Source organism: Lacerta agilis, chromosome 3, assembly GCF_009819535.1.
Source record: "Lacerta agilis isolate rLacAgi1 chromosome 3, rLacAgi1.pri, whole genome shotgun sequence".
NCBI lineage: Eukaryota > Metazoa > Chordata > Lepidosauria > Squamata > Lacertidae > Lacerta > Lacerta agilis.
Window position 1 is genome coordinate 17,173,401 of NC_046314.1, and position 68,258 is coordinate 17,241,658.

The 68,258-nt window shown below is 44.6% G+C and overlaps 1 protein-coding gene across 1 annotated transcript; it reads right to left on the bottom strand.

Annotated features, from left to right (window-relative positions):
• Positions 1 to 24,981: 24,981 nt before the first annotated feature.
• On the bottom strand, positions 24,982 to 60,543 carry SDC1 (syndecan 1). The gene is made up of 5 exons (XM_033142922.1): positions 60,352 to 60,543; positions 31,337 to 31,418; positions 29,520 to 30,058; positions 29,131 to 29,278; positions 24,982 to 27,167 (listed from the first exon to the last, which is right to left on the bottom strand). Exons 1-5 carry the CDS (start codon positions 60,418 to 60,420, stop codon positions 27,001 to 27,003), a joined length of 1,005 nt encoding a protein of 334 aa, XP_032998813.1. The 5' UTR covers positions 60,421 to 60,543; the 3' UTR covers positions 24,982 to 27,000.
• Positions 60,544 to 68,258: the final 7,715 nt, after the last annotated feature.

Sequence of the window (68,258 nt, forward strand, 5' to 3'; positions counted from 1 at the left end):
CTATTACACCATAAACACCTAGTATGGAATCATTCTTGGTTAGTACTGTGGTATTATAGAGGTTAGTTTATAGTTTCCTCTTGGTACTTTAAGCAGATTACTTCATCCTGGTGAATTTAGGGCTGGCCTAACCAATTTGATCCACCGGGAAATGCCAGCTCTTATTTTTTTGTTGTAGGATTATTCTGAGCGCCTCGCCATTTTTAGCAGAAACACTTAAACTCTATAATCTGCTTCCATATTCCTAAAATGATTTACAGGGCAGGATTGAAAGGAATGGTTTCACAAAGTATCTTGTCAACTGAAATATGTTACTTTGGCTGAATGGGAAATGTTTCTGGTTGACAATGAAGAGCTGGTCTGGAAAGGCAACAGTGATAGGGCCAATAAAAGTTATGAAGTGGTTTGGATCACATCACGCTCCCTTGGTAGATCATTCTCATTCTCCTTGGAATATGAGACACTTGAAGAAGTTGCTCATAAAACTGCAATGGCTCTGGGGCATGAGTGAGCTGGGGTTCATTTCTTTCCTTACTGACCATGATGTAAATCTGAGCATACATAAGTTAGTTTCAGCACAGACCTCAAAGCTGTTCCTATTAAGGGTTGGCGGGGGCAGCAAGGAAGGAGAACAAGCCAGGATAGAGAGAGAAAATGCTGGCGGAGTAAAAATCTCCCAGAATTTTTAGCTGCCAAGCTGCATAAAGCATACAATTTCAGTGTACAAGGCCCTAGGTTCAATCACATTGAAAGTACAGTTGTACCTTGGAAGTTGAATGGAATCCGTTCTGGAAATCCGTTTGACTTTTAAAACGTTTGGAAACCAAAGCACGGCTTCTGATTGGCTGCAGGAAGGTCCTGCAGCCAATCGGAAACTGCATCGGACGTTCAGGTTCCAAAGAACGTTTGCAAACCAGAACACTCAAACCTGGCTTTGCAGCATCTGGGAGCCAAAACGTCCGAGTACCAAGGCGTTCGGGAACCAAGGTATGACTGTATACCAGGAATGGTGGAGAACCTCCTTGTGCATTGGGTTACACTCACCTTTTCCACCTCAACTTTGCAACTCACTTTGGAAACCATAAAAGAAAAGCCCACCTCAGTGGACATGGTTGCATATATGCTAACAGAGGTCTTCCTTGGTACCTGCAAGCTCCCATCCCATCCACTATGAAATTTGCATACCGCTCTACGTCTGAAGATCTCAGGGTGGGTTCACGGCATAAAAATGCAAAATAAAACCACAAAGTACATAACAAAAGCAAGAGCAAAACAAAACATTACCCCCCCTACCCTACCCTCCTAAAGGGTAAAAGGTAAAGGGACCCCTGACTGTTAGGTGCAGTCGCAGATGACTCTGGGGTTGTGGCACTCATCTCACTCTATAGGCTGAGGGAGCTGGCATTTGTCTGCAGACAGCTTCCGGGTCATGTGGCCAGCATAACTAAGCCGCTTCTGCGAACCAGAGCAGCGCATGGAAATGCCGTTTACCTTCCCGCCAGAGTGGTACCTATTTATCTACTTGCACTTTGACGTGCTTTCGAACTGCTAGGTTGGCAGGAGCAGGGATACAATACATTTAAAAAGACATAGACTGTTAAAGAGTCTGATAAGATAAGTAATGAAGGTGCCAGGCAAGCCTTCCTGGGGAGAGCACTCCACGAGTAGGGAGCCACTGCGGAAAAGGCTTGTTCGTTTGTTGCCACCCGCCGGACCACTTGTGGAGGAGGCACATGAAGAAGGGCCTCAAATGGTGATCGCAGGGTCCAGGTTGGCTCATATGGGGTGAACCAGTCAGGTATTAGGAAGTTAACATGGCTGCACCTCTAACAGCCATGCTGACAACGGTTTTTCATAAGGTGTAGGCAGGGCCGTCTCAAAGGGATCGTGCGCCCTGGCGCGACGATCCCTCGGCGCCCCCGGTGGGCCGCCTCTCCGCCCACCTCCCTCCCGCGCTGGCCGCCCCTCGGGAGGGGGGGTGGGCGAGCGGGGGATGGGGGCGTGGCGCTGCAAGCCGGCCACCCTCCGGAGCCCCAGTTGGAGCGCTGGGAAGGGCGCGCAAAGCCCCGCGCTGCTCCAGCGCCACGTCCCTCATCCCCCGAGGGGCGGCCAGCGCGGGAGGGAGGCGGGCGAGCGGGGGATGAGGGGCGTGGCGCTGGAGCGGCGCGGAGCTTTGCGCGCCCTTCCCAGCACTCCAGCTGGGGCTCCGGAGGGTGGCCGGCTTGCAGCGCCACGCCCCTCATCCCCCACTCGCCCACCTCCCTCCCGCGCTGGCCGCCCCTCGGGGGATGATGGACGTGGCGCTGGAGCAGCGCGGGGCTTTGCGCGCCCTTCCCAGCGCTCCAGCTGGGGCTCCGGAGGGTGGCTGGCTTGCAGCGCCAGGCCCCTCATCCCCCGCCCCATAGAGGCGGGGGCAGGTTGGGGAGGGGGCGCCCGGTATGCCGGCGGGCTCACGGGGGCGCCCCTGGGGGGCCTGGCGCCCTGGTGCACCGCGCCACCTGCCCCTATGAATGAGACGGCTCTGGGTGTAGGCTTTTTTTTGTTCTTCCGTGAGCAAAAATTAGCTCATTCGTCTTGGACTAGTATTCCTTAGTTTAATGTAGCACCTGGCTCCAACTGAAGATAAAGGCTGCTCCTAAAGACCCCGCCTTCTCCAAGATGCTGCCAATTCATATTGAAACACACCAGCCTAACTGACAGACATGACACACCTGGAGCACTTGTGAGCGTCATCAAGTTAAGAGAGGCAGAAGGAGAGAGGGAGCAGCCAGAGAGCCCAGATGCATTGGGGTTGAGGTTAGCAATTAGTGCCCTGCTAAATTGCAGGATGCTTTAAGGTATGCTCACTTGAGGGCAATGCCCTAGACTTTGCACTGTGTGGTCCTGGCAGAGAGAATTAAACAGTCATTTTCCCTGTGTACCTTGGCTCCAGTCACATAATTATCTCGGCACAGCAACTGCTGTAGCAACGGCCCGAAACACCCACCCACTTGACTAATCATTGCAGCAAGGAAGACTCACTGCTGCTTACCTTTCTCTGCTGAATTACAAAAATCGAGACCATCCTCTTAACCTTATGTGTGACGGTCGTAAGCAGAACGTAATGCCAAATAAACAAATCTCCTGGCCAGCCCTCTAACCGCTTTCCCAGTAAGCCATAGGGTGGATTGATCTATGGGAAGTAGAAGAAGGCACATTTGATAAATCTCATTGCTCCTCATTGCGAGAGCCAGTGTGGTGAAGTGGTTAAGAGCGGTAGACTCGTAATCTGGGGAACCGGGTTCGCGTCTCCGCTCCTCCACATGCAGCTGCTGGGTCACCTTGGGCTAGTCACACTTCTCTGAAGTCTCTCAGCCCCACTCACCTCACAGAGTGTTTGTTGTGGGGGAGGAAGGGAAAGGAGAATGTTAGCCGCTTTGAGACTCCTTTGGGTAGTGAAAAGCGGGATATCAAATCCAAACTCCTCTTCTTCTCCTTTCTAATTCAGGTGAACTTCACCTGGGGCCAAGATCAGATCAATTGAATTCACCAAGGCTTCCACCTTCCACCTGATTTACCAGGAAAGCAGTAGGCGGCAGGTATATCACACCACAGAGGGTCCTATATGTGGATTACATATATCTGAGTTGCATCCTTTACAAAATGCAGGACGCTGCAGTCATTAGCCAGCCTGTGCTAGATAGGAAGAGCGTCTTTCCATGATCAAATGGGCTATCTGCTCATCGGTGTATCTGCTCCCTCTGGTGTATGTCAGCCCTGCAGTGCTGAGCTAATTTGCCTTCCACATGGGAACATGCCAAGCATACCAACTCCTCTCACTCTCAGTAAATCACTGATAACAATCTTCCATTTATTCTCAAGGGAAATCCGCAGCTATCTGAAGCAATCAGATCCCACAATCGTATCTTTCCCCTGAAGAACCCACACATAAAGCAAGTTGGAGTCCCCAGATGACTTTTAAATTGGGGAAAGAAGAGAAAGAAAGAAAGAAAGAGCAGGCATTGAAGCGACACCTCGCCACCAGACATTTCAAGAGAAGACGTCGGCTGCTGCCTTCTACAATTTATCACGAGAGTCTTGAGATTCAGCTGGAAAGTGGTAGAATTTCATTGCAAGAAGAAGAAGTGGCACTTCTAACCGGAATGCACACGGGAGATGAGATTTCAGTTCCAAGTTGGGGGGGGGGGGCTGGGGTGGATTCCCTGCTCCCTGGCACGCTGGAAAATATGCACTGAAAGCCCAAACTGTCCATTAAGGGTGGCAGACGCAGATTTCCAAATACAGGTCTTCCCCACAGATGTAGGAAGCAAGGGGTGGGGCGCGAAGGTCATGTTTTTTAAAAAAGGGAGTTTCAGCAGGTGCAACTGGTCGTGCGAGGTGAAGGAAAGCTGCAGCTACTGAAATGTCCTGCTCGGCATGACTCTCCAAAAGTGCAGGATCCCTGCGTCCTCCTTAGCCTCCAGCCAACCTCATGCTGTGTCAGAAAACACCGGCAAGATGCAACCAGAATGAGTAGGCAGGTGGTGAGGTTTGCTTTGGCAGAAGTAGGAGTGAACTCCGCCACCTGTCCACCCCTCCCCCTTATAAACTGTAGCTCGCCACTTTTACAAGCCCTGACACACACACACATATATATGACTTTTTTTTCCAAAAGAAACAAACCAGGAAGAAAGTGGGGCAAGGATAATTTCCAGCCAACTGTCAAAGGAAAGTAGATGCCAAAAGGCCCTGAAGATCTGGAACAGCGCTATACCAGCCATCAACAGATGTTTTGGACTACAGTTCCCATCAACCCCAGCCAGAATGGCAAATAGGGATCAAGAGAACTGTAGTCCTCAACTACTAGAGGATGCCATGTTGTTGGCTACCCCTGCGCTATACTAAGGATTCACTAGAGTAATAGTCAGCAGGACTATTGAGGGACGTGGGTGGTGCTGTGGGTTAAACCACAGAGCCTTCGGCTTGCTGATCAGAGGGTTGGCGGTTCGAATCCCCACAATGGGGTGAGCTCCTGTTGCTCAGTCCCTGCTCCTGCCCACCCAGCAGTTCGAAAGCACGTCAAAGTGCAAGTAGATAAATAGGTAACGCTCCGGCGGGAAGGTAAACAGCGTTTCTGTGCACTGCTCTGGTTCACCAGAAGCGGCTTAGTCACGCTGGCCACATGACCCAGAAGCTGTACGCTGGCTCCCTCGGCCAGTAAAGCGAGATGAGTGCCGCAACCCCAGAGTCATCTGCGACTGGACCTAATGGTCAGGAGTCCCTTTTCCTTTTCCTTTAATAATCAGCTAGTCAGAACATGAACCACCCAATCAAGCCATTGGTGAAAACTGGTCTTGGCCATTTTTATCCATGCCTATGAAGCCGAATTGCACGGGTGAGTTTTGTGGGTGTGGTTCTGATATTCACTTCCAAGATGTGCATAACACAAACAGCTTCCCATCTCTCCAGGGAGTCTGTATAGGGAGTCCTTCTCTGCTCAAATGACCCAGGAGATTGTAAACACACCCCAAAAAAACTACTTATACCACTCTAAGCTGTCAACAACTGTTTTATGTCCAACTGCCTTCATCGTACAATGATTTGTCAAAAGACTTAAACCTCACCATTCCATTTTGGATAGGTTATACACATGAATGAGGGTGGCTTTTGATGTCATTTAGGTCTTTTTAGATCAGACTTGTTGCATTGTGGGTGAATTCTGCAACATGCTCTTGACATGACAAATGTACAGGGGATGCAGGTGGCGCTGTGGTCTAAACCACTGAGCCTCTTGGGCTTGCTGATTGGAAGATCGGCAGTTCAAATCCCCGCGACGGGGTGAGCTCCCATTGCTCAGTCCCAGCTTCTGCCAACCTAGCAGTTCAAAAGCACGCCAGTGCAAGTAGATAAATAGGTACTACTGCGGCGGGAAGATAAAACGGTGTTTCCGTGCGCTCTGGTTCTGGTTTCCATCGCAGTGTTCTGTTCTGCCAGAAGCTGTTTAGTCATGCTGGCACATGACCCGGAAAGCTTTCTGTGGACAAACGCCGGCTCCCACAGACTGAAAGTGAGATGAGCCCTGCAACCCCATAGTCACTTTTGATAGGACTTAATCCTTTACCTTTTTATCCCTTTTACATTACATTATTCTGCTCTGTGATGCTTCGGCAATACTACCAGATTACTGCTGTCTGGAGGAGCTGTAGTGCAACAAAAGTGGGACAAGGAAAACAAAACAAAAACCCAAAACCAGAATATTTGTAGTATGAAAAGCTACGGGATTTCAGCAGAAGTTACGGGAGATGGACTGGCTGGAAATGAAGCAGTATGGCTACCCCCAAAGCCTTTGCAGTCACAAACTGTATTGAAAGTGAGATCACTTATGACCACCCTGATAACATCAGGAGCACAAATCACTATGAATGGGCGATAAAAAGGACATCTGGACAGACACTAAAGATTAAAACCAGCATTCTGAACCCAAGAGGGAATGGAATTGGCAGCCAGTGGAGATGCAATAATATTGGAGTAACAGGCTCTGTAAATCTTGCTCTGGCTAATACTCAGGTGACCAGATTCCCCCATGTTTTAGCCAAGAGCTGCTCCTTCTTTCCGCATCTGTTCTTTCTTTTTACCATTAAAAACCAATACCAGATTTATTTCATCTACAATTGGGAGTCTGAGTTTGCTGGAAACCCCGGGAGGGGAGAGTGGTTTTGCGCTTGAATCCTGCTAGCAAGTTTCCTAAACATCTTGTTGGTCACTGTGAGAACAGGATACTTGAATTAGGTAGCTTGCTCCAGCAGGCTCTTCTCATGTTCATACATTCTTAGTTTTTTTTTCTATTTTTAGCAGAAATAGCCCACAGCATAGTTGTGTCCCTTTGGTTGCAAACACCAGAAACTGTACTAACAAGCTGCACCCTTTCAAAACATGCTTTGGAAAGCCTTTTGTTTTGATGAAGAAGGTTCCGAAATAACCATTATGACATAAATTTTAACAGTTTCAACACTTTTTAAATGACGGATAATTAGGCATTTGGCAAAAAAAAACCTTATGACACCAGGAGGGACTTCCACATCAGGCATTTACAGTAGTAACTTGGTTTTCGAACAGCTTAGTTCTTGAACATTTTGTCTCCCGAACACCACAAACATCACAGTGACTGTTCCAGTTTGCAAACTAATTTTGGCAGCCGAATATCCGGCAGGGCTTTCGCGGCTTCTGATTGGCTGCAGGAGGTTCCTGCAGCTAATCAGAAGCCGCGCTTTGGTTTTTGAACGTTTTGGAAGTCGAACGGACTTCCGGAATGGATTCTGTTCGGCTTCCAAGGCATGACTGTACTGTGGAATAGCCATGATTTGATCACTCGCTTTTTATGTAGGGTCATCAACAAACCCTTGAGCTGCATTTTTTCCATGGTTCTTCCATCATTTTTTAGGGCACTTTTTAAAAAAAGAAAAAGAAAAAAATAACATGACAGGAACATGATATCTGCAGGTGTGGATCGTCTGAGCTCTAGTCTTTCATCTTCATTGACATGTGCCGTGATGTGCTCTATTTACCGTACTTTTAAGACTATGTTTTTTTACTCTAAAATATATTTTTTTAAATATGGGCTCATCTTAACCACAGATAGTATCTCCCCCCCCCCATTTTCTTAAATTGGAGTCCCCCAAAATAGGGGGCGTCTTATAGACAGAAAAATACGGTATCTATTTATGCTGAGGGTCTTCAACCACTTGGGCACACCTGAAAAGCAGAGAGACTGTTATGGGCACCACACAGGTCCACAGCTGTCCAATCCCCTGCTGTAACAAGGGAATTTTTCAACTTTCAAATTCCCAAACGGAGGGGTGCTTAAAAATTTTAACCTAACTTGGGAATTCAAAACATGTTTTGGCTAAATCAATGTGATTCACTTTTGCTTGGTAAGTAAAAAAATGTATGTAAAATTGCATTGAATTTTTATTTTTTTATTATGTATTTAGGTTTTTTTGTTTTTTTGTGTATTTTTATGTTTAGATTTTTTTTCCTTGTGAAAAACCCTGAGACCCGCGAGTATAGGATGGTATACAAATTTTAACAACAACAACAATGCGAATAAATCATTAAAAAAGATTGCCAAGTACTTGCAGTTATGTGTTAACATTATTTATTTTCATTTACCATTATCTGACATTTTCGGAAAGTAAAAAACTGAAATTCCTTGGCTTTCCAAAGTGCTTCTTCGTCAAATGTACTTGCCAAGCTAAATGTTGTCCAATCACAAAAATAATAGCAGATTTGAATTTCTCACACCCAAAAACATAACTACAATTCTGTGATTCTAAATACAGGGACAGCTAATAAATATAGTAGACTGGGGGGCATGAGCAAAGCCAGAATTTTAGTGGGGGGCAGGACACCCACCAATCAGCATCCTTTGTATGGCTCTATCGCTCAGTCAGGTTGCCAGCTGAGTATTTCTTGTTTTAGTTGAGTATTTTTATTTATTTACTTGATTGGGGAGGAGGCAACTGCCCCCCTGGCTTCGCCCATGCTGCAGGAGGCAAAAGAAGAGCCTCACACTTGAGATGCAATATGTAGATCATTTGCGCCTTCTCAAGTCCCAAGACTCCTTTCAAGACACAAAATTTCCGATGCAATCATTTAGCTGTACCTCGAAACCCAACCAGCGGCAGCCAATTCTTCACATGCACGGCATGCAAAGGGCCTTTGGCTGCCAAGATACACACACACATCCCCGCAGAAGAAGTCAAGCACAGTGATAACGTTTCCATGGCAGCCAAACTTTGAAGCTTTTTTCCGCCCGGCTCTCAGGAGGTGCTTGAGACAGCAGAAATGGATTGCTTGTTGACTCACAACTGATTTGTTCACTCCCAGCCTTGCATGCCACTGACAAATCACCATTGTTTGCTAATTCATTAATAAGCGCTTGAGAGCATGCCCGCATTTCATCCCGGGCTGTGTTGGCACAGATTCATTACTTCAGATTTAGCACAAACGCCTTCCCTCTTCACCACGGCATGCACAATTTCTCAAGATGGAATTTTGCTGTGGGAAATCCCTATGCACACCAGATATGTTCAAATCAGACAGAAAGTAGTTTAACTGCCCAAGGACACAGTGCATTGTAATTTTCTGAGGGTGCTGATATTCCTTTTTTAGAGACTAGCAGCCTCTTTTTTATTTTTTTGTTGTTGTTCATTATTACAGTTCTTTCCCACCTTTCCTTCAAGGTGGCATACAGGACTATCCTCCTCCCCATCTCCATTTCATTCTCACCACAACCCTGTGAGTTTGGTTAGCCTCAGGTAGGCCCAAAGTCATCCAGTGGACTTCATGACTTGAGTGGGGATTTGAACCAGCCAATGCTCAGGGAAGATGGGAGTCCAACATATTGTTATATGCTATATAGAAATTAATAAATGGTAGGATTTTGATTAATTGGGATATGGATGAAAGTACAAGCTGAAGAACCGTGCCAGACAAGGAATCTCTGGCTAACGCAAACCAGCCTGACTGGCCTACTGAAGAACAAATCTGTTAACATTAAAAAAGGGGTTGATGGGCCATCTGAGAGGAATCCTTTGGCCTGGGGAGACAGATGTTGCCAAGCTGATGGGGTGTGTGTTTGAAGTGAGGGTTTTTGAGCAAGGTGTTAAGGGAAGAAGAATGGAGAGAAAAGACTGGGATCCATCTTGGGCAGGCTGGCTGAAGGCTGGCTGGGGGAAATGCCTTGGACTCCAGGGCTGCACTGCTGTGAGGAACAAGCCCCTCTTGAAATGACCATGGTGTAAGATCTGAACTCCCTCCATGCAGACTGATGGTGTAAATAGGTGAATAAACTATACTTCTTAAAGCTACGACAGTCTCCGCCATGTCTCCAAAGGAACACAAATCCTGGGTGAGTGCTTGAAACCTCCCTGGAGTCTTGCTATTGTTCGGCAGGGAGTGGCACCCAATTTTTGTAGCAATATGGATGGTGCTCATCTGTCAGAGACCAGGCTGAGGAGTACAGCTCTGATGATGAATGGTGGGATCCTACCCCTACCCCTGCTCTTGGCCAGGATCCTGAAACTCCACAGGACCAGTGGAGTAGCATTGATTTGGAACAGTGGTTCGCTGAGGGGAACAGTTCGGAAGACAAGAGTTGGGCAGAACTGGGAGGTGAACAGCAAGAAGAAGAACAATGGGAAGAGAGTGAGCTAGCCTCTCAGTCCCAAGGCTGGTGGTATAGTGGTAAGTATCCCCACCTGTCACGCGGGCTTGGAGATTAGATAAGGTGGCTTCACAAAAGGCTCAGTGGTTGAGAGATCAGGTGGCTAGGAAACAAGAGGACGGAAGTGACTTGAGGGAAGTGGGCGGAACCTTAATTGGGAGCACCTGTGCTCTGAGAATGGTGGCTTGTTATTTTGCCACGTTCATTAAACATTTCTGTTACTGGTAAGAGACTGCTTTCTCTTTGTACTGCTTATCTATGGCCAAGCAGGGAGGAAGCCAAGCCCCTGAAGCCTGGCACCATCCCTGTTTTGGGAGGTCTTTCCCAGTCCTACCTGGAAATGTCACACGATAAACATGGCACCTTCTGCATGAACAGCTCTACACACTGAGCTATAGCAAGGTGGGAAGACACATTCCACCCGACTGGCTCAGCCACATGAAGAGACTCGGCGTCTGCCTGGCCCTGAGGCAGGACAATTGAAGAAGCACCTGCCACATCAGAACCCGTGTGCAGGTGGAGCCTCTCACATCATTTCTGGCAGGGATGGCTCCTTGCACATCCAGAATCCTCTGTCGCATCACAGAGAATTGTGTGTGATGCTTAATATGGGTAAGAAACCAGTCCATGTGTTCCTCATTGCTTTTCATGCAGGAATGCCCTTGCCTCAACTTGGGCAACTGAAATTCCTGAGCTAACTCTGCCATTCTCTAATTTCCCACCAGAGGTGGGAAGGCCCATTGGAGGGGGGAAAGACAGATGGGAAGATACATGCCCAAGCTAATGATGCAATAAATAAGGGAAGGTTTAATCTGTTTTCAGCAACTATTTCTATGTAACCCAAAGGGTCCAATGTCTATAGCAGAAGCAGAGGTCACAGGAGGAGGGAGCTGCAGCTGGGCTATGGTTTGGAAGTTTCTCCACCTCTGTATCAAATAAATGTTGGGAATGCAAAAAAGTCCATAAGGTCTTTTTTTTTTCATTTGTGGTGGACTTGTTAAAAAAAAAAAAAAAAAAGCAACAGGCTTTTGGGAAATGATACGCGATGAATTGAAGAAGATGCTTAAAATAGTCATCCTCAAAAAGTCTGAATCATTTCTTTTGGGATTAATAGGGGCAGGGGTCCCCAAAAAGTTGGTTAAATTGTTGGTGTATGCTACCACTGCAGCCAAAATATTGTATGCGCAGAAATGGAAATAAGAAGTTCCAACAAAAGAGGAGTGGACTTTAAAACTATACGGAGAAGGCGAAATCGGAGGCAAAAATAAGAGACCAAAAATATGAAATGTTTGTGAAAGGTTGGAGACCCTTTTTAGATTATCTGAGAAATTATTGTAGCCAGATGAACTGGAAATATAAGCAATGGAATGAGAATGATAAAGGAATGCAATGTAGTATATGTTATAGAAATAAGTATTTAAGGCAGTAGATAAATGGATTTGAACAGAAACATCATGGAAATAAGGGTGGGAAGCCAAAATGTTAAGGAAGATAGTATGGGAACTGAATGGAATTTGTTAATTTGTATGAAAATCAATTTTTAAAAATATGATTAAAAAGGAAGTTTTCCCTGCTCCTTTGGACCTGGAAAAGCCTTCTGAATTAACATGGAAGAATTACAAAGGTAAAAGATGTCCAGGTTGGTTATAATCACATATTGGTCATGTTCCCTCTTATGCCCTCGATGTGCATGGCTTAGGCTCCTCATTCACAGCACTCTACGACTAGACAGAAATCCCCACTAAGTGATGCGTCTGCTGCTGTTGCAGACACCCAATGCTGCTGTTAGCATCTTTGTGGTTGCATCAGACTTATTTTGGCTTTTACCGCAAGTAAGCAAGCACAGGCTCCTCTCTCTCCCCCTAGATATGAAGCACAGCGTAAGACTGCATGAGGTGCCTTTGAATATTCACCATGAAGCAAATGGGAAAGTGCTTTCAAACATGAAAGGTCAAAATCTTGGACCAATTCAGAGAAAGACAGAGAGAGAGAGAGAGAGAGAGAGAGAGAGAGAGAGAGAGAGAGAGAGAGAGATTAACTCCTAGGTCAGAGTCCACAGCTCCCTTGACCAACTACATTCTTTCTGCAGCACCCCTGTGGGGCTCAGGAGCCCAGTTATGTCACCCCTTACGTGCAGAGCTGGCCGCCTCTCACCATTTTTGAACCCCCTCCCTTGTGGAGTGCTCCCTCAGCCTCCTCTTCCCTCTCCTTGGGAGTCCTCTGGGCAGCCGCTGCAGCTGCCCCTGGTCTCTGAGCGCCCACCACCACCACCACCACAAAGAGAGGTGCCTCCTCACACTGCCCCACAGGGGCTTGGGACGCACTCCCTGGCCAGCCCCAGAGGCACCATTTGTAGCCAGGACTGCTGCAACAAACAGCTGTGCAGGCCTTTGGGAGGCAGAGACATGAGATGTCATCAGAGGAGGGAGGGAAGGAAAGAGGGACAGAGTTGCAGTGTTGCCTGCAGCACCCCTGACCATAATTCAAGGCACCCAAGGGTTGAAAACCACTGTCCTAAGTAGACAAGGCAGCTGTCCAGAGTAAAACAATATCACTTGATTTACAGTACAAACACCTCGTGAATTTTCCTTTTCATCCTGGAGTGGATTGTAAGCCAACAAGTGCCCAGAGTTGTGAAATGTCTCTAGAGGTACTTTGACTTCAGGATAGGCCTGGCAGCTTGGCATCATCCTAGGGATGAAGGTGCAGTGAATAAGGACATGAGCAGGGAATCCCCTCAGGTGACCTTAGTTAAAGCACTGGGGATTCTTGAACACTGCTATTGCTTCAATCATTTTGTAATGCAGGCTGCGACGAACCTCCCCTTCACGCTCTCCCCTTGTTACTAAGTGAATTTCTAATCAGGTGTTCTGGGTCAAATTTCAATCCACCCCACCTGTCCCTCTGAGGTCCGTCTGTAATGTCAATCCCCTTTTATTTATAATCTGGGGATCTCTTAGTAACGGGAGTTTTCCTGTCCAGCGGCCGTGGCTGGTTATATCCTCCGCTCTGGGCTTCAGGGGTTAAACTCTTCTTTGCCTACGGTTCAGGTTCTCTCTTTCATTAGATCCCTCACTATATCAGTTAGCTAAGCCCTCTCAGCAACTCTGTGGCAATACCAGGGTTTCCGCCCGCTAGCCCCTCCTGAGGGAACCCCAAGACCCAAACTATCACCCTGCAGGTCAGTTTTGTCCTTTCCCTGAGTTCACCTCCTCATGAGCATACATAACTCGCTGGACCAAATAATCGACAATACTTTCTTAGCTCAACAATAACAAGTCTTTATTTCTTTCAGAACATAACGGTTTCAGTAATGCAATCGTTTATAAGCTTAGTTTCATAACAGTGTAAACTCTTTCTTTCAGCATCATATACACATTTTCAACGTATCCTAACCTACCCACCACTATCCTGGCCCCACGCCCTCCTTCTTCCAGTCACCACTCCTCCCTCTAATGGCTGCTCCCTCCTTTTAAAGAGCAGAATGTCCCACCTCCCATGAGATATCTGCCACTCAAACTGGGGTGCCCATTAACTCATAAAATACCGTGGGTTTCTGAAAATCCCTTAACTTAGGTCCGATTCGTTACACAGGGTTAGGTAGCCCGCCACCCTACAAATGGACTACACCACCCATCATTGCTGATCATTGGCCATGCCCTCTGAGGCTGATGGGAGTTGGAGTCCGGCAACAGCTGGAGGGCCACAAGTTCTCCAACCCTGTTGTAATGCAAATGAAAATCCTATGTCCCTGGAATACACATGAGAGATGCTTCTCAGCAACATTTACAGTAATAGCTGTGCTAGAGAGACAGAGTTAAGCCTTGTGTGTGAAAAGTCTTTTCAGGGCTATTGACTATTTGGCTCCAAAGCGCCCTCTCCGAGCCCGGACAGCCCTGTGGTTTTCCATGGATCTGAGGGCAGTGAAACAATCGCTGAGATGGCTGAGATGCCCAAGTAGTGTAAGAGTGCCTCAAAATGTATGGTGTGAACAGCTCTGAGATCTATGGGTATACTACTACTACTACTACTACTAATAGTAATAATAATGGTGGTTTGGATGGGACCACGGTTTTTCTCCAACTTGCCAGTGCAGTGGCAGAAGGCTAGCCTCAGATGATCTCCAGCTGGTATCAACATCACCATGTGATCATGGAAATGACATCACATCAAGGCAAATGCAGTGACAGAGGAAAAGGAAGAACTTTGAGAGCAAGCAAGGCATGTGATAAATTGTCTGTACTTGGGAAATTTGTCTAAAAATAGTTAATATTTTTCCCCACAAAAACCTCAGTGTGTCATGCAAGCACAGAATCTATTTATCTTCTTCTGCTTCATCTCAGAGGCAGCTGGCGCTGGACCACGAATCACTTGCTTTCTAAACACTGATTGGCTGAAAGCCACTGGGAATTCATTTAATTACTGTTATTATTATTATTTAAAAAAAAATATCTCCCCCAAACCCCTCTATGCATTAAGATTGTGAGTCTATTTCCCCCTTGAAGGCTTAGGGCAGTGGATCAAAAGCAAATATCATCAAACAATTAGGAGCATAGGAATTTGCCTTCTGCTGAGTTGCAACATAGTTCTGTCTGCTTTGGAATTGTCTGCACTGACTTGCAATGGATCTGAATGATTTCAGACAAAAGCATACGCTCCAACATTTCTCCGATGAAAATAGGGCCACCCTATTATTATTATTATTATTTCACTTTCTTGGGTTCCATGATCACTGCAGATGGTGACAGCAGTCACGAAATTAGAAGACGCCTGCTTCTTGGGAGAAAAGCAATGACAAACCTAGACAGCATCTTAAAAAGCAAAGACATCACCTTGCCGACAAAGGTCCGTATAGTTAAAGCTATGGTTTTCCCAGTAGTAATGTATGGAAGTGAGAGCTGGACCATAAAGAAGGCTGATCGCCGAAGAATTGATGCTTTTGAATTATGGTGCTGGAGGAGACTCTTGAGAGTCCCATCGACTGCAAGAAGATCAAACCTATCCATTCTCAAAGAAATCAGCCGAGTGCTCACTAGAAGGACAGATCCTGAAGTTGAGGCTCCAGTACTTTGGCCACCTCATGAGAAGAGAAGACTCCCTCGAAAAGACCCTGATGTTGGGAAAGATGGAGGGCACAAGGAGAAGGGGGCGACAGAGGATGAGATGGTTGGACAGTGTTCTCGAAGCTACTAACATGAGTTTGGCCAAACTACGAGAGGCAGTGAAGGATAGGTGTGCCTGGCATGCTCTGGTCCATGGGGTCACGAAGAGTCGGACATGACTGAACAACAACAAAATTATTATTATTATTATTATTATTATTATTATTATTATTATTATTATTATTATTATTATTATTATTCCCCACCCATCTGGCTGGGTTACCCCAGCCACATATAAAAAGATAATAAAACATCAAACATTAATAGTAACGATCTGATCCAATATAAAAAGTCGCAATAACTTCTAAATAAACAACTTAAACCAAACAAAGCAGCATTCAACCATCCTTCAGAATCTAATAGTAAACAGCAAAATTAAACATCAGCAAACAACAATTAAACAGTTGGTGTTTGACTGTTAACCAGGGAAGAGCCATAGCTTATTAGAACAGCTAAAAATGTGACAAAACGTTTCTTCAATAAAAACAATCCAAGATGGAAAAAATGAATTTACACCAAAACAGAGAGCAGGGCAGGTCACAGCCCCAATGACTTCGTTGCATAAGATGGAACAGATGTTGTACCAATCAAGGACGGTTTTTGAATTTGATGCTCGCTGGAAGGACAGATCCTGAAGTTGAGGCTCCAGTACTTTGGCCACCTCATGAGAAGAGAAGACTCCCTGGAAAAGACCCTGATGTTGGGAAAGATGGGGGGCACAAGGAGAAGGGGGATGACAGAGGATGAGATGGTTGGACAGTGTTCTCGAAGTGACTAGCATGAGTTTGGCCAAACTGCGGGAGGCAGTGGAGGATAGGGGTGCCTGGCGTGCTCTGGTCCATGGGGTCACGAAAAGTTGGACATGACTGAACAACAAACCAGTTCACTGGGTCCAGCGAATGGTTTGTGAGCATGCAGCACGGCAGCATTGGTGTTGTGGCTTGCTAGACCAGCATGGATCTGTCAGTAAACGCTTCTGAGTTTTCAAAAAGAAAAGCCACATGCAAGTGTGTGTTGCCTCTGTGATTGCTTCTTCTCCACAGCTAAGTGGATCCAATCTTAAAATGCAGTTCTTCTTTGGCGATCACGCGTAGCCAAGTAAGATTGTCTTCCATGAACACGGTCTTTAACAGTGTGTCCGTAGGTGACTGTGGAGGCCAATTCTGGATCCACACGTCCTTCCACAGTGGGGACATAGGTTTCCAGGTGGGAGTTGGTAACAGTGATCCTGTGCTAAGTGGATCCTATGATGCTGCAATAACATCTAAAAACCAGGGGCGTAGCAAGGGGGGGCAGGCAGCTCCGGGCAGCACCCTGCTGGGGGTGACACTTTGGGCGGTCCCCCCCCCGGGTTTTCTTTTTTTAGGCTATTTTCGGCACTGCTGGGGTGGAGCCGCAGGGGCGGCCAGCAAGGCGGAGTGTCACCCACCCCTCACTGTCCCGCAGAGACTCCCGAAGCCACCACCTGGCATTCCCGGGGGCAGGGTGTCGTGCTGTGCGCTTGCGTCATGATATCATCACGCACACACACGCCGTGATGCCCCGCCCCCCAGGGGTGCCTCTTGGCTTCCCGCCCCGGGCAGCCAAGGGGCTAGAAACGCCCCTGCTAAAAACCATGGGATTTTTAGAACGCAATACACTACACCAGCCAATTCTCACCACCACCATCATTAAATAGCGTGGCTTGATGGTGCCCGCAAATACATTCAAAGCGTGAAGGGATCAGATGTGCCTGATCTCTCTGAACATGGAGCCGTAAGACCAGGCTCCATAGGACAACCTAAGCTTGTTAGTTCTGCTCAGTGCAATGTGTGAGCAGCAGCAGCAGCCGCAGCCTTTGAGCTTTAAAATTTCAGCAGCATCCTGCGCAGCGCCAAAATTTGGCACCCCCACCTCTCGCCTTCCGTTGCTCATCATTGTTGCGGTGGCCCCTGGGGTGCCCTCTTGGCTCAGCACCTGGTGTGGGCAAAGCAGTCATGCTCCCCGAAATCCGCCTCTGGTGTGAGGCTGTGGCAGAGCCAACGGCACATGTAAATTCTGCCTTTCCATGAGATCATTCATTGCCCTGAACCATCCGCTGCCACACTGGATACATAATCTTCAATTACTTGAGATGGGAGACTGATAACTGAGCAAACAGGGAAACAAAGGCAGCCAGACTCCACACCCTCGCAAGGCAGACATGCTTCCCTGATGTACAGATTTTAACTCGGGGGCTCTAGAGCCTCAAGACTTTCTCCGCAAGGGAGGTGGGAAGCCAGCAAAATGGTGTCAGGTGACTGTGGTTTATATGAGTTTTAAACTTTAAATCTCAACCTTCGAACTTCAGATCTCAAAGACGCACACTTTGGTTTTCTGGCCCCAAGCCTACCTATTGAAGGAGCTGGATGGATCATTGATTCGCAAGTCCAAAAAGGGAAAGGGGGGGGGGAAGAAAGCCTTGCTAATAAACATCCTGACAAGTGAAACAAAGCCCTCTTTTCATGGAGGAATCCAGCTGAGACATGCTACTACTTCCTCTTGAAAGGAGTATCAAAGAAAAAAATACATGGTAGATTAAAGGCAAGTACCTGCCTGCTTATGACAAACAGAGACTGAATGCTAATAAGCAGTTTCAGGAAAGGCAAAATTGAAGAACCGTTTAGGGAACACACACACAAACACCTTTTTTCTCCAGGCCTCATGTGCAGTTCTGTCTCTCTGCACCCAGATGCTGTGCACCTATTCCTGCATTTCACAGGCATCCTGGAAAGATCTTTGGAAATCTCGGTCCACTTCAACCCTCACTTCCAAATAGTTTAGCATGCTTGGTGTGTGTGTGTGTGGAGGAGAAACCTCTCTAGTGACATGATAATGCTTCAGCTCCCTATTGCATTTGGACAGGTGTTGAGGTCAATGCAACCTATTAACCAGAGAAAGCATCAATAGTTCTGGATTTCATCTGGCAACATTGTTATGGCTGCTTGCTTTGGTTGCGATATCTGTTGGGAACACTACAGGGCAGGCATGTCCAACAGGTAGATTGTGATCTACCAGTAGATCACTGGACATCTGTGGTAGATCACTGGTAGATCATTGGCTCCCCCCAAAGAAGCTGAACAACTGTGGCTCCCCTTAAAAAAGCTCAATATGTTACCTCCTCCCTGAAAAAACTCAACAACTTTGACCTGAACCCCCAAAAAGGTGGTCGATCACTGCCAGTTTTTAACTCTGTGAGTAGATCGCAGTCTCTTGGGAGTTGGCTACCCCTGCTATAGGGAAATAGCTCTATAGCAGGGACTGACTTTAAAAAAAAATGATTAGGGAAAACTGTACAAAGGTGACGTCGTTTAATTGTATTTTACATGTGTTGGCTTTCTTTCCAAAGTAGTTTTTGGAATTCTGGCTTTTCTCCCCATCTCTGAGGTATGACATTTCTCCCCACACACTCCATTCTTCATAGGGTTGCCATATGTCCTCTTTTTCCAGGACACATCCTCTTTTTCATGATGGGAGTCGTCATAGAGATCCATAGTTAATAATAGAAGTTGGCCAATGTGTTCTCTTTTTACCTCTTCAAAATATGACATCCCTACCAGGGGGACCAACAACGAAACAGAAAAAGCAGTACATTTTTGGGGTTAATGTTTTGTTTTCCTCACATAAGAACAAAACTCAGCAAATGAAAATCTTATCAACAGGGTGCTTTGATGTTTTCCAGAAATTAAAGATTCCCAAAAATCGTTTGCTAAGGATAGATTTATCGCACATGCTGTCCATATAGGTCTGAGATGGAATTTTTAAAATTTACAATAATATAAAACTGTTTAACTTCAAAACATACTTCATAGGCTCAGGGGAGATTATAACATGTTTGCAGTTCTTCTCCTTATTCCAATCTACAGCTGACCTTGGGCTAGTGCTGAGTTTCCCAGACATGGGTCTCCAGCTGTTTTTGGACTACAACTCCCATCATCCTTAGCTAGCAGGACTAGTGGGCGGGGATGATGGGCATTGTAGTTCAAAAACAGCTGGTGACCCAAGTTTGGGAAACATTGGCTCTCTCCCAGCTTTGTAACTAACCTCACTTGGCTGTTGTGAAGACAAAAGGTGAGGAGATGTAAGCATGCTGATTACAGTAATTTGGAAAAAGTACTGGCTGGAAAAGTGGTATCAAACTCCCTTTCATAGGAAGGTTTTCCATGGATCATCTTCTAACCTGAAGCAAAGGAGTTTCAGATTTCCTGCTGGCCCTGGTCTTCCTCCAAAAGCACAAGTTCAACTTTCTCCTCATGTGGGTTGAGTTCCTGTTGCTTAAAATATGTTTTGTCTAATCCCCAATCCATCACAATGATCGTCCGTGATAAACGATAAACATGCGTGTGAGCCTTACCTTGTTGACCTTCATAAATCTCCTCTAAGAAAAGCCGTTCCTTTGTTAAGAAGTCAACAGATGCTAAGCCCTTTCAGGTGGGTGTTGCCCAACCTCCCTTGCAACTTTCGCTAGTGCCTTGGTGCAAAAAGATTGCTCCTTTCACTATCCGAACTTGGGACATTTTTCTTCCAGTTGGTGGAGGGATAAGACCACTGGTGACACCTGCGAACAGCGGATCATCTGCTTGCTAACACTGTGAAGGAAGGAACCATGGTAGCTGTAGAAAGCTTTCACAGTCTTTTCAGTTATCCTGTAAATCAGTGGGTTGCATTCTTCACTCCTTATGGGTATGTTTAGCCTGGAAAAGAGGAGACTGAGAGGCGATGAGATAGCCATCTTCAAATATCTCAAGGGCTGTCACATGGAAGAGGGAACAAGCTCATTTTCTCCCGCTCTAGAGGGCAGGACTTGAACCAATGGCTTCAAGTTACAAGGAAGAAAATGCCAACTAAACATCAGGAAGAACTTTCTGGCAGCAAGAGCTGTTTGGCAGTAGAACAGTCTCCTTTGGGAGGTTCTCCTTCCTTGGAGATTTTAAGCAGATGTTGGATGGCCATCTGTCATGGATGCATTAGCTGAGATTCTTGGATTGTACGGGGTTGGACTAGACTTGTACTACATAGCAGAGGTAGAAAGTGGGGTGCCCTCCCTAGGTTGTTGGACTACACTTCCCTTACCTTTGTGGTCAATGGGCAGGGATGATGGAAGTTGTAGTTCAACATCTGAATGTCACCACACTGGCTACCATTCCAGGTGAGAAAAACAGCCCTTCTTAAAGTGGTAGATTCCTACCCAACATCACCCAATTCTCAGCTGTTTACTTCTGCATGCAACCAAATATATCCTCTTAAAAATAATAAGGTTGTCTCTAATTGCAAAGGCTGGCCTCATAAAGTCTGCCGCCTTTGTGAATTTGCTTACATGAAGCTGTGGAGTTTTTAAGATGCCACAAGACTCTTTTTTGCGTTTGTGACACAAATTTGCTACGTCTCTGATATTTGTCAGTTTATTATTATTATTTTTAAGCATGAGACTCTTAATCTCAGGGTTGTGGGTTCGAGCCCCACGTTGGGCAAAAGATTCCTGCATTGCAGGGGGTTAGACCAGATGGCCCTCGTGGTCCCTTCCAACTCTAAAATTCTACTTCATTTATTTATTAAATTTGTATATGGCTCTTCATCCGAAGATCACAGTGCGATCAGAGTTCCAATGTCATTAAAAGGCAAGGGAGTCCTGATGATCCATTCCAAAATAAATAAACTAAATCGCCATTTGATTTGAAAGGGCCAGCAGTCCTCTCCGCACAGGTCGTGCAGAGCTAGGATGACTTGGGATTCTTGTGTGACTCATCTCTATAAAAGTATAGTCATAGTCAAGACCTCACTAAGGATCAGACACAATTCTGGCTGGGAACAGAGTCTGGGCTGGTGATCACTTCCCACAGTGAAACAGGCCACAGCAGAAAAGGTTGCACAATTTTTCGAGAGACTAATCCAGAAAGCTGCATCTTAGGGTAATGAGCTTCAGCATTACAGCTTGGGTGCAATTTTCCCATAGACGTGTTTTTACAGCTGTGGTTAATGTGTGACTAATCCTTACTGTGGAGTAAACCAGTTACCACTCCTTAAAAAACTGGGAAACTTCGTTGGTATGTTGCGGGGGCGGGGGGGGGGAATGGGAATAGACCGAAAGGGCAACTGCTGAAAATGTAAGATGATTCTCAATTATTTTTTTACTGGTTTGAGCTGTGCATGTTTTATGATGAACCATTAGGTATGGGCTATGGTTACTTTATGACTATATATATATATATAAATATATATATATATATAAGCAAATGCCGACAAATATTAATGGCAGTAATAAAGTCAGCTTGCTTCTTGAGTTGACATTCCTTCAAATAATTACTAAATATTCAAGCTCTCCGGCCCTGCAAGCGGACCACCCAACATTTTCACCTACTTTCTTTAGTGGAGTAAAAGGGCGGGGAGAGGGTTGGGTAACCCAACCTAGAACACATTCAATGTTATATCATCACTTTAGCATATGGGTATGTAAATCAAATATAATCACTGAATTTGGAAAGGACCACAAGGGTCATCTAGTCCAACCCCCTGCAATGCAGGAATCTTTTTTACCCTATTTGGGCTTCGAAACCATGACCCTGAGATTAAGAGTCTTGTGCTCTACCCACTGAAGAAAAGTTTCAGTTTGCATAAAATCCAGCGCCAGAAGTACTACCAAAATTAAAAAGAAAAGGCAGCACATAACACAGGACATTTCATCAATCTGGTGTCCTCCAGAAATTTTTGACTAGGACTCTCATCAACCCCAACCAGTATATGCTGGAAGGGACTGTTGGGAATTGTCGCCCAAAACTTCTTAAGGGCACCAGGCTGGGAAAGGCTGTAACCAATAGGTCAATGGGGAACAAAGAAAGAAGCACCGAAAAATCAACTACCAAGAATTATATATAAGGCCTGGATACACATTTGCATAAGTGTGGGCCAAGAATGCATGAGGGTGGAGGAGAACCAGACAGCTATGCTCTGCCTGCTACCACCACATATTCAACATGGTGTTCAGATATGTGCTGACCTGAGATGTTTCACCCCTCAGTTTGAGGCTAAACAGACCATAACCGGGGCCAATCTACACAGCAAAGCAACACACAAGGTGTAGACAGTGGTTTTAAGCAGATACACAACTCCAGTTTGAACATGTGTGCAGCCCTGCAGTGTAGACTTAACCAGGAACATTTGTTCCACAGTACAACGTTGCTTGGGAAAGTTAAGTCAGGGATGCATAACCTGCCGGATTCCATCTACCATCACCCCCGACTCGAGACTTTTGTCAATCTAATAATTTGTATGCTTCCTTTATTCCATTGAATTTATCCCTTCCAAGATATCTTGTAGACCTAGCAAACATTATCATGAGGGTAGCGTTTACACAGGCAAGATTAAATGTCCTTCCTCTAGCAGATTGGATGGGATGGCACAAAGGAATTCCTAAGGACAGTCTGTGGTTGAAACTCTGTGTCAATAGAAGATACAACTCATGTGCTCCTTGAATGCCCTTTTTATAATAATCTTAGAAACGACTATATTTACGCAATGTTAAGATCACAGAAGGAAAGGTCATCCTTGGCAAAGACTTGTTTTTTGCTGTCCAGTGTAGACAAGTATATATCCTTCAAAATATCTAAATTTCTTGCTAAGGCTCTACAAATCTGGATGTATGGGAAATGATTTTTCCTTTAAGGGTTAAGGAGCAGAAATGTAAATCTCTATTATTACTTAGCATTTTCATGCATATAACAGCTGTCTGCTAAAGCACAATAAACTGACTTGACTTGCTGGCTTGGGCTGGTGGGGGCTGGAAGTCCAACAATGTCCGGAGGGCCACAAGTCACCCACACCTGCAATGGGACAAGTGCATTTTGGGCAGGAGTTCTTCAAGAGAGCAGTTATGTTGATGAAGTAATTGCAGGACTCCTTTCCTAGCTAGTGGCCCAATAAAGCCTTCTGCTACAGCACACCCACCTAACACAATCACACAGAAATAAATTTAAGAGCACACACTGCCGGCCTTCGTTACCAAGATTTATTTATTTTTTGCCATAAATTGAAAGTCCCGATTGACCAATACTATGGACTCATAGTTTATTATCAAAGAGAAACGGGCAATGAGTGGTATAAATGCAGTTACTCTGCAACTACTAGAGATCGCTCTGGACCAGAAGGGAACCACCAGACAATCTTAATTAAGGAATGCAACCCAGCTAGCCTTGTTGCAGCAAAGAATTTTGTTTACTACCCAAGAAAACACGTACCAATGAAGAAGTGGCGCTTAGCAAATAGTGCAAAGTTTTCCATGTGCAGAGGGAAAGTTGTTTTTCTGCAAAAAGTGCTTCCAAGTTCAACCCCATGTGTTGCAAGCTGACTTAAATCTTCAAGTTAGCAATTGTCTACCACACAGTAGAAGGGGAAAAAATGTTTCATTGCAACTGTAGTGCTGTCAGGCTTGAAACACTGGAGCATGGTTTTTTCTTGTTACCTGCCCTGAACATATTAATACTTCCAGGTGCTAAATATGTGCTCCTTTTGGTTGTTGTGTACTATTTTGTTTTCATTTCATTTCATTTAATGCTTTTTATTTTTATTTTACTGTTGTAAGCCAACCCAAGGTCTGGGAGGGCTAAGGACAGCAAAGTGAGTAATTAAAAATCTTACTCATCTGAGATGCAACGTGAAGCAATTTTACCCTCATTCCACATATGCACATTTCTACTCCCCAAGTCGAATATGCAGTAAGCAGAACAAAATGGCCAATACAGTGAGTGGTACATTTTGTGTTTCCCCAACAGCACCAACGCATACTCGTGCTTTTGTAAATCCCTTTCATTTTTATAAGAAAAAGTAGCAGAATACTTTATAATTCAAGGCGACAATTAACATAAAATTGTAAAGTTGGAAGGGATCCTCGAGGACCCTCTAGTCCAACCCCCTGCAATGACGATGTCCAATACGAGGATTGAACCGGCAACCTTGGCATTATCAGCACCACACTCTAACCAACTGAGCTACCCAGCAGATTCTAGGCATACTGACTGGTCTTATTGAACAGGTCAGCCGGTCTGTCTGTGCAGCAAATATAGATAGGTCCAGGCTCCGTGTGTTTCAGACCAGTTCTTCCATCTTCATAGCAGAGCAGTTGTCTGGATATAGACTGGTCGGGCAGTGTTTTGCGTGTGTCTCTGTCCCATTTCCCTGCCTTCATTGCCACTGACATTCTGCATGTTCAGTAGCAGCCAAAGCATAGCATGGCCAACCTCTGGGCCTCCAGAAATTGCTGGACTACAATTTGCACCAACCCCGACTATTGGCTGGGCTGGCTGGGCTTGAGGTAGGGGAGTTGGGAGTCCAAACACAACATCTGTTGGGCCAGACATTCCCAGCTCCAAATACTTTGCCAACACACTCTGAGGTTCAGGTGCCCAGGAGAATTAATAAGCCTTTAGTGATGGGTGACATCTTAAAGATTAAAGTAAAACAAGTGGGCAAGACAAGGCTGCATTCAGTACACAGAGTTGCAACCCTGTGTTTCTAGTGCATTTTCCCGAGGAAACAGCCTTGCAACTCAAAAGAAGAAGCTGAAAATAAAAAATTGGGTATGGACAGGTAATGACATGAGACAGCTTATTTTGGCAGACTGCCTTTTTTATTGCATGTGTTCTGTTTGAGAAGTACAAAAAGAACCAACCGAAGGACTTGCATTTCAAAATTTGCCGTTTGCAAGTTACAGAATTCCAGTTTCTGCTCGACCGTTAAAAACCTCACACGCCAGATTTATCACTTAAGTCTTGCCCAAAAGAAGTGTGTTTCCTAGATCCGAGAAAGGCAGTGATATCTTTTTGTACATAAAAAAGGGACACACAATCACTTAAAACCTCATTGTAAAAAGGTAGTTATGGGTAGCTGAGTTGTACTGAATGCAAGTCAGGAGTTGACAGCCTGGTTTCACACGCTGGAAAAAAGAAGTATTTAGCTTATCAAAGATAAAGAGCTTTGCGGCAGTAATATACGGAAGGCACCAACTGTTTGGTTGAAAACTCACAATTATGCTTTATTTGAAAGGTTCTTGCTTTACTGTTATGTATTTACAGTGCCCTAGTGTCAACTCATTCTTCTGCCTACACTTTTTGCTAGAAACAGAAGCGTCTTGCAAGCTAACAAGTGTAAATGGTGAAATAAAGAAGAGCCTAAAACGGTGATGTATGTGGGTTACCCCCCCACCGCTAAAAAACCCCAAAGCCTTTACCAAAAAAAACAACAAAAAACTGTTCAGCAGAGAGAAAATTCACATCCATGTCATCCTGTACATTACAGAAATCATATTCTACACCAGCTAGCTGTTTTTCAAGACAGCTCCGCCTCCCTCCACACACAGTGTAACTTAACACACATTTAAATACTGCTTTGGAAGTGCTGACATTCACCGGTTTGGTCCTATCGATACACACCCCAACAACACCCCCCCAACTTTACACTTTGGACATGCAAAGGAGATGAAGGCACCCTGTCCATCTTTGACCCACCCTCTTCTACACAGAACAGCTTCTGAGGACATTTGCTCTCCAAACTCTCTTAACGCTCTGACACAAGTTGGACCGAGATAAAAGCCAGCCACGCACATTAATAGACGCTAACTCCCTTAGGCTCTGCATGCTGAGCCTGTGCTCCCAGAGAACTGCAACTACAAACGCCAGTCTAATATGATTCTAGTCCCTGGGACTTGGCAGAAACAGGAGCTCTCATCACCCCTTAACAGGCTCCGTCCTGTACGCTGAAGAATGCCACACCCAGCACTTCAGGTGCCGAGTGGCAGAGGGAGTTTGGAAATCCAGTGGAGAAGTAGCCGCTATCAGGGAAAAAAATGCAATGCAGAAGAGGTAGATAACAAACGGTGGCTCCGGGACTACCATGTGGACCTGGCACACAGTGTACAAGGACAACACTACAGCCAGTAGGACCAGAAGTAACTGGAAAAAAGTGCGCACACCTCAAATACATGCTTCCACCTCTACGTTCCCCTCAGGTTACAAAGCAGAGTGTATAAAATTTCTCCCACTAGAATTCCAGAGAAGTCATACGCCTAACTTTTAAGAACTCCATCACTTTGGACAGACCTTTTAATTTGAGGAGGGGGCTTCTTTCACACACCATTCAGCTACAATAGAGTGACTGAGTGTTACCGTTGAAAAGGGGGTGGGAACATTGAAAGCCACATAATAACCTGTTTTTTATTGTGTTTTTTTAAAGAAAAGAACGTTCTCTAATGCACACAGGAATGGCTACTAAGCGTTGGGGCCCCGAAATGTCTTTAGCACACACACACACGCACATTATACCTTACTAATTTCTTGGTGCATGTTCCTAGGACGTCAAGACTATATACAATCGGTTCCTTATCTTTTCCCCAGGAGTCCTTAGACTAAGGCTAAGGTTCCACTTTAAAGGTAATCTTTGTGCAAGAAAGCAGGTATGGTTTTTACTTAATCCAGATTGACTTTGGAAAAATAGAGGCGTTCCCAATGGCAAGGAGGCAGAGGCTTAAGCTCAGTCCTATGGCTTTTAGTTCCCCCCACCCCTTTTTAAAACGCAGTGAGAACTCATGATGCCCAGGAGACATCCAAATGTCTTTTAAACTTTCTTTGTTCATGCGTAGAATTCTTCTTGTTTCTGTGGTTTCTGATAGCCTCCATTTGACTGTTTTGGCTCATCCAGTGAGTAGCTTCCTTCGTCTTTTTTCTTCATTCTGTACAGCATGAACCCAACTAGGAACCCAGCAAACAGCAGACCTACTAATCCACCAGCGATGACCCCTGTGGAAAAAGCAAGTGCCGAGTTAGATGCATTCAGATTAGAAATAAACAAAGTGATAAAGTATTTTTTTCAGGGGTGGGGGGAACCCCAGAAGCATTCCTGCTCGGTATCATGTCCTCGGAAATCAAGAAAACGCGTAGACCACTCTTTACGTACACCACAACCACAGCAGCAAGAATTCTCATAGCGGAAAATTGGGAAAGCAACATAATCCCCACCAAATCTAACTGGTTAGCTAAAATGATTGAATATTCACATCTTGCAAAACTAACAGGGAGAGTAAAAGGAAACACTGTTGAAAAAGTTAATAAAGAATGGTTAATTTTTAAAGAATATCTTTAAAACTATATGGACAACGCAAACCTCCAAGCAGATTCAGACAAAATCTTGTAAATAGAGGGAAGATAAGGTAAAATATGTATAGACAAACATAAGGAAATGTGGAAGAATCACTGCGACATGCGTACTCAATCTGAGTTAAGATTGATAACACAGCATTAAGAGGAAAGTGGAAAGTCAAATGTGTGTGGTGTGGTGTCCAATGTAAAGGTACGAGGATAGGTAGAAGAAGAAGAGGAGTTTGGATTTGATATCCCGCTTTATCACTACCCGAAGGAGTCTCAAAGCGGCTATCATTCTCCTTTCCCTTCCTCCCCCACAACAAACACTCTGTGAGGTGAGTGCGGCTGAGAGACTTCAAAGAAGTGTGACTAGCCCAAGGTCAGCTGCATGTGGAGGAGCGGAGATGCGAACCCGGTTCACCAGATTACGAGTCCACCGCTCTTAACCACTACACCACACTGGCTCTCAGGTATTGTATGAAATGTATGTGTATTGCGTAACATCTGTTGAGTTTTATGTCATTAATGTGTGATAACAATAAAGATTATGTTTATAAAAAAAGATAAAGTATTCCCCTCCCCCCCAAGCAAACTTGGCCACCTCACTGCTCACCCCTAATTCTAGATCATTTATGAACAAGTTGAAAGAAGCACAGGCCCCAATACCAATCCTTGAGGAACTCGACTTTCTACATCTCTCCATTCGGAGAACTGTCCATGATGGCTATGGTCTGCCTCCACAACTGGAGGCACTAACACTTCCAAATACCAGTTGTTGGAGATCACAGGAGGGGAGCATGCCCATGTACTCAGACCCTGCTTGAGGGTTCCCCACAGGCATCTGGTTGGCCCCACTGATGCGTCTTACGTTCCTCCAAGAGTGACCAACGCTCCGTAAAAAGAACAGCCAGCCACAAAGGAATGCTACAAAGGGAGTTGCTTATGTGGAATCTACAGTCCGGATCAGGGCTAGACAACATGATACCCTCCAGATATTGTTTGGTCTATAAATTCCCATCATCTGCCATGCTGGTTGGGAGTTGAGAGCCCAACAAGGTCTGAGAGCCTACAGATTCCCCATTTCTGGTCCAGATGAAACCATCCAAGTGTTCACCTTTGGGGGCCAATCTTTTTCCTCCAAGCTGCTAAGAATGGGGCATACGACAGTATTCTCCATTGAGCACAGCCTTCTGAACACATATTTAAGTTCCAGATCATGTGCTCTCTACACAAAGGCCCTGCTCACCCTCCACATGCTGAGGAAGCAAGAGTGGGGATGCACTAGTTGTGCTTAGGCTTTGTCATCTGTTGTCACAAAGCCGTACAGTAAATTCAACCCGCAAGATGCTTGCCATAGTACTGGGTTGCCCTGGGCATAATTAACCATACAGTGATGCCAAGGTGAGCAGCTACTCTGCAGCAGCTGTTGAGGTTGTGACAAGTGTAGAGCTCCTCAAGTTCATACTGTGGCTTTGCTGTGCAGAAAACAGTATGGCAGCTCAGCAACAGCTGTCAACTGAGATAGTGCTAGGGGTTGCACAATAAGTAGTTTAAACTAAGCAGGGGAAGAGAGGGAGAGGGAGAGGGAGAGGGAGAGAAAAGATCATCTACTTTCACATACCTCCTAGAACTTCTTTCCTGTCCATTATTCCTTGGGCGGTTCCTGCAGATTTTGCATTCTTCGTTTCTGTATCTATTGTTTTACCACTGGGCTGAGATTCCACTTCTAGTACTGAATTTTCTCCATGTAGCTCAATTGAAAAGTCATCCTGCATAGAAGAACAACCACGCCATTTTATATTTCCCTTCCACAGATTCAGTGCATGTATGTTGTTATTATTATTATTATAAGAGTTTCAGAGGCAGCGCTGCTACTCAAAGTTCTATCATGACATGTGCTTGAAGTCTACATTTAAACAGTCTGCAAGCTATAGCACAGGTCAATTAACTGCATTTCGGCATAAGAGTTTAATTTATGTAGCAACATGGTGAACAGTGTCTCGTTCTTACCTTACTTCCAGAACCATCCTCAATTAGGATGCCTCCGTCATCGGGCAGAGAAGGGATTTCATTCTGGTCACTAGAGGATACTGTAGTGGGACTTGCAGTATCCAGACTTCTCTCACTAGTCGGCACTAAGTCCAAAGCAGGTGTTGCATCATCAGTGCTAGATCCTTGATGGACATCTTGGTGGACTTCTGCCTCAATGAAGTGTGTGCTAGAAATTTGCGACGTTGTGGTTCTGACTGTGGAAATGTGGTGAGTCGCTGGGATTCTAGTCGTTATGACTGGAGACCTTGTTGTTCCTTGTTCAGTAAATGAGTCCAGCTCATATTCTGTAGCTACTGCTGTCTTGTCGGTCACCAGATCCATCAATGGGACTAAAGGTATGCTTGTTTGGGATACAGGTCCTCCTGGATAGTCTTCTGTAGGGCTGTCTGTTTGCTGTACCTCAGGCTGTTTGTATTCCAAGTCAGTTGTGGATTCGGGCAACAACGACATATTTGTGCTTCCTTGTAGTGGAACTTTTACGAAGGTTGCAGGATGGCCTGACAAAGAACCCAAAGCATCAGTAATCGTTTTAGCCAGTACACAGGAGGCCTCTAAAAAAACACTACATTGCGTAAGAGAAAGCTCACCCAAGTGGTTCAAGAAGTTTGAGGAATCCCTGTCTCTTCAATAGCCAATTCCCACCCCGTGGCCAACTAATTATGACACGCCTCTGAAGTTGTAGAACACACACACACACACACACACACACACACACACACACACACACGTTGACTATATTGGTCTCTGTCAGGGTACTTTCTTTTATTATTAATGTTAATGTTTTTTCTTAAAAAATGAAATCCCTACTTACAGGATTTTAAGATTTTAACATGCAGTCAATTTTAAATGAAATCTGAACTAGCCACCATTTTACTATCATTTGTTGTTCAGTCGTTCAGTCATGTCCGACTCTTCGTGACCCCATGGACCAGAGCACGCCAGGCCCCCCTATCCTCCACTACCTCCTGCAGTTTGGTCAGACTCATGTTAGTAGCTTCGAGAACACTGTCCAACCATCTCATCCTCTGTCGTCCCCTTCTCCTTGTGCTCTCCATGTTTCCCAACATCAGCGTCTTTTCCAGGGAGTCTTCTCTTCTCATGAGGTGGCCAAAGTACTGGAGTCTCAACTTCAGGATCTGTCCTTTACTATCATAGCCATTATTATATTCTGGTTATGGCAGGGACTACAAAATCTGGATGGCCCCATTTGATAGATGTGGGGAGGCTTTGGCCATCCCAACGTTGCTGAACTACAGCTCCCACCAACCTCAGCCAGCATGGCTAATGGGCCAGGGATGATGGTTGCTGTAGTTCAGCAACATCTGGAAGGCCAGAAGTTCCCCAGACCTGCCATATGGCCTCTGTCAAACTCACTAGGCGGCCTTGAGTCCCGGCCTAACTTGTTAGGCAATAAAGGCACAACAGAGTTACTCTAAGGAGGACTGAGAGGCAGGATGGGTTGTGAAGCAGGAAAGACCCAGATTCAAATCTCCACTCAGCCTGAGGTTCACCAGAATCTCTCTCCCTCTCTCTCAGCCTAACCTACCTCACAAAGTTGTTGTGAAAATAATAAGTGTGTGAAGAGCCATATACACTATCCTGAGCTTCCTGAAGCAAGGCAGGGTTTTATATGTCTTAAGTAAATCATGCAAGCAGCACCTTACACATTCAAAAGCAGTGTGGCATTTGGCCTTTAGTTAACTATAAGCTTACAAAATTAGAGCTGTTCAGGAAGCGCTTTGTTCACAGCTAAACAAACACAGAAACAAGCATACCTGCTCCAGAACCAGAAAAAGAGTCGTAATCATCACCAGATGAGTCCATGTCTTCAGGTGGGAAACTGATGTCTGCTGGTTGCTACAGAACAAACAGGAAGCAAAGTACATTTAGAATATTCTCCGCTGATTGGCAAAGCTGGAACATTCAGTATTGAGAACAAAGGGCAGCTAGTTGCATTGTGTAAAGTACTGTACACTGCTTTATTCCACCTCCCAACTCCTTTCTGAATATACCCATACCGTAAGCTACAAAAATGAAGCTTGCTGCACAGCCATAGTGAATAATAATTACATGCAGAACAGAGATTAGAAGAGCCACAGAGGAACTTATTATTATTATTATTATTATTATTATTATTATTATTATTATTCATTTTTGCATAGCAATAAGACACAAAGATTCAGAATCATGCAAGGCACACATGAAAGATTTGTATAAGGGTTCTAATTTACACTCTTTTCCGCAATGTGTCTTTCAGACACTTACACAAGCAATACTGGAATCATTTCATTCCACTATTTGTTTAGAAAATTATTGGCGAGAGAGAAGAGATGCAATTAGTATAATTAAACTGATACACATGGTCAAATAAATAAGTAAGTAAGTAAGTAAGAGCAGAGGGAAAGTACGAATTGGAAAATTTCAGAGCAACTTTCATTAGGGAAAAAAATGGTTTGCTATGTGAAATTTTCTGATGCCTTAGAGAGTGATCTAATTTAGCAGTTTTACTTTCTTTGAAACAGAGAAGCTTGGCCAATATCATACTTGCAACTGACATCTTTTCATGTTTATGAAATGTGGGGGGGTGGGGGGGGTGGAAAAATAAAAGAACTGGAAACTTTTCTGCTCTGCATCACTGCCTGTGGGCCATGAAAAAGGCACACAGAAACTCTACTCTTGTAGTGAATGTGTGTTCAGAATACCCCTGAAGCCATTACATTCTTTGGCTGCATTGTATCAAATGTAGAAATTACAGAGATTCTCTTCAAGCCATTTGGCCAACTGAGAGCCCTCAACACAAACTTCCTTATCCAAAAACAAACTTGGGAGCATCAGACGAACTCCTTCCCCAAGTCCCTTTTCACAAAACACTGGACACTACAGAAACACAACATGCCCTCATTTGGGCAGACAGGTAAGGTAGGCAATGACAGCTTTTCACATGTATTTTGGGCTCATCCTCCATTTAGAGTGCTGCAAGGCTGTTTTCTGCAAACTTAGCAGTTATATTCCCCTTTGTATGAGTGCCTATACAAAGGGGAATACACACACACACACACACACAGAGAGAGAGAGAGAGAGAGAGAGAGAGAGAGAGAGACCTTCCCTGCAGGGTTATCTTATCTATATGGTTTGATTGCATTTCTCCATTGTGTTCTAGCTATGTCAGCATGCCTCTTAAGCATCCTTTCTACTGTTAAAGGAACAGCAGTTTTCCTGCCTTCAAGAGGATATCAAACTAGACTTAGAGCAGAGCTGGGGAACCTTTTCACTCTTGAGGGATGCATATCCTCCGGGTTATCCTGCCAGGGGCTGCCGGAGCAAAAAGTGGGCAGAATTTGCAGCCCTGTGCTACTCTGTGCCATCGCCATATCCCTCCTTCCCTCTGGCCACAGTGAGAAAGAGGGTTCCCAGAGGGGTGGTCTAGGAAGCCAAAGTGGAACGCCCTGTGGAACGCCCTCCCACCAGATGTCGAAGAAAAAAACAACTACCAGACCTTTAGAAGACATCTGAAGGCAGCCCTGTTTAGGGAGGCTTTTAATGTTTAATAGATTATTGCATTTTAATGTTCTGTTGGAAGCCTACCCAGCCATATGGGCGGGGTATAAATAATATGTTGTTGTTGTTGTTGTTGTTGTTGTTGTTGTTGTTGTTATATTATAAAGTGGGCCTGCAGCATCTGGAGGGCCACATGAAATTAGGCTGGGTGGCAGTAGTGGAAAAAGGTTGCCCACTGGAGGGAAGGATCAGTTGGGATAAATTGTCACCAGCACCAAGACAGACGACCCTATCTGCATGAAGTTGTTTCCATACAAACACAGTTAACAGTCTTGGCGGTTCTGGATCTCATGTTTGGCTCTCCTCAAATAGGATTTCTGCATCACGTCCCACATAGGAGTTCCACATCACAGACCCTGTGTGTCAATGCAGAGCCTCTGAAATAGCAATTTGTCTCTTACACATAACTTCCACTGCCACATCACAATGCTTACATCTGAGGCAAGGATTAGGAGGAAACGGATTTTGTGCATTTTTATGTCCTTAACCCTACAGGATTTACAAGGCAACCTTTCACATTTGGGTTAGCAGCACCAAATGCTTAAGGCGTACACAAACCATTCTGCTGGCACCGAAGAAAGCTAGTTACAGATCATTGCTCTGGAGGTCTAAATCTGCCCAGAAGATCAAGAGAAAGTTCCCCCGAGGATGAGAAACCAAACAACAGTCCTGGGATGTTTGGCAGCTTTCGTTCCCAATGAGGTACTGGAAGCTCTCTTAGAACTTATCTCATGGATAAGTTTCCTCATCTCATGGATATCAAGTGAAAGGTTTCAAATACTAGACACTTTTCAGTGATACTAAAGCATGCAATGTGGATTCTGTTCTGAACACTTTCTTGTAGAAGCTTGTTCTATGCAGGTGTTCAGTTTGTTAAAATAAAAAAGCATCTCTATACTGGAGGTAGATAGCTACAGGGGAGACTTCTGGTAGCCCTACACTCTTCTCATGAACTTGTGAGAAGCGCTTGTTACTTTTCACCTGCAGGCATTTTTGACTGCACATGCATTCCTTTAGAAGTTTAAAAAAAAAGTGTTACAGGTTCTACGATTTTGGCTCTCAAGATATCAAACAGTGTTAGAAACTGGGATAGAAAATCTAGGAGCCCAATGGCTCCTGGGACCTAGGTTGTGGGGACCAAAAACAGATTATCTAGTCACTGCTTTCTTTTGGGGGGATGACAACACTTTTTATTATTTTGATAAGCATGAACCAATATGCAATTCACATAAGAGACACATTGTTAATATCACATTTTCATCAGAAACTGTTAATACACGTTTAATTTCCAAGTACGAATTCCAAAGGATCAGCACACCCCAACCCGCGCATTATTGTAGGAGTTGCGGGTGCAGCCTCCTTGAATTGAAACCTCCAGAAAGTCCTTTGAACATCTCTACTCTCTGGTTGGGTTTCTTTGATAACAAGAGATTGACACAACTATTTCCTATTAGAGTCTTTTGTTGGGTTTTCCCTATACTCCCAGCAGCATTTGTGAAGACACTCTGAATACATGTATTTCAAGGATGTCTCAACTGGAGGGCTGTGGGTGGGAAGGATCTTTATTCTCCAGGTGGAGACAAAGTAATAGTCTCTTCTTCCCCACCCCATTTCAAATGAGACATGTGTGGGAAGTGTTTTAAGACTCTCATGCTTTTTCTTGATGCTTTCCTAAAACAGCTGGATTATCAGCTTGAGTTATGCCCATAGTATTTACATCGAAACGGGGTGGGGGTGGGGGAGGGACTCCAATATTTTACAGGCTACATACTAAATATCTTGGGTAGGTCATTATGCCATGGACTATAGCCATTATGCCATGGATTATGGATTATGCCTTGAGGTGGACCACAAGGAACCTATTTCAAACAACACCATGAAGTGGAGAGCTGACTGAAGGAAAGAACTGTTGTCCCAAAAGGTACAGCAAGATGGGTGCTGGCCCTAGGAAGGTGTGTGTCACTAGGGCTCTGCTTCAGGCACCAAAACATATTGGATTGGTGCCAACTCCATCACTGGAGTTCCAAGAATATATTCTGCTGAGTTCAAGCCAGACCTCTTGTGGCATTCAGACCAATGCAACCAAAATTCTCTTCTCGGTTTAGTCTTTTTTTAAAACAAAAAACCCATCAAATTATCTTGTAGGGATTAAGATTGAGATCAGCTATCTCTGAGCTTCAATCAAGGACAGCTGTATGTGTGGTGATGGTTGGTCACCATCTGCTAATTTTAGCTGCTCCAAGTTTTCAAAGGGTTCTGAAGTTCAAGAACAAGGAAGGCGATAAGAAAGCTTTGTAAAGCTTCACCACTTTCACTCGCCACTTTGCAAACTGTGCAGCTGCTCATTTTACTCAGTGTGCAAGTTCTTAATGAGCTATATAGTGCCATGCACTTTGCTCAGCTACAGCCTGTTGGGCTTCAAGCAGAGCAGGTCCAACTGCTTAGACAAATCGATGGCTCTTAATGTGGGTTGCTTATTAAGGGAGGAAAACAAGATCTATTGTCATTTGGGGTTCTAACAAGATTGTCTCTGAAATTCTAACCCTCCCTTAGCTGCCCGCTGATAATTCCACTCTGGAGGGGGGAAAAACAAGTTCTAGAAAGTTATTTGACTGAAGCAACAGCTGCCTTTGGGTGAAAGCAGCTGACACAGCGGTGCTTGGACTGTACCACTTCAAACAGCCCGAGGAAGACTGCATAGTTGGAAGCCATCCCATGGGGTAGGTGGAATCCTGTACTTGCACATCAGGAGGTAGAAGCTAGATGAGAACTCTGCACAGTACAGTGGTACCCCGCTAGACGAATGCCTCGCTAGACGAAAAACTCGCTAGACGAAAGGCATTCGCTAGCGGAAGGCTGTCTCGCAAGACGAATTTTTCAATGGGCTTGCCTCGCAAGACGAAAAAATTTCCGATTTTTTTTTTTCTTTTTTTCGTCAAACCGCTATTCTCTCGTTGGTGCTTCGCAAGACGAAAAATTCGCTATACGACAGCACTCGCAGAACGAATTATTTTCGTCTAGCAAGGCACCACTGTATCTAATTTTCTAGCCTCAGCTGTTTTAATACAGAGGAGCCTTCAACCATGAGATCTGGCAGCTGTAGTCTGATGTGGCGTTATCCAGAAACCGATCTTATCATCCCATCAACAATTACTGTAAGCTAGACCAAAGACATCTGGTGACGTGTACAAACCATTCAGATCTTGTATGGAGACTGAACATGCTTGAGTGGCTTCTGTCAACTCAAGCTTGAGTTGGTAAATGAAGGAATACCAGAAACTCCATTAGCTAGGCTTGGAAGAGTGTGGAGAGCACCACACATCCTTCATTTAACTATATCTAAAAGTGTTTAAATCTGCTTGAACTTTTTTTTTTTATTGCAGCCCAATTTATGTTTCAGATCGGTACAGTGGTACATTGGTTCTCAAATGCCTTGGTACTCAAACAACTTGCAACCCAAACACTGCAAACCTGGAAGTAAGTGTCCCGGTCTGCAAACTCTTTTCGGAAGCCAAACTTGCTCCGTTTTGAGTGTTACACTTCTGTTTTGAGTGCCACACTTCCGTTTTGAGTGTTACACTGAGGTCTGTTTGTTTTTGCTATTTATTTTGCATTTTTGCTTTTGTTTTTGTGACTGTTTGGAACCCAGTTCAGCTACTGATTGATTGTGAGACTGCAGTACATTGTTTACTGATTTCATTTTACGGATCAATGGTCTCGCTAGACAGTAAAAATTCATGTTAAATTGCTGTTTTGGGGGTTGTTTTTAAAAGTCTGGAACGGATTAATCCATTTTGCATTACTTTCTATGGCAAAGCGTGCCTTGGTTTTCGAATGCTTTGGTTTGGGAACAGACTTCCGGAACGGATTAAGTTTGAGAACCAAGGTACCACTGTACTGTGCTGTCCTTGCTTGCTTTGCTGTGACGCTGCTAGACTTGCCTCCCACGTGAATAACATTTTAGCAGGTGTCTGATCCAGACAGTAGGTTGTCCTTGAGAGGGAGACACCAGGCAGTTTCCATGCTGACTCATTACTATCTCTCTCAGACACAGCAGGGTAAGCCTGGACAATTAATATCAGGGTATCTATTGGCAGATACGGCCTCTTGTGAACAAAGCCCATCAAGGCGGAAGATTAGGATGCTCAGACAACACCCACATCCTCCCTAGGCAAGCTTTGGCCATGACTTTAAATCTTTAGATTATTTCCCACCTGAAGGATTTACCTCACCACTTACTGCAATTAACAGGAAGCATGACGTAGGAGTAATCAAGGCTGATGCAATGAGGTTTTCCATTCATGGAATCATAAAATTATAGGGTTGGAAGGGACCACAAGGGTCATCGAGTCTTGCAACGCAGGACTCTTTTGCCCAACATGGGGCTCGAACCCACGGCCCTGAGATTAAGGGCCTCATGCTCTACCAACTGAGCTATCTCCATTCCTTTCATTCAAAGGTGAGAGTGAAACACTTTTAAAAGCAATTTACTGGGATAATTCAGCATTTCTCCCAACATTACATTAAAGCCATAGCTTTTATGTACACCATTAAGATACTGTATAGGTCAAGATGGCACAGCAGAATTATAGTGTGACAAAAAGTATGTCAGAAGAGGCAGGTTAGCCCACACTTTGTCCACAAGACACAAGAGAGCAGCCACCCTTTTCCTTGGGACATTTCCACATACTATAATTCTGGTGGCTGCACAGTTCGCATGGCTGGTAGCAAGATGGACTGTTGAGATCACAAGTGCCAAGAGTGTGCCAGGTCATCCAAAGATAAAAGCCAAGTGGGAGCACTCCAACTATTTGCAAACATGGGGTTGTTCACCAAGACATTGGTGTAGTTCATTGTGCGACTAACGAATACCTGGAGGCTCATCATTTCCCGGGAACTGCACACTTTCCTTTGAAAAATTATAAAATGTTTTCACTTATTTGAGTGCCCAGTTTGGTCCAACCAGGACCTATCCCTATGCTAGTTTGCACGTCAACAATATTTTATCTTGGGAACCTGAGAATAGTTACCAGTGTCTGAAATTAGCCAGGCACCAGATCATTGGATCTAGACTGTTTTCACACACTAATACCCCACTCTGTAGAATTCTAACAGTAATATTTTATGTGCACAATCAGAATGAATTTCTGGAACCAAATTGCTTTTTCTGTGCAGCCGGAGCAGGAGTAGTCACCATTAAGAAAAAAGAGGTCGAAATAGGCCAATATATATGTGGACTTTCCCTGGATCAAGTGACTTTCTTCTTTTAAGTTCTCAAAGTTCTTAACCTAGATCAAGGTTGTCATCTGAACAAGCCAACTGTTCAATTGAGAATCAATCACAGCCAGTCCGTCATTTGAAAAACAAGACTTTAGAGACGTCTTGCTCCAAAATGGCAACTAGGCATTCTGTTTTGGTGACTAACCTCGGTTTAAGGAGCCATTTGGCACCTAGCTTATATATCTTCAGTTTCCAACGCTGATAGTTACAGTTCAGATCAGGTTACAGATGGGTGTCATGGTGGACACATTATGACAGTTTCGTTAAGAAGTTTCAAGTTACTAGCTTCCAAGAATCTCAAGTAGCCCACATGGCCACAGATACCAGCTTCAGCTGGTTGGACCTGGGGAGAGGTGAAGACATGCATTCCTCATAAAGAAAGCTTCCCTGTCTGGTCACCTGGACACAATTCTTACTCACCACAGGTGACCAGGAGTGTGACTATTTTACAAGTCTCTGTTCTAAGTCCGCCAGCCAACTCTACAGTGCCAGTGCTCTACTGCTGGCATACAGTATTTTCCCCTTTTACAGACATCTGTTCCTACTTACAGTTAAGGAAGCACCATATACTAGTCCTTGGCTTCAGCAGGACGGAGCTGTACATTTAAAAAGACAGTTTTAAAAGGTGCCATTTCCTTATGCAGACCTCCATCTGGGGGTGTTCGAAAAGCTCAAAGAAAGGACTCGGCATATTATAACTCGTTCCTCTGAAAGCTGTGGCATTTAAGTACCTCCCTGCCCCTCAACCCTCTCACAAATGAAGCAAAAGTCATTAATAGTTTTGCCTGTTTAATAAGTTCTGCTCTTTGAGAAACATATACCAAGACATTGACGGACCTCCCAGTTTCTCCTGAACACGAGCCAAGAATGGATGGAATAATTAGGTAGCATAGCCTATTCCACATAAAGTGCTAAGTGATGGCAGAAATTGAATTTAACCCAATATAGTCATCAATAAAATATATTATGGTTTTTCGGGTTGTTGGTTTTTTTTTGTAACTTCACAGCAAGTACTGCTCTCCCCCCGCTGAGCTTGTATGGCCAGAAGGGGAAAAAGACAGTTAAGCATTTCAAAGAAGAGTTGAGTCGTGATTTACAGATGCTGCAAAATGGCACAAGAGAAGGTAGCCTGTCACTTCAGACTGCAGGTGGGACGGTCGTGGTTTTCAAATGCTCCCTTTGCATAAAAGATCCCATGCAAGTAGAAAACTAGCACAGCAAGAAGTGGGCTGGGAGAGTCCTCCTCTTCTTGCTAGGCTCGGTTTTGGGAAGGGTTGTGTTTACCGTGTTTAACCATGTTTCAATTGCTGCAATCCACCCCGGGACCTTAGGTTGAAGGATGGGTGATAATTAATTGTAATATCAGAATAATAATGGGGTGCCATAATAAGCACAGGGTTCCTGCCTGCAATCTGAAGCACTCGTCTTCTACCACCTGCTTCTTGTGTAGGCCAGGCTTCAAAAGTATTACACACCCAAGAAATGAAGAAGACTTGCAGTTGTTTGGAGTGTTGTCGTCACCTGAATCAGAGACATCTATTTACTCTTTATCATTGCCTATTCAACCCAGGGGGTAGGGGCAGAGCTACTGATGGATATCTGCATGATTTCCAGTAGGTTAGCAAGCAACAAAGGTACTTTTCCTTAAAAAAGAAGAAGAGTTTGGATTGGATATCCTGCTTTATCACTACCAGAAGGAGTCTCAAGGTAGCTAACATTCTCCTTTCCCTTCCTCCCCCACAACAAACACTCTGTGAGGTGAGTGAGGCTGAGAGACTTCAAAGAAGTGTGACTAGCCCAAGGTCACCCAGCAGCTGCGTGTGGAGGAGTGGAGACACGAACCCGGTTCACCAGATTACGAGTCTACCGCTCTTAACCACCACACCACACTGGCTCTGATATGAAGGAAACTAAGGAGGAGGGGACTCCCGTGTGAAATAGCTGGGAGCTCAACTCAGTGCTTTAAATGTATGTTGTGAGTGTGACCTAAGAGTCATCTCTTCTTCCCAAATAATCCAGGGAACTGCACTTTGTTGAGGCTGTTGACTTTGCAGAGCTATAATTCAGCATCCTTGCACTACAGTCCCCTGGATTCTCAAAGACTGCTGAAGTGGTACAATGATGTTTTAAATGCATGATGTGGATGCTGACCTCAGTTAAGTTCTGGTAATGAAAGCAAAACTCTAGACTCAAGAGTGTGTTCAGAGGCACCCCGATCTTTAAAGCCAAACTGCATTTCCTTTGCACTTGGCTCTTGAGGTTCTATTATAAGTGTATCTGACAAGCCTGAGGTCTGCCCATGCACGATTTAGCCTAGCATTTCCCCAGCTGTTGTTGGACCACAATTCCCATCATCCCTAGCTAGCAGGACCAGTGGTCAGGGATGATGAGAGTTGTAGTCCAAAAACAGCTGGGGACCCAGCTTTGAGAAACACTACTTGTCCCCCTTACTCCTTCAACCAACCAGACCCTTTTTGCCTCCTGGACCCGTGTCAGGCCCAAATATTAAATTCTGCTACCTCCCTCCCCTTTTTGTGCTTGGCACGCAAGTCCCATTATGCCAAGGACCAGACAAGACTCTTGGGCTCACAGGAAGTGCATTAGTAATCACCACAAAATTATCCCTCAGTGACCTAAGGATCAAGACCAATACTTAACACAAACTCAATTAGAGTAAAAGGATGACAGAGACATCACTAGGGGCATAATCTTACAAAAAAAAAAGTGGTATGTGAACACTCAGCCATCTCCACTTATTACATAAGTAATCCCTTTCACCACCCCAGAGGTGATTAGGCTTAATTCAACTTTTAGAAAGCAAGGGCTGAAGCAGAAAGACACCGAAACTGGCTAAGGGTTTGCAGCAAATTTTATGACAGAGCTGAAAGGGTGATCGCAAGCTGCACTTATTCCCTGTGGTTGGAAAAGCACATTAAGCCCATCAAGCTAACTTTTTTATTATTTTTACTTAAGACTCCTCCCAGCAGAGGTGACGGCCAATTCCTTTCTACTTAACAAACCATATACAGATGTCTTTTCCATCAGCCCTCACAGATGAAGACACAAACACACCCACATGCTCTTATCTTTCAGCTCTGTGAGGCCTGCTGAGCTGTGAAGGTTATCTCTGATCTGAGCACAGCAAAGCCAGCTGCATGGCACTGAGCAGTCTAGGGACCTGTTTACGTAGGCAAAGGGCCTTCTGTTGATGTATTCCACAAGCAGCCCCCAAGGCTTACAACTAAGGCTCCGGAACTAACAATTTCACAAGGAGCCACCTTCTGAAAGCTTGATGTGGCACCATCATGCTTATGGTAGAAACAGATCTGACCCTCAAAACGGTGGATAAGCTGAAAGCCGACAACCTGAGCACATCTGTATGTGGCCTGGATACTAAAAACCATCCTCCTCTTGCACAACTCTACCTGTGTATTAAGATTATATGTATATTATAATTAAGGGGCGAAATGCAATATAGGGAAAGCTGGAAGCCATCACAGGGTGGCGGGGTGGGGTGGGAAAGGGGAAATTATTTATCTTTTTTTAAAGTTATGTCATTTTTGTTTTCAAGTGATTTTTTTTTCTCTTTCTCTTTTTTGTATTTGCAAAATTGTCAATAAATAAGCCAAAAAAGGAAGATTATATGTATATAATCTGTGTATTAAGATTATATGTATATAAAGACTCTGCAAGTCCCCCTGCCATCAGAAGTAATGTGAGTGGCAACCAGAACAACCTTTTCCAGTCATGGCACCTTGTCTATGGAATTCCCTTACTAGGAGGTTTCTCCTGCACCATTCCAGGTTTTGGGGCACGAAGAGAACATTTGGCCAAGCATTAGACAACTCTCACACTGGAATTCCTCATTCTTCTGCTGCCTTTTTGCTTGAACTTGATTTATGTTTTCATTTCGTTTGTGTACTTGAACTTTCAACAAGCTTTTGACAAAGTCCTCATCAGAGACACCTTAGTGAGCTTAGCAGTTATGGGAAAATAGGGCAGGTGATCTTCTGGACCAGGTTAAGAAACAGGAAAAAGCTGACAGTTCTCACAATGGAGGGATGGAGAAATTGGAGCCCCCCCCCCAAGGAAATGGATTTGGGATACCTTTTAACTACCCCTGGGCCCCAATTAGGCCCTCCAGGCCTCTGCCTGACCCTTGAGCCTCTCTCTAGGCCAGATTCCTCACTTGCCTTGCTTCACACACTTAAGCACTTTTTTTTTTTTGCTCGAATATGTCCGTAACTCTGATAATTATTTTCGATTGCCTAGATAGAGGATAGCAAGGGGGCATGTGAGTTTATGTAGAAGCTGGCCAACTGCACAAAAGTAAAGCAGTTGCAAGGGGTTGCAAATGGAACTCTCCAAACTGGATGAAATGGGAAATAAAAATGGCAAACACTGTTCAGAGTAAGCAAGTGTGAAGCAATGCACATTGGGATGCAAAAATAAAAATCCTAACATATATATATATGTGTGTGTGTGTGTGCGCGCGCGCACACACTAATGGAGTCTGAACTGGCCATAAGAGAACAGGAGAGAATTGCTTTGAGTCATAGTTGCTAGCACAGTGAGGAACATAAGAGTCTTGCCGAAGACCCATCAAGTCCAGAATCCTGTTCTCACAGTGGCCAAACAGGTGCCTGAATAGGAAGACCCCAACCTAGGTCCTATGTCTATATGCAGCACCACTTTTCCTCACTCGTTATTCCCAGGAACTGGTATTCAGAGGCATGCTGCCTCCGACACTGGAAGCAGAAAGAACATTACCCCCAGTGCTGTCAAGTATCCCGTTTCCCCCGGGAATCTCCCTTATTTCAAGGCAGTTTCCCGCTGCTATCCCTTATTTTTTATATCCCTTTAATTTCCCGTTTTTTCAAAAGGAAGCAGCTCCTCTCCCTCCCCCTGCTGGCCAGGGACTAGGAAGACCTCGCCTCCTTGCAGCCTCAAAGCAAGCGGGAGCCATTTCCCGCGCTTACAGGCGTCGTAGCCCACGGGCAGCATTTCCAAAATACAGTAAGCCTACTGCACGCGTTCACACCAGTGCCGCCCACTTTTGCTTCTGGCTCCGCCCACCACTGCCATGTGACTGTCCCCGGGATAGGTGAGGCTGCTGATCCCTTATTTTCAAATCCGAAACTTGGACAGCTATGAATTTACCCCAACCTCCATGCATTTGTTTAACCCCCTTTTACAGTCATACACTTACGGCAGCAAATTCCAGTTTTAACCATGCACATTGCAATAGGACTGGGGTACAAAGCCTTGCAATACAAGGGTCCTAGGGAAGCTCGTCAAAATAAGAAGCTGCTCCTGAGGCCCACGCTCCATAAGATACCATCTTGCTTTTATTCAGTCTACAAACATGTCGGTCTAGCATACAACTTAGCTTTCAAACTGCAAAGTTACTCAAATGCTAGAGGAGTGGTTCAGATGATATACAAGAGCAAGCATCAATGCCAAGCATGAAACCTATGCATGCCTTGTATCCCTGCATGCATAGGTTTCATGCTTGGCATTGATGCTTGCTCTGAGAGCTCGCGTAATTTTTTCCCCTTGCGATATTCTAATCAGTTAGTCCCACCAAGAAGCAGGTAGTATACAAAGTGTTGCCAAGGTAAACTTTTTATTACTTTTTGGACACTTGCAGACTGGCTGTCTGAAGCAGATTCTCATCTACTCGCTCACACACCCCTCCTGAATTTAATTAAACACGGTGCTGATTGAGTACGTGGGCCAATTTTCTCTCGAATTAGCTTTAACCTTGAGTCAAAAGACATTTTGATAGACTGAAGGTATATATAAAAAAAAGATTTCCATTGTGAAGGACTATTGTGTATTTAGTCATGCCTCAGCATGCCACTTTAAGCCACAGTTCATTGAGTAAAGCCCTCAATTTAGTGCAGAGAAGAGTACAACATGCATTGTGCCTCTAAGCTTCTCAATTGAAGGGTGGGGTTGAGAATTGGGAATTTCAGATGCAACCAAAACATAATAGGCCAAACTTGGCATTGAGGCAGCTACAATTGCAGGTACTGACAACATACTAAAGGAGACAAACTTGAAATAACATTCAGTACTCCCTGCTATTGGTCAATAGGGACGTGAATCTAAATCTCAAATATCCTGAACTATAATCCCCCGTCCTCTTCTAGGTAACCCATAATATGCAGCCTTCATGCAACTATGGAGCATTGTTTATTTCATTTTTAAAAGACATCCATTATACCCAAGCACCACATTGGCAAATATACTTGTTTCTGTTGTCTTAAATTGCTGGTGGGTTTTTCCAAACATAAATACTTGTGATATGCAGTATCTGCAGTTAGCACTGTATGTCATTAAATTAATATGTAAGGATAGGGGCTGTGTGTTTGTGTGTGTTGAGTGCTAATAATTCACCCCTCATGTTTTCCTGGCTTAAAATTGTTGTCCCCATTGGAAAACAGATGTGGGAGGTTGAAACTCTCCTCACAGTTCCAATTGGGGGGGGGGGGAGAGAATCTGCAGCTGTTAAAAAATCATGACAGATGATAAGAACTCTTATATCATCACTAGTTTGGCCCAGTGTTTGGTATGAAGTTTCAAACAAGGTTCTTTCCTCTGTGAGGTATCTGAAATTGCTGCCATCACATGGAGAATCTATTCAGATAGATTAAAAAAAGGGGGGGGGAGGAATAACCACAGACCAAGTAAATCTAAAATAATACAAAAGTCAGGAACAAATATGCATGTGAAGTTTCACTCTCCATCACTTCCATTCCCTTAACAGGACAACCCTATGCATGCTTTTTTATTCATAAGAAAATACCATGGAGTTCAATTGAATTTGCTTCTGGAGCATGCATGGCGTTTTGAGCAGGAGTATGTATCAGCCTACAAATCACTTGAGGCAATCTACAAAAGGCAGGTTTTCAATGCTATTCCCCCCTTTTGTTATAATGCAACCTCCATGTATTGCAGATATCTAGGGTCAATACAGTATCTGTATTTTCAGGCAAACAAGAGGCCATGCACTCTCACCTGTGGAAACCATTTATGAGACTCTTTTTATCCTGTGAGCCACCATATATCCCATTACCCTTATGGAGCCAACAGTCTCTCTTGGAACAACTTTGAAGCTGTGTTGCAAAACTGAATAGCTTGCCACTAGAATACTACTGCTGCCCTTTTCAGCAAAGCTTACTTCTGCCTTTCAACGCTACATATTCTTGGATTCACATTTCACAAGGTGCAATATTTGCAGAATACCCGGACATTAAATAATAATTAAAACCATGTTAAGCTTAAGATGGCAAGAGCTGTAAGGTAAGAAAGGATTGGGGGGGGGGGAGAGAGAGAGAGAGAGAGAGAGAGAGAGAGAGAGAATTGGTCTGCAAATCTGTGCATAACTTACCTGGGAACAAGTTCCATGGAATTCAGGGACACTTACTTCCAAGAGGACATGTACAGGGAAGAAAACCAATGAAAAAAGCTGGCTCCAAGGCTCTTCATAGAAAAACTATAAGGACCCTTCAAGTACAACTTGGTAAATGTGCAAGGTCCTATTGAGAGCTCCCTTATCATTTACCAACAGTTAAGATGGCATGGGAGAGCTGCACCTTTTGATATCTAATCAAGTAGCTTCCCCATTCTCATACCGTACATGTCCAGAACTTGCAATGGCGTCAAGTGTTTTATACTGTGCAGGAGAACTTTCCAATAACAAGGAGTTGTGTGTCACCTTAGACTCCTCTCTTGCAGCTAGAATGCTCATAGATTAATCTGCTTTGTCAGATGAATCTGTAGACTGCAGGGCCTCTTATCAATCATTTTCCATCAAATGTGTGAAAAGCCTCTACGCCAAGTTAGCCAAAAGGTTCCTAGAAGCCAGGAGGTGCTTTACCATCGAGTCTAAACAGGCCTTAGATCAGAAAAGAACAAGCACTGCCTGCTAGACAATGTTTAGATCATCCAATTGCACCTTAGGCGTTATATCATGCCAAACTAGATCAGCTGAACTCCCACAATGCCTAGCAGTTCCAACTGTGCGAGTGTTGCAGCCTAGAGCTGATTTTTGGTTATTGGTAGATACTGGTATTATCAGTTTGCTCAGTACAGTAGCCTAAACTTTGGACTAAAATGGTGCTTTCATGACCAATTTTTTGTTTGCAAGACTTTACCCTGACCTAGGGACGCGGGTGGCGCTGTGGGTTAAACCACAGAGCCTAGGGCTTGCCGATCGGAAGGTCGGCGGTTCGAATCCCCGCAATGACGGGGTGAGCTCCCGTTGCTCCATCCCTGCTCCTGCCAACCTAGCAGTTCAAAAGCACGTCAAAGTGCAAGTAGATAAATAGGTACCGCTCCGGAGGGAAGGTAAACGGCGTTTCCGTGCGCTGCTCTGGTTTGCCAGAAGCGGCTTAGTCTTGCGGGCCACATGACCCGGAAGCTGTACGCCGCCTCCCTCAGCCAGTAAACACAATATTCCCAAGTATTTCCCCTCCTTATAAGAAAATAAGAACAGCATTGGTATTGTGCTCAGTCACAACAAGCAAAAAAGAGGTGGTTTCAGAAGTAGTCGCTCTTGTGCTTTCTATAGTTTTCACTAATCAAACTCCATCCATTAGAAGCTATCAAACATTGTTTCCTGAAAAGGGGTGTGGGAGGGAAAGAGAAACCATACCCCTGATCCTTTCCCATTTTGAGGAAGAACAGCTGGAGATCACACTTTTTAATGGGAGACTATGTAGGTGCAAGTCCACGTAGGAGTTCACTCCATCAAAACAGGATGGGGCAAACCCTTTATAACAGGCACTTCCAACTCCCAAGAGACCATGATCTACTCACATTATAAAAATACAGTGGTACCTCGGGTTAAGAACTTAATTCGTTCTGGAGGTCTGTTCTTAACCTGAAACTGTTCTTAACCTGAGGCACCACTTTAGCAAATGGGGCCTCCTGCTGCTGCTGCCACATGATTTCTGTTCTCATCCTGAAGCAAAGTTCTTAACCCAAGGTACTATTTCTGGGTTAGCAGAGTCTGTAACCTGAAGCGTCTGTAACCTGAAGCGTCTGTAACCCGAGGTACCACTGTACTGGCTGTGAGCTACCCATCGTTATTGACAGGTAAAGTTGTTGAGCTTTTGGGGGGGAGCCAAAGCATTTTCGGGGGGGGGGATCTACCGCAATCTACCACAAATGTCCAGTGATCTACCACAGACATCCAGTGATCTACCAGTAGATCACGATCTACCTGTTGGACGTTCCTGTTTTATAATTTAAGCAGCATGCATTGGTGTTAGCTGCACACAGTATTTTCGACAGACTTCATCTATATGGGACTATAAAGGCAGTTAGAAGATTCATAAGCCTTCAGGCAGAGTTGCTTTCTTCTCCTCCCTATGTATTAAAAATGGACAGGGAGCAGGATTAGCTAAGCCGTGATTCATATAGCCACCACGTTTGAACCAGGAAGTTATTTAGCTTTGACTGTAATTGACAGCGGCCTTTCTCTTCCCATGTTACCAAACCATCAAACTGTTTTAATAAAAGCCTTCGGCGCAAGTCAGCATCCCCAGGGTGGCTTGTAAGATGGAAAAACAGAATGCAAACAAATGCATAAACATGGAACAACATCCAGGCTGAAATAAATCCCAGGAGATAAGAAGTTTAGATACACTGCTGGATTTCCTTTCTCAAAAGCTCAAATTCTGAGCATTTGAGAAAATAAAGTTTGGGAGATCGAAGTCTTGCAACCAGTTGACCCTAGGTGCAAATCTGAGCTAAACTTCATTCCTAGCCAACAGCCTACAACATTTGCTTTCAACTATGAGGTATGTTTTGAGAACATGGAGCACAGGGACTCGCATCTACTAAAATCAGGCTCCTTATGATAGTACTAAAAACATTTTGGAGCTTAAGACAGGCCTGCATAAAAGTCCCATTCCTGGAACTCAAGAACCTGTGGCAATTCTGCTTACCATACTGAGATTTCTCAAGAGTTTAGTCTTGCACAGTCTCAAGGTAACAGAAAGGCTAATCCAATCCACAAATTACACAACTTTACAGGGGAACACAAAAGCTAGCACCATCTCTTCCCTTGTTAGATTGGTACACTTCTACCACACTGTAATATGAAGAGATGTAATTATTTTATGGTGCCATTTTGTTGGCTGGAAGACACCAAGTACATGCTGGTGTTTGTGTTTCAAGCTCCAAGTAACCCTCTACCTATCGTTCTGAGGCACCTGGGTTACACACACGCTTCAGAAAATTTGGGCCTGCTTGCCAGGCAGACAGTGATATTATTAAGAGAATCATTAAATTAAAAGTGTGCATTCATCAACTGAACTGTTCCTTTCACCAACTCTTGACAGCTTCTGTTTAGGTCACCTGCCAGCAGTGTCCTTTTGTGTTCTGCATAGGACAACAGGATAGTCTCTATACAAAAGAATCCATGGACACAAATCTGACATCAGAAATAACGTATCATAGACTAGGAGAGAATTTCTGCTACTGATCTTAAGGGGGACCATAGCTGAACAAAGCAATTCATTTCAAAGGGAGACACCAGCACAAAACTGCAAAGTTGAATTGTATTTATTTGAGTCTGTATAAAGGCAACTGTTTCACCTCCCCACCACAGACAATCCCAAGCTGACTGATTTGCTAGTTAGCCACTGCTATCGCAAAAGGACACCGACCTTATTTTCCAGGAACACATTCTAGTTCTGATTGAATTATCATTATCTGTACTTCATGCCTTTCAGCTCCCTCTGGTCCTACTGCTTACAACTTAAATCTCCCCTCATCCCTTAAGACAGTGTTTTTCAACCACTGTTCCGCGGCACATAGTGTGCCGCGAGATGTTGCCTGGTGTGCCGTGGGAAAAATTGAAAAATTACTTTATATATAGTCAATATAGGCACAGAGTTAATTTTTTTAACATTTTCTAATGGTGGTGTGCCTCGTGATTTTTTTCATGAAACAAGTGTGCCTTTGCCCAAAAAAGGTTGAAAAACACTGCCTTAAGAGTTGTATGCCTGCAACTGAAGGTGACACTTTACACATGCACATCTGATGAAGCAGACTGTAGTTCACAAAGTTTTTATGCCATGATACAATCAGCTAGCCTTTAAGATGCCAAGGTTTCCCAAACTTGGGTCTCCAGATGTTTTTGGAGTACAGTTCCCATCATCCCTGACCACTAGTTAGCTCAGGATGGTAGGAGTTGTAGTCCAAAAACAGCTAGAGAGGCAAGTTTGGGAAACCCTGAGCTACACAAAGAGCATGAGCGTGCTACTGTTTAATCAGCCAGGCATGTTGCTAACCACACAAATACAATATAATACAATGACAGGTGCATATATGAAGGCTCAGAATTATGTCAAGTGTGCAGAACTCCCTAAACTACTATTTTCCCAATTACGTTAAGCAGCTTCGATCTCTTCTCCAATTAACTGTTGACCGAGTTAGGCTCCGTCTGTAACCCTTGGGAAATTAACCTTTAAACGAGCATGAAAGTTGCAGAAGTGCAATGTCACTGCCATTTCTACAACCGCTAAAAGGGTTTTATGCTGTTGTAAGTTTGCAGTTGCACTGTGGCAAAATAAAGGAGGAAGGTTGGAAGAATTTGGAGTTGTAAGGTTTGAAGAATTAAGGAAGAGTTCATTTCTTGAGAGTGTAGAGAATTGGGGGTAATTCTGAGGAGGCATGAAGACAGGGGAATAGCCAATTTGGTAATTTATGGAACCCACATTCCACACAGGAACCCGTTTTGGTTTTTTTAAAGAAACAGAAGTTGCTGGGGTGTTTCAAGTTCTCCCCCTGCTGCTTCAGAAACACTGCGGACTGGAGTAATGTTTAATAGAGATACCTTTAATATTCTACTGAAGCTGATGGACAAGCCTTGCAGTATGTTCTCCATTGCACTATTATTTTCATGCAGATTTTCAGAAGTCCTGTTTATTATGCAATGATCTCCCCTAAATCAAAGGTAACTCATACTGGCTTCAATCAAACGGCCTCGGTCCTGTATACCTGAACGATCGTCTCCACCTCCATTGCTCAGCCCGGACACTGAGATCCAGCGCCGAGGGCCTTCTGGCAGTTCACTCATTGCGAGAAGTGAGGTAACAGGGAACCACAGAGGGCCTTCTCGGTAGCAGCACCTGCCCTGTGGAACGCCCTCCCATCAGATGTCAAGGAAATAAGCAGCTATCCTATTATCTGAAGGCAGCCCTGTTTAGGGAAGTTTTTAATATTTAATGCTGTATTGTTTTTAACACTCAATTGGGAGCCACCCAGAGTGGCTGGGGAAACTCAGCCAGATGGGCGGGGTATAAATAAATTATTATTATTATTATTCAACTCTATTTCCCAGGTGCACCCACAGATTATACGTACTTTGATGCAATATTTAAACACACCAAATAAACTAAAGTTGAGTAAGAAGAAGAGGAGTTTGGATTTGATATGTCACTTTATCACTACCCTAAGGAGTCTCAAAGCGGCTAACAACCTCCTTTCCCTTCCTCCCCCCACAACAAACACTCTGTGAGGTGAGTGGGGCTGAGAGACTTCAGAGAAGCGTGACTAGCCCAAGGCCACCCAGCAGCTGCATGTGGAGGAACAGGGACGCGAACCCGGTTCACCAGATTACGAGTCCACTGCTCTTAACCACTACACCACACAGGCCAGCAAGCAAGTTATCAGTTACTGATACAGAACTGTGCAGCCAGGGTCAAGCGTTCAGTTTTCTCCCCCCCCCCCATATGAATTTGACACATCTTTCCAAGGAGGGGCCGTTAATTCATAATTTATATGCACTGCAATCAGAGTTGTGGTGGCCACTGGTGACAAGAGGCAACCTTCTGAACATAAACAATGAGTTAAATGTCAGAATGGAAAGTCTCAGAAATGAAAAGGTGCCTATGAAATATTCATCCACGGTCATTTCTCAACCCAAATCCTCAGACTGGAGAGGTGGGCAGCAGAGCAATGCTATGCAAACTCTTTTGAGTTGCCTTTCTGTTAGTTCGTGTCCATCTTCCAAACGAAGCAGCGGATTGAGCAACCAGAGCTTTGTTCTCTAGATGCAACGTTTGTCCTCTGGGTGCAAATGTTACTGGCAACAATTATAAGTGGACAAAGAGTTCCATGTTGGATGAAAGCCATTCAGACAGGAGTCATTACTGAGTGCTCGGATGTCAGAGATCTCTCCCTACCCTCAGAGCTCCTAAGAACTTCCCAAAGAAGACGCAACTCAAGTTGTCAGCGGCTGTACATGATGCAGCTGACACTGGGCTGAACCATTTCAGTGAGTGGATGGAGGGGAGATTGAATGTCTCTCCATAAAATCTCTGCCCATTCAGAGCTAGCATTTCCCAGAAAATGCCCACCACCTGAAATCTCAAGAGGCTAAGGTAACGTCTTGCGAGTCACTGGCTACGATTGCTTGCTGAAATTTTCTAGTTGGATTTTACAGCACAGCAGCTACTTCTAAAATCAAGAGAAATTCACCTGCTGCTGCTTGAGACTAGCTAGCCGCATTATTTTAAAGCAATGTAAGTGTTAAGAGTTCATCCAGTACTTCTGGATAAGCCTTCTGCAATGTGGCAAGATCCACATGTCTTGGGCTACCACTGCCATCAGTCTCAGACAGCAGGGTGAATGGTCAGGAACAGGGTGGATAAAAATAAATGATGTATTATTATTATTATTTTTTAAAAAATATTTTTTTATTTAAATCAGTTTTTTAAAAATCGGATTTTTAAAATAAAATGCTTTTGAAGGAAAAAATCTTTCCAAAGATTGTTTTCTATTTAAGTTACATTATAATCCAAAGGCTATTCATCTAAGGTTTTTTGTTTTTAAAAATCATTTAACCACATCAGTTAAAGAACATGGATGCACATGCTATAATGTTATTGTTTTAGTTAAATAAATTGTTTAAATTCTTATTAAGGAAAATATTATTTTTCTCCTTCCAATAAAGTACAGCAGAAAAGTTGTCCAAATATAAACAGTTAACTTATTCAACCTCACAATAATTTCATAATTATCTGCCTATGTATTTCTAATAGTATAACCAAATCAGTATTTTTTTATATATAACTGTAAAAACTACTCTGAAAAATTATTATTCCAAAAATGAAATCTTCATCTGGTTGTAAATATTAAGATTATACCAGGAAGAATGACCCTTTCTGTTTAAAAAAAAATCAAGTCTTTCTGACTAGTAATTTAAATCATGATTTAAATCGATTTGATTTAAGAAGAAGAGTTTGGATTTGATATCCTGCTTTTCACTACCCGAAGGAGTCTCAAAGCGGCTAACATTCTCCTTTCCCTTCCTCCCCCACAACAAACACTCCGTGAGGTGAGTGAGTGGGGCTGAGAGACTTCAAAGAAGTGTGACTGGCCCAAGGTCAACCAGCAGCTGCATGTGGAGGAGTGGAGACGCAAACCCGGTTCCCCAGATTACAAGTTTACCGCTCTTAACCACTACACCACACTGGCTCTCAAATCCACCCTGGTCAGGAACAGTGGAAGCTGTCGTTCTGCATCTGGAGAGCACCAGGACAGTTTCCCTCTCTACCAAAATGGTAGAGTTTTACTGCTTCGTCTCTTCTGTCCATAAGGAAGCAATACTGTACTGGATTTCTTGCTTGACCCCCAGGGTAAAACAGATCTAACCATTTCAGATGAGCAGGCTCATTAAGGTTGCAGCAGTAAGGAGTCTTGCAGTTTCAAACAACAGTAAACTACTCAGTCTGTATAGCTGGGTAGCTGTAAAATGTCGAGTCACCACTACAGTTGAAATTATGTTTTAAAGTGAAATAGGAGGAAAGGCTATACAGGCCTACGTAAGGGTAGAAGAGATGGGTCAAAGTCTAAAGAGGGCTCCTCCACACCCAATACCCAGGTTATGGTGCTACTAGAAAAATATCACCTTTCCTTACTAAGGTTCCACTGCTAATTAAATTCACCTTTACTCAAACCACCACAAAAGCTCAGAATGCAGGCAAAAAAAACGGGGAAAGAATCACAGCCAATTATTTTTTTACATCCCAACTCTTAACAATGTCACTCTACAGGAAAGCCACTTCACTGGAGAAATCAATGGACTTGCTTGGCAGCAAGTAAGGATTTTAGTGTGGGAATGTTTAGATGCAAATATAAATATGAGAGACAGAGAGAGAGAGAGAGAGAGAGAGAGAGAGAGAGACTGACTGACTGACGGACTGACTGAAAGATCATTCGGAGCCCAAAACTCAATCCTGGCATACTTACTGTATTTCAAAGACAAGCCATGAGTATGCCATGTTACTTCTAAACAATATACAAGGAAGAACAGGTTGGTGGATTATCTCCCTCAGTAAACAAATGAGGCAAGTTTGTTGCCCAACACTGAGTAAGGCTAGTCTGAAGGGTTTGCAGCAACTAAACTTGCAGTACTTTTATCAAAACAAAATAAAATAAAAAATTCCTTCCAGTAGCACCTTAAGAGACCAACTAAGTTCGTTAAAAAGCAAAGACATCAACTTGCCAACAAAGGTCCGCATAGTTAAAGCTATGGTTTTCCCAGTAGTAATATACAGAAGTGAGAGCTGGACCATAAAGAAGGCTGATAGTCGAAGAATTGATGCTTTTGAATTATGGTGCTGGAAGAGACTCTTGAGAGTCCCATGGACTGCAAGAAGATCAAACCTATCCATTGTTAAAGAAATCAGCCCTGAGTGCTCACTAGAAGGACAGATCCTGAAGTTGAGGCTCCAGTACTTTGGCCACCTCATGAGAAGAGAAGACTCCCTGGATATTGGGAAAGATGGAGGGCACAAGGAGAAGGGGACGACAGAGGATGAGATGGTTGGACAGTGTTCTCGAAGCTACTAACATGAGTTTGGCCAAACTGCGAGAGGCAGTGAAGGATAGGCGTGCCTGGCGTGCTCTGGTCCATGGGGTCACGAAGAGTCGGACACGACTGAATGACTGAACAACAACCACAAGTTCGTTCTTGGTATGAGCTTCCGTGTGCATGCACACTTCAAGACCTTTTGCCAGGTATCTCTCCACTTGAATAGGCAGGAGGAAGTCAACTTTCTGCGGGCATGACTCTTCCTGTGAGAAGTTGGGTCACATTCAAGGAGCCTCCACAAGTTTTCAACAAATCATACCCTGCTCTTTGACAAAGCACATACCTGTATAAAGCCTAACCAGAGTTGAAACTAGACGACTTGAAGTGGGGATGATTTGTAAGTGAGTGAAGTCTAGCTACAAGGTTGCTAAGTAGTTATTCACTTGGCATGTGCAGCACACATAAGCAGAGCTCCGACAGATGAACTTGTTCCAGATGTACATTCTACAATGTTTAACCCTTGAAGCAGTTTGGGGACACTGTCCCCAAATATGCACAGCAAGACTCCAGATTTATTACCTCTAACTTGAAGTAAATAGTACTGGCACCAATGTGCCTTAGAGCTAGTTAACATATGTGCGTTCTTATCAAGATGGCCTGCTCCGCTGAGTCATGAGTTGCATGCGTGAATGAACCCTGCTCTGCCAGCTCAGCAGAGAGAAATTTCATGCAACGTGCCAAAATGGCAAACAGAGGGATCAATTAACACAACCAACCCTGTTGCCTTCCAGGTGTTACTATAATTATAATTATATCTATTAAATTTGTATACTGCCCGTCATCACAAGATCCCAGGGTTGTTTGCAACAGAAAGATGCAAAATGAGAATACAAAATACATAACAAAAAATAAACCAATAACCTCCCTCGCACAACACATTTTAAAAGCCATGGAATGTTAATCAGCTGAACGCCTGGTTGAAGAGAAACATTTTTGCCTGGTGTCTAAAGAAGGTGCCAGGTGAGCCTCCCTGGGGACAGCATGGCACAAACAAGGAGCCACTGCAGAAAAGGCACTTTCTCGTGTTGCCAGTGCCACCTTCTGGACCTCTCATGGAGGAAGCACACAAAGAAGGGCCTCAGATGGTGATTGCAAAGTCTGGGTAGTTCACATAGGGAGAGGTGGTTCTTGGGCTACTGCGGTTCCTGAGCTTTATAGGTCAAAACCAGCACTTTGAATTGGGCCCAGAAACTAATTGGCAGCAGTGTACAGTAATATGCTCAAACCATCTTTCCCTGGCTGCTGAATTTTCCACCAGCTGAAGTTTCTGCATCGTTTTCAGAGGTAGCCCTATGTATAATGCATTTGCAAGATGATATGTGATTCCAACTCCCTTCAGCCCCAGCCAGCATAGCAAGCAGTCAGGGATGACCGGACTTGCAGTTCAACAACATCTGGCTAACGCTGTCGGCTACCCATGGGTTACAACACATGATCATCATCATCATCATCACAACCTGTTTTAACTGATTTCAACAGAATGCATCTTTTATATATTTATCTCAGGTGTCAAAACATCAAGGAAGGAAGGTGATTTTTCAGATATTTGGGAAACAAGTCATTTAAGGCTCTAAATGTGAACATAAAATTGAATTTGTGGTCTCAACAATGTAAACCTCTTGAATTAGGCCCACAAACAAAGTAGCAACCAACCAGTGCAGCTGGTTATAGGAATTGTAAATGGGATTGTGGTCAGTTAACTGGCTGCCATGTTTTGAAACAAATGAAGTTTCTGCATCATCCTCAAAGGCTGACCAATGTAGAGCATTATTGCAATAATCTAGCAGGAAGTTCAAAAGAAGGTGAAGCTGATGAACCAGCTATAGATTGACATGGCAAATCTGATGCCGGCTCCCATGGGGAACATGTGGGCACGCTATGTAGCATAGAGGGTAAGATGGAGCCCTGCAGTACGTTACAAGATAATCCCCATTGCCCTGAACAACAGGCCTCCCCGTAACTGGATGGCCATGTGATTGAGCACCCTGACATCCGGTTCAGCGAGGTGGCTCTGTTTCGCAATGATGGTGTTCATCTTTCTGATCAAGGAAATGATATGTGGTTGGCAGACATCACCAAAAGCATTAGGGATTGGTTGCAGCTGTGAGGGTATTGGCGGCGAGCCTCTTTGGGCTCGGGTGGTGGTTAGGCATTGGAATATTTAATATGTGATGTAATATGTGTTGTGTGTTGGAGGGCAGGTTGTGGCCATCACCTACCTCCTTTGGGTATCCCGTTAAAGAGATCCGGCAGTCGTGGATCCTGTCCGATGCCCTGCTGGTGGCTAGGGCCATGGCACGACCCCCGGTGATGTCAGGGGAAACTTCCAGTTGTATTTGCACCAACAAGCTCCTCCCACTGGTTGTTAACCCTAATGTGACACCCCACCGGGCGGGGTGGAGTCAAGCGTTGTTCTCTTGTCTGGTGCCTAAGCCAATACTACTCACATGCTGTAACCAATAAAGTTGTGGCCTTATTTTGCCCATTAACCTAAAATCATGTGTCCTTGTGTTTTATTTACTCCATGTGGGTGGCAGGTCATCGACTCGCAACTACTTTCTCAAAAGAGACCTGAAGGCAGGAGCTGAACCACTTTAATGCAGCTTCAACCACCTTTCAGTACCATTCAAGAAGGTAAAGAACAAGGAGGGAGGTCACACTCCTCCATCTCTGTTCCAACAAATATTATCAACCAGGGCAGTTTCAGTGCCATGACCAGGTCAGAAACTAAATTGGAATGGGCCAAGATAATCAGTTTTCTCAAAGCATACCCAAAGGTGCTTTGTCCACCACAAAGGGGACAGTCGCCACTGTGTGACGCATGTGATAGCTGATAAGAGAACCTCACTGGGCAAGGAACAGCTCAAGGAAAAGACCCACCACTTCCTTCTGCAAGGGAGAACTCTACCCTACCATTCCTGCAATGACACATTAATCACCCTCTAGTCTAGACCCAAACAGTCAATCTCCATCAGCTAGCTTTAAGATGACAAGAATGCAGGTCGAGGGTGGTTGACCACACTTCTCCAAGCAGCTTGCTCACATCCTCAGTCAAAAGTGACACAGCACAGATGAAAAAGACAGTGCTCCAGATTCCTCATTACGATGCCTAATTCTGCCCGAATCCCGCAAAACTGACGCAGCAGACTTCCAAGACTGTTGAAGCAACACTTTCTTAGCTAGGTAATTAAAAGCACATTCACCACATCTGAAAAAGGCCTGCTAGACAGGCACTTTCCTTGCCACTGCCACTACCCATGGCAGAAGCAAAAATGTGCTCTCACCTACACCGAGTCATGTTCAGACTGAAATTTGCACCACCAGTGCTCAACCATTGGCTCTCCTGTTTTATTGCATGCAGGTCAGAAGAGTACACACACCAAACACTCTCTTTACAGTACTTACTGCCTTGGTTGAGCAATGGTACAGATCAATTTTAAAATTGAAAAAGTGAAGCAAATTAAATTTTGCACAGGACACAGACATGCTGTAAAAGTACGAACATGTGAATTTCCAGATTTGTCAAGGTAGACGCTATGGGAGTGGCAGATAGAAGACGAGCATTGTTTATTCAGTGGCGACATCTGCTGGTGCAGTGCTCAGAGGGGGGGAGATAGTACTAAGATTTATTATAGGTTCTAGAGTTTTAATACTGTCTGTTTTCACTTACAGACTAATGTTCTGTGGCTGTAATTTTCAATGCAGACAACACATTATTTTGCTTCGGATGTATAGCCGCAAAAAAAAGTCTGTCTTTAGTTTTGCTGCAACTGTACAAGTATCCAGAATGATTGCCTGGAACTTTATGCTTGCTGAATTCAAAGTACACACTGCCGTTTTAAAACTTTTTAATGATGCAATTCTCTGTGCAATGTAAATAGGCAAAGGGGGAGGGCACATGATAGGGAACATCAAGCAACAGGTTTAAGCTTTTAAACCCAGGTTTCAGGCTTTAACTGCACAAGCCATAGAAATAGATTTTTAAAGTCACATGAGGCACGGAAAGAAGCCAACGTATTCTAAAGTCATACAGTATTACATCTGCTGAGAGGCGCCAGTTCAGAAAGTTGCAGGTACCCAACAACTACCTATGTCCTTTTTGATTATACCTTGTGGGACCAAGTTAATCATTAAGTTTAATCCTGTCCGACACTAGGAAAAAGAAGTGTTCTTGAGAACTATCCTGTATGCAATCTAGTTTTAAGTGTCATTTTATCAGCTGGTACCTGAACTATTTGATTAAACTATCTTAGAAAGGGAAAATTACTTCATTTAGGCATAAAAGAGAAGATTCTTGCTTGTGCAAGCAAAAGGTGTGGGGAGAGAGAGAAAGAGTCTCTTTGAAGACCTATTAGTGTTCTGCCTTCAAGCTTGGGTGTTGAGCAGTTCCGCTGTTTCAGGCGTTTTGAAAACCAGAGCCCTGCCCCTTGTTATTTGGACCCTTGAAACAAAATTCAAGCTCCATCTTAAGGATCCAGGCATCTCAATAAGGATGTGAGAAGCTCTCCCTTTACCCCGCCACCACCAGTCACGAGGACAAGCATAAAATTGTACAGTTGGAAGGGACCCCTGAGGACCCTCTAGTCCAACCCCCTGCAATTCAGGAATATGCAGTCATCCCATACAGGGATCGAACCTGCGACCTTGGCATCTACTTTGCTTGGGAAGATTATAATTTTTTGAAGTGTAAGATTCTACACCTCTTGGGAACAAAGCCAATGGTCGTTCAGGTCAAATGGCTGGGGAAATGCAGGAAAGTTGTGTGGGTGACTTTGGTCAGCAAAGCATCTGCCAAGATCTACTTGGCAGGACTAAGTAATTGTGGTGGCTCTGTCATTGCTCTCCAGGCCATCACAAGTTTATAGGAAGAAGTCTGTCTACTCCAAAAGCAACCTCATCTTTTCAGTTCTCACAGGGGCATGAATTAGCAAAAGTGCATTTGCACCCCATCTACCTTAGTTCCAGAAACCCTTGCTTCCCCACCCCTGTGAAAAAAAATCCAAGTCCTTCACACATCATCTGTAGGATTACCATATGTCGCAACTTCCCCACCCATGATGGCACATCAGCGCCTCCGGAGTCACCTCCCACAGAGAAGCTTTGTAACGTGTGAACCGGCACAGCCCGCCCTGCCTGCTTGCTACTTCTCCAGCTAGCCTATTCCAAGGAAGCCCCTGTATGAGAACCAGGGACTTCTGCACACACAGAAAGTATGATTGAATAACTATTTTGGGGAGGGGGAGGGGGAGGAGAGAGGGAGAGCCGCCGTTAAGGGGGACAAGGCGTGCCAACTTCTGGCTTAGGTAGCCGAGTTGCAACCTGCCCTTCGGAGTTTAAAAAAAAACAAAACACACAACACAAAAAACCAGGGAGCAAAGCGGGCAGGCCGCTTCCCAGAGCAAGGCGAATATCCGGCTAAGAACAGGGAGGTGGAGAGGGAAGAAGAGGAGGAGGGGGAAAGAAGGAGCAGGGCGGCAGAGAGAGAGAGAGAGAGAGAGAGAGAGAGGCGCTTTGAGGTGGAAGGGAGAAAAATTCCAATCAGGTTATGAGCCTCCATGGTCTGGTTTGAATTAAAACCCTTCAGGGGCAGCCGCGGCTCTGGAATCCCCCCGCCGACACAATAGGCTATTATTGAACCCCGCTAAGCTGGGCTTTTTCGAGAGGGCTCCGCGCCACAGAACCTGTTGAAAGGGGAGGGCGCACCGGGAGGCGGACGGCGGGGGGGAAATGTTTTAAGGAAGGAGGGGGGGAAAGGCGCTTCGGTGTTTCCACCATTCCCAAGACCCCAGCTGGAACCGCTTTCCAGGCGCGGGAGCGCAGCAGGGCTGAGGAAGGAAAAGGCGCGCGGGTGGGGGTTGGCCGGGGGGAGGTCCCGCGTTTCCCTCCAGTTCAGGCCAAGAGAGGGGAACGAGGAGGAGTGGGGCAGCCGCAAAAAAAAAAAGGAAAGTGCTCCCGAGTCCCCTCGGAGCTCTGGGCTTTCTCTGCGCCGACCACGTGTAGCCAACCATCCCTGCCTCCCTCCCTCCCTGGGAGCCTCCCGCGCTGCCTACTCACCGCCGACAGCGCCTGCGAGCAAAAGACCAAAGCGCACAGCAGCCGCGCCACGCTGACCGCCTTTGCCATCGCGAAGGTAGGTAGGTAGGTAGGTAGGTAGGTAGGTAGGTAGGTAAGGCAGGTAAAACCCTCGGCTGCTGCTTCCTCGCTGCCTTCTCGCCACCGGCGGCTGCGGGACCGAAACGCGCGGAGACGGAGCACAGGACGAGCTTCTTCTTCTGCCTTCTGATATATAAATCTAACCTTCACCTAGAGCCCAGGCCCCGCCCCCGGGCCGGCTGAGGCGCCGCCCCTCGACCCGCCCGCCACGCCCCCTCCTGCCTGCGCTTCGGACCATAAGGAGAGCTTCCTTCGCCCCGCCGAGGTTCCCCCCCCCGCCCTTGCCCTCCCTCTCTCCCTCTCTCCCGCGTGGCTGACGAAATCCTCCCGCCGAGCTTTCGCCTTCAGCCGGGTTGCGTGGGTCGCCGCCGAACCTCGGCTTCGAACCCCGACGGCTCCGTGTGCATTTAGGGGAGAAGAGCTTGGGAGCGTGTGTGGAAAGTAACCCCCCGCGACGGCTACGGGGTCCCTCCTCCCTGTGTGCGTTCAATTGCAAAAAAAGCGCTAAAGATAAAAAGAGCGGGTCTTCTAGCACCTGGGAACGATAAGGCGAAGGGAACAAAAGAGCAGGGAGTTACTGAGGGAGGGAGGAAAAGCGAGAGAGAGACTCGACGCCTCTGAGGCTGCTGCAGCCCCCTCGGGTTTGTGGCGCGCGACTCGGGCTGCCCCGCATTTGTTTCCTGCGCTTAGGAGGACTTTGAAGTGATTCCAAGCTCGGAGGCTTGTTGCCATGCGCGACTTGAGAGTTCGCTTTCCTTAATGGCCCCACAAGACGGGCCGGTTTCTGAGGCGGTTCCTTCCTCCCCTCCTCCAGCTTCTGCTCCTGCGCCCTTGCTTGTGGATTTTGCAAACAATCCCCTTTGTTTCACATTAAAACATTCCAAATTATGATACAATAAAAAAGCCAAATATTCAATGCCAAATTATATATCTTTGGGTGCCTTCACATGCACAGCTGTCAACTTTTCCCTTTTTTTAAGGGAAATTCCCTTATTCTGAATAGGATTCCTCAAAGGGAAAAGTTGACAGCTACCCTGTTTCTCCTAAAATAAGACATAGCCATAAAATAAGCCATAGCAGGATTTCTATGCATTTGCGAAATATAAGCCGTTCCCCAAAAATAAGCCATACCCCGAAAATAAGCCATAGTGACGTGGTACCTCCCATTAAAACAGCCTGGAGAGGTGTGGCTATGCAGCGTACTGATGCGGCACGGTTAAAATAAGACATCCCCTGAAAATAAGCCATACTGTGTTTTGTTGAGCGAAAAAAAATATAAGACAGTGTCTTATTTTAGGAGAAACATGGTATGTTCACATGCTCTGCAGAGCGGATTTTCTAGAGGTGCAGAAGCTCCAGGCCTGCCTGGAGGAGAAGAAATCTCCTGGTAACACAATCTCTCTTATTAGGTTGCCATGTTGTGGTGGTTGTTGCCTGCCAAGCTTGTTGGGCTTGGAAAAGCTGTCTCTTTGGGTAGGAGGTTAAATTGTGAGGAGAGCTGTGCCAGCTGTCAGGTAGCTGTTAAATGCGCAACAGATAAATAGCTGGAGCTAAGAGATGTGTGTAAGGTTATTGGCAGCAACAGTGCATGTTCGGTGCTCCCAAATGAAGCATGGCAGTCGGTGTGTCTCATTTACGAAAGTCGGGAAATGTACGATTCTACGATTCTTCAATAGTGTTCGAAATTGGCACATTTTGCACCTGGGTTTCGACCGCTTGGATCTGGAGGTGCACGCCTGGGGAACGTTGGATCTGGGATGTTTTCACATACTAATGCCCCATCCTGTAGAATTCTATCAGTTATATTTTATATGCACAGTCAGTATGAATTTCTGGAACCGAAATGCTTCTTCTGTGCATTCTGAGTAGGAGCAGTCACTGTTAAGAAGAGGTCAAAATCCTCTCTCACCACCAAAGGAGCACAAGCGAACAACAGAGAACCTACACAGACAACGCTGACACCAAACTCTACACATATTAAGTGAAACAGAAACATCGTCACCCTACCCCACCCATCTCCCCATCCCACCCACCTTTCTCCCCCTTCTCTCCCTAATGTCTCAACAACAACAACTGATTTGTAAAAATGTTATATGGAAAAATACGAGAGAGACATTGCATTACCTCTGTAAACCAAGAAAATCTTCAATAAAAATATTTTTTTAAAAAAGAAGAGGTCAAAATCAGCCAATATATAAGTGGACTCTCCCTGGAGCAAGTGACTTTTCTTCATTAAATTCGCAAAGCTCTTAACCTAGCTCAATGTTGCCATCTGAACTAGCTGGTTGTTTGACTGAGAATCAGTCGCAGGTGGTCCATCATTTGGAAAATAAGGCTAGCGACGTCTTGCCCAAAAATAGCAACTAGTCATTCCGTTTTGGTGACTGCAACCTTGGTTTAAGGAGCCATTTGGCACCTTATATATGAGTTTCTAACACTCCTTCAAGGAGCACTGCACCTTCTTCAGGGGAAAACATAAGGAATGTTGATATTATCGGTGCTATGTATTGTTCACTGAACTATTGGCATGTTTTGCGATTAAACTTCTGATACGCAAATTAACTTTTTAAATATTGTTGTATTTGTTAGTTGCCTTTTTGATACAAAAGTAAATAAAAACACAGTTAAATGAAAAGCCAGGACTACAAGTTATTACTGGGATGGGGGATCCTGTGGCCCTCCAGATGTTGCCGGACTACAACTCCCATCATTCCTTGCCATTTGGCCATGCTGGGTGTGGGCCGGTGAGAGTTGCAAATCAACAAGACCTGCTCACTTTAATGCCTTGTTGAATTCCCAGGTATCTATATTTAAATTCTTTATAGCTTTCATTGTGTATTTATGGTTATTGCGCTGTCAAAAGCAGTCAAATTGCCTCTTTTCCGTGAAGGCTTTGAGCGCAGTATATTTGTGTAAAATGTAGCATAAAAATAAACTAACAATGGCAAAGGGTGGGGGAGAGATATTTGCTCAGAAACTGAGCTGAAAACCTATGGGAGTTTCACTTACACCATATTTATTAGACAGAAATTCCAGGTGCAGGTTTACTGCTTTCAGATAAGAACAAGACGTGGACCATCTAGCCCAGCATTCTGTTCTCCCAGGGGCTGACCAGATGCCTGTGGGAAACCAGTAAGCCGAACATAAGCACAAAAGCACTCTTCCCCTCCTGTGGAATCCAGCAACTGGTATTCAGAGGCATTACTGCCCACAAGCCCTCTCCTCCATTAATTTGTCTAATGGTCCTCTTTTAAAGTTGCTGGCCATCACTGCCTCCTGGTGGATCAAGTTTCCATAGTTTGGTGATGCTCTGCACGAAGATTGGGGGTGAGACATCCTGCATAGGTTTAGAGAATCTGTTGCTTTCTTTCCAAGTTGACTATGGATAGCTACCCCCCACCCCCTTTTACCATGTTAGAGAATAAGAGAGATTGGGAATGTTGCACAGCTATGCATCATGAATGTATTGGTTGGGAACCTGTAGACTTCCAGATGTTACTGGGCTCCAACTCCCATCCAGCCCCAAACCTGTATGGCCAGTAGTTAAGTGTGATGGGAGTTGTAGTCCAGCAACATCTGAAGGGCCACAGGTTCCCCATCCCAGAGGAGCCTGGTTTCAGTAGAACCTACTCCCCAATAAGTGTAAGATAGGTTTACAGCATTAGGTTCACACATTTGATGCTTGCAATCTGTTCTGAAATAGTTCAGTATTAACAAGTGTATAGTTAAATAGTTCAGTATTAACAAGCTACAAAACCCAAGGCCTGGGCTTTGCTAGGGAGATTTTTTTAAAAAAAATATTACTGTAGTTTGAACAACAGATTTTAATCCAAACTGTACCCCCAGCTATCTACCATGTTGCATGGCTATCTACCAAAACTTCTTTAGCTGTGGTTCCTGCATTGCAAAGAGTTGGACTAGAGGATCCCTTGGGATCCCTTTCAACTCTACAGTTCTATGATTTATGATTACTCGGAGGGCTGCAAATCTGAGGTTTTGTATTTTTGCCCAGCATACCTTTACTCAGCCCCATTGATCCCAGTGTAAATTACTTCAAAGAGATATGCTTAGGGAGGGCTACCAGTTGCTCCAATCCTTTACCTGGAGCAATTAGTATGCAGATACAAGGCCCTTTGAGGAGATAATCACCCTTGTGGTTCAGGCGGTGGGGGTGGCAGGGAGGAAACCCAACAAATTTGACAGATTTGGGGAGATGGGAAAGTCACTGAGGATGCCCTCCAACAAGTGATCAAAATATCCATCAGTTCGCAACGCAGCATGCTCCTGTCTCCGAGGAAGGCTCTCTGGCTAAGTAATGCCTTTGGTTTCTGCAAGACAAAAGTGCTAGCTGACATTTTAGGAATATGCCTAAATACAATCCAGTTAGCACTGGTGTGAAGATGTGAAAAAAGAAAGAAAAGAAAACAGAGATAGGCAGCGGACTTTGACATTTTGAATGAAAAGTTTTGCGTTTGAAATCAAAATCCCAAAGAAGACATTCCTGTGCGTACTGTTGGCATCCCATGAATACTTTAATTGTGGACACAGTGGAGTTTATGAAGCCTTGTAAGTTGTCAAACTGAGTAAATGACTACTGATGCCATCAAAAATTGTTCATTCACAGCATAAGAAGTCTGTTGGACTGAACCAAGAGCGGGCCATCTGGTCCTGTAGCAGCTAGCAAAATGCATCTTGGCAGCTGATAAGCTGGGCATAAAAAGGAACAGCATTCCTCCACAATTTGTCACAGATAGCATGATGGTTAGTATTTTGACAATATTTTGGGTGCTAACATTCCACATTCCTTTCTTGTTGACGCTCATGATGACTAGCAAATCTAACTAAAATATAAGGAATGGACCAAGCCATGTAAGTGTATGGCCAACATGTGCATTAAAAAAAGTGTCATTATCATTATGTTTTAAGGCCTGCTGCTAAATTATAGCTACCCTTTTCCTTCCTTCGAATCCTTCTTTCCAGCCTTTTAACACCAGTGGAGGTTTCGCTTCTTTGCAATCGAAAAGCAACAGGAGCAACCTGCCTTTCTGCAATATTGAGCTAAGTGGGCTCTGTTTCTCGGCCAAACTAGTAGGAAGTGTGATGGCTCAGCCCCCCAAGATCTCTCTAGATTTCCTCCCTCTCCCTCTCCCCCCCCCAGGAACACTGGCATGAAAATCCTACAAAAGATAAGCATGGTTTTGCATCTTAATAGTCAATTTTATGAGATGATCAAATTTACCCAGAAATACCTCTATCATGCAAACTGAGACCACAAACAGTATTTGTTTTGATTTATACAGCTTACTCTGTTTCAAGGGCACGATAATGTGAAAGAGTGATTCTACATAAATAAATATGAGCCTCTCAGTTACTCATTTTGCATTAAAAAAAAGTAGGCCCTAGACTCCTGATTCTGAATTACTAACAAACCTAAGAAGTGCTTCTTACACTTTGTACTTGCATTATCAACAACCAGCTACAAAAGGCAGAGGCTGTGCACTTGACACTTTCCATTTAAAATACATGCAAATTTCTGACGTATTATTCATACATATTTGAAAGATCCACCTGTGCACTCTTCATAAATGAGATACTGTATATCTTTTGTACTTGTGATATCGGAACCTGAGTGCAAAATTATAAGCAGCAAGCAGTCGTAAGTTAGTCTGGGTCCAGCATGAAAGAGGAACTGGGTTCATTAGGTAAGCACTCCTTGATACTACTTTGATGGCAGAAAGTGAGGAGGAATTAAAGAACCTTTTAATGAGGGTGAAAAAAGAGAGCGCAAAATATGGTCTGAAACTCAACATCAAAAAAACTAAGATCATGGCCACTGGTCCCATCACCTCCTGGCAAATAGAACGGGAAGAAATGGAGGCATTGAGAGATTTCACTTTCTTGGGTTCCATGATCACTGCAGATGGTGACAGCAGTCACGAAATTAGAAGACGCCTGCTTCTTGGGAGAAAAGCAATGACAAACCTAGACAGCATCTTAAAAAGCAAAGACATCACCTTGCCGACAAAGGTCCGTATAGTTAAAGCTATGGTTTTCCCAGTAGTAATGTACAGAAGTGAGAGCTGGACCATAAAGAAGGCTGATCGCCGAAGAATTGATGCTTTTGAATTATGGTGCTGGAAGAGACTCTTGAGAGTCCCATGGACTGCAAGAAGATCAAACCTATCCATTCTCAAAGAATTCAGCCCTGAGTGCTCACTAGAAGGACAGATCCTGAAGTTGAGGCTCCAGTACTTTGGCCACCTCATGAGAAGAGAAGACTCCCTAGAAAAGACCCTGATGTTGGGAAAGATGGAGGGCACAAGGAGAAGGGGACGACAGAGGATGAAATGGTTGGACAGTGTTCTCGAAGCTACTAACATGAGTTTGGCCAAACTGCGAGAGGCAGTGAAGGATAGGCATGCCTGGCGTGCTCTGGTCCATGGAGTCACGAAGAGTCGGACACGACTGAACGACTGAACAACAACAACAACAACAATACTCCTTGACTCAAGAGCCATTCTGGTGGCAGAAGGAGAAGAGGAGAGTTTTGCATATTCCCCCCCCCAACCCAAACTGTTCCCCAAAAGTTTAGGGAACTTTCTGGAACAGCATGGGAGGTGTTGCTAGAGGCTGCAGTGAAAAGGGCAAATTTGCAAACATCATGTTCTCTCCCACTGTCAGATCCACTGGATAGAATGCACCTTTCCCTCCATGGAAGGCAAAGTCTGGATCCAAGTCGGAAAGAAAGACATGTTTCAGACTACTACTCCATTCTTCCTTTCGCATAAAAAGGGTCTTGCAGGACCACAACAACAGACCACCTATCTCAGCATCTGGCTTCCAAGAGCAGTCAACCAGATTATTCCCAGAAAATTTACAAGTAGGGGAGGAAGGCAATCGCCTTTTCACATTGCAGGCATCCCCACAACTGGTATATTTAAACATGGTGACAGATGGGTGTGTGACTGGCTGACTGCATTTGCAGGAGAAGGTACTGGCACAGTCCATTGCAAAACTGTATTTTTCCATCTTTCTTTGGCTTATCAAATTATGCAACCTGTTAGGATTTCTCACCTTCAGTCTGCCTAGCAGCAGTCTCCCATCTGGTAGGCGAACGTGCATTTTGTGTTTCCTGTTGAAACAATGCAGCTTAATCACCATGCAGGCAGTCTGCCTACTGTCCTGTTGCTAACGAGTCATCTGTCTAATGCCCTTTCTGTAAGGCTGAGTGGAGTGGGGTGAAAGGGACGAGGAAGGCCAGTACTCCTGTGCATCTCTCAATAGAACCACCTTGGCATTCTCTCAAGTTGAGTTAGGTATAGCAGGAGATGGAGACAATGGAAAGCGTGTGGGCAGGACTATGGTCATGTGAGAAGCGAGATGAAGGTGGCAGAAGGCTAAAGAAAAGGAGGAGAAGAAGAAGAGTTTGGTATTGATATCCCGCTTTATCACTACCCGAAGGAGTCTCAAAGCGGCTAACATTCTCCTTTCCCTTCCTCCCCCACAACAAACACTCTGTGAGGTGAGTGGGGCTGAGAGACTTCAAAGAAGTGTGAGTAGCCCAAGATCACCCAGCAGCTGCATGTGGAAGAACGGAGACGCGAACCCGGTTCACCAGATTACGAGTCTACCACTCTTAACCACTACACCACACTGGCTGCAGAGAATGAAGAGGAGAGAGGGCAAATGACGGTATTGATGGACTAGGAAGGAGGAGGTGTAAAGGAGAGTCTGAGATGGGAGTAAATCTACTTTTGGGGGGTTTTATAATAATTTTGAGTGTTCAGAGCACTGGGTGACCTTGGGCT

What these genes read in the sequence shown, in the direction of transcription:
- SDC1 (XM_033142922.1), bottom strand. Translation starts at nt 60,420, where the DNA reads ATGGCAAAGGCGGTCAGCGTGGCGCGGCTGCTGTGCGCTTTGGTCTTT. An exon ending in TTTTTCTGGTTCTGGAGCAG is followed by an intron (nt 30,059 to 31,336) that starts GTATGCTTGTTT and finishes GTTCTTTGTCAG; the next exon opens with GCCATCCTGCAACCTTCGTA. An exon ending in CAGGAAAGAAGTTCTAGGAG is followed by an intron (nt 27,168 to 29,130) that starts GTATGTGAAAGT and finishes CTTTTTCCACAG; the next exon opens with GGGTCATCGCTGGTGGATTA.